Genomic DNA, 72,089 nt, shown 5'->3' on the forward strand with positions numbered 1-72,089 from the left:
ACATGTCCTTAATACTGAACTGTATATAGGGTTAGGTATACTTCTCTGAACAGCCTCTTCTCTGAATCCCTTTCTTAAATTCTATCAGAAAAGGTCTTCAAAATTCTCATTCTGTCCTTCGAGGATTAGAACTGTGACCTAACCAATCTTTTACTCAGGTTCTTTTCTACAGAAGACTTATGAATGCTGTTTAGGCTGGTAAATAGCTTAAGTAGGTTATTTACATCTTACAGGAAAATTTCAAAGCTGGACACAATCTAAGTATCCTTCCATTTTATACAGGAACCAAACTTAACTGGTTCCCTGCAAAAAAAAAAAAAAGTTTAAAATAAACTAATACAATTTTTGTGCTTGGTAATGATACATAGTAAGCTGTTAACATGCAACAATAACATAAAATCTGATGAATACTCAGCAACTCACGAAATTTAGCATCAGTTATGTTATAAATACTGCTCAGAATTTCAGAAATTATTTTCTTTCTAGGTCTATTTTTCCTAGGCTGTAACTCATAGTGTGAGGTTATCGTATTTCTCTTTTCTATAATTAAGAAATACATCAATGAATTTTAAAAGTAAATGTACTAATAGTGTATAATCCAGCATTATCTCTCTCCACAGGAAGATACAGGCCTTTAGCTATCACTTCACTGAGCAATATAACATGACTCAGTGTGCTCATTCATTTTTTTCTGTTTATGCACTGCTATATCCCTAACACCCAAAATACTGCCTATCAGTTGAATGAATGAATGAACAAACATTTACTATGTATCCATTATGTGCCAGGAACTGTGCTAGCCTCAGGAATGCAACAATAAACAGGACTCTGCTTTTGTGGAAACTGCAGTGTAGAAGAGACAATAAACAAAATTTATGCAATTATTTAATCACAACTATGATAAAAGCTATAAAGGAAAATTATATATGAAAATAGGACCTAACATTGCCTAAGATGTAAAAAAAGGCTTTTCTGCGGAACAGACATTTAAGCTAGCACCTAAAAAAATAGGATACGGCAAAGGGAAGACCAAAGAAGAAAACTATGCCACACGGATGAAAAAACACGTGCAAAGATCCTGAGGAAACTAGGTGAATACTGTCTTCCAAGAACGTAAAACAGATCAGTGGGAATAGTTCAAGATGTGGCTGGAATGGAAGGCAGAGCTCAGACTATGCAGGGCCTTATAAACTACGTGAAGGATTTTGGACTTCACACCAAGAGCAATGGGAACGAAGGAGTGACAATCATATTTGCATGTTAAAAATACCACTCTGGCTGCTGGGTAGAGAATGTATTAGAGGGAAACAAGAGGGAGACCAATTATGGGGAAAGTACAATACTACAGGCGGAAGATGACTAGGTAAGTTACAGTAGAGATGGAGAAGTGGGTGCATTCAAGATCTACTTACGATGTACATTTCTGAATAGGGTGATTGATTGACTATGGAAGATGAGAGAGGAGTTCCAAGTTGATTTCTAGGCTTCTGGGATGACCAAACAGGTGTATGATAGTTCATTTTACTTAGATGGGGAGCAATGGAGGCCAGATTTGTGGTAGGAATGGGAAATCAAAAACTGTGTTTGGGATAATGTTCAGGAAAAGATGTCCACATCAGTCAAATGATAGTGAAGCTCGTTAGCAAGATTTGTATAGAAGCATAAATTTGGCAGCCTTTAGCAAGTAGACAGCATTTGCAGCCATGGGAATAGATAAGATTGCCCTGAGAGATAATGTAGAAGGAGAAGAGAGGATGGTCTAGGACTGAGTACTAAAGAATTCCCAATTTTTAAACTGCATGAAGATGAGCCAACAGAGAACAAAGGAAAGGATAGTCTAGAAAGGTAGTAAGACAACGCACAAAGCTTGAAAGCTAAGGGAAGAAATGGTTTCAAGGAGGAAGAGCTCTATTGTTAAGAAAACTGAGTAATAAAGAAAAAATAGCTGAAAAGCACTTAAAGCTTCAGCATGAGGTTCAGTGGCATGGCAAGGATGGAAGAATGAAGAAAACAGGCTAAGAACAGAGCAGTTAGAAATTACCTATGAAGAGGAGACCAAATAAACCAGAATCTAGAATAGGGTGGGAGGTCTAGGAATTTCTTAAAAGAAGGAAGTAGGCCACAGAGAGGCCAGAAGTGTAGGTGACCTAACATACTATGCTGAGAAACTAATGCTCCTACTCATTAATTACACTTAAGTTCTTAATAATTACTCAGGAATTTGTTGGGATTGTTTTCTCCCGGTTACAATACTTGTTAAGCAAGCAGAAATGAAGGTTTTAGCTGGGAATGAATAGCCTGGTGAGAGAAGGAAAGTGAAGAAAGAATAAAATTTCCTGTGATAATGAAAACAGAGCTTCTGGGAATCTTCACAGGCCACATGTAGACTCATTCATAGTAGTATGGCCCAGGGGGGTCCCAGGGGATCTGGGAAGACAGATCCACACCAGGAGCATGCCGCATTGCCCTGGCTTTATATAATGTTTCCATAGGTTCCTTCATCGATACAGACACTTGACCTCCACAATGATGTCTGTTGGGTTCTTTACACTGAACTTATCACCAACCTATTTTGAGACAGTCATGCATGCACCAAGGAGCTTTGAATGATGATAGGAAGACTCCAGTAGAGGACAGGCTCAAGGAATGAGAGAATAGGCATATTAAAAGGAATGAGATTCCTGAAAAAGCAGAGTATTGGATTCAGAATTCACAAGAAAGAACTGACTTGCTAACATAACAGAGGATGGATACAAGTAAGAATAACTTTGTGGATATGACAATGGGATGGTGAAGGAATGCCTGACATTGTTTTTTTGTGTGAAGCATGAAATAATATATTCTATTACTAAAGTAAAGACAGGAGTAGGTGGGTTGAAGATTAGAAGAGGGTGGAAGGAAGTACAAACTTTTTCACAGTAAGTCAGCTGATAAAAAAAATGAACTAAGATTGCTAGTTTGGCAGAGTCAGTGATCACGAATTCACAGTGCTGCCAATCTGCCTGGTTTCGTGTGTTTCAGATCAGAGATTTAAACCTTTCCTAATTCCTTCGGCTGTATTTAATTATTTCTTTAGTTGAGCCTCTAAAGCATTCTGTCCATATACCTCAAATCCTGCTTCTTATTGCAATCCTGCTTTATATTGTTTTATTTCCCTAAATTAAACCCCAGAGTAAAGAGCATCTTTGTGTCCCTGAAAGCACCTAGAACAGTTCTTTGCATGAAGTACTATATAGATATTTTTGTATTTATTAAATATATAAAAATGACTAATTTTAAAATTTGTTTTTAATTTAGTCCATACATTGTATAATCAAGAAAGATTAACGATCTAGAATTAAACTAAAAGACAACTCAGAGTCACAGTCAACCAAATTTCTCTCTGTTAAAATTAAGGACAAATCTATTTTATCCTCCTGCCTCAGAAACTAAAGAATGGTGACCTAGAAAACAAATTCCACATCAAGAAAACAAATTCCACATCATGAGAAAATGAAAACCATCATATTCTAAGACATATCTCATTCAGTGATTTATCCCAGCATGGAATCAGGTATCTTTTAGCCATTTGAGAATGCATACAGACCTTTCTTTCTAGACATCTACTGCTATTATCAGAGTCCTATGGTTTAATATAGCTATATAGTTGCTATAGTTATATGATTTAACTTAGTTATCAATTTTAATAAAATACTGTTATTTTAGAAATCAGACTTTTTATACATGAAAAGGTTTAAAAATCTGTAACTACTAAGTTAAAAAATTTTTCCATGAGGAAATTACTGAAAATGTAGGCAGCATTCATCTTCAAATAATTCATCACCCATAAAATATAATCTAATTTTATAGAGCTACATTAATTCTTGTAAACAAATAAACAGAAACTCAATAAAATAGAGTTGGAAGACCAGAAGGGGGAGCTCTCATGCCCTGCAATGCTAGCAGAGCCCAACAAGAAGGAAGACTCCTCTTCTTTCCTGGCAAGGACTCAGCCAATGAAAAGCCATGGACTCTTTGTTTATGGTAGCCCTCCCAACTTCCTTTTCCTCTCTGTAAAAGTGTTCTCCTTTGCTGGCAGGCGGGGACTTGCACGTGACTCACCATGTAGCCAACCCCAAGTTGCAATCTTCTGCTGATCCCAAATAAATCCACCTTTCCTAGAGAAATATCTGGCAGTTTTGAATAAAAAATGTTGTCATATCAGTAAACAAAGGACACTGCCATCAAGCTGCCCGAGACAGTGAGCCCTTAGGGAACTCAGGACAGAGACAAACGGGCTGCACCCAGAGAGAACTCAGGATGGGAAAGCACAGGATACTGGCCCCAGAGAGCTAAGGTGCACATCAGAGGAATGAATTCAATGAGCCTTGCGTCTTTCCACACACAGAAAAGTACTAAACTCCTTGAGATGCCTGGTTTTCTTTGGTTAACTGTAGACTTTTGATGTCCTGACTACCTGGTCCTCGCTGCAACAACCCCTATATACCCTGGCTCCTCCCTTACCTCTTCGGGGCAGTCCCTCAGAACTATCTGAGAGGCTGTCTTCTGGGCTTGAAATCCTCAGAAAACCACTGAATAAAACATAATTCTCAACTTTTATGTTGTGTATTTTTTTTCAGTCAACACAGTCTATTTATTTCAGGTCAACACTCTTTAATACCTTTTTAAGTCTTAAATCCATATTTCAAAATGGACAGGTACTTCATATATATCCACTTTTCATAACTCTCTTCTCAGTGTTTCAGCAAGAACTTCAAGCATTTGAAATTTACTGTTGAACAAGAATTACAACTAACATACCAGAAGAACACTAGGAGGTATCTGCTACAGTTAATTTTATGTGTCAGCTTGATTGGCCAGGGTGCCCAGATTAAACATTATTTCTGGGTGTGTCTGTGAGGGTATTTCCGGATGAGATTAGCACTTGCATCAATGTGGGTGGGCATCTTCTAATCTGTTGAGGGCCTGAAAAGAACAAAAGGCAGAGGAAAGAGGATTTGCCCTTTTTTTTTTTTTCTTGCCTCACTGCTTGAGCTGGGACTTCTCATCTCATCTTCTCCTGACCTCAGACTGGGATTTATACTATTGGTTCCTCTGGTTCTCAAGCCTGTGGACTTGGACTGAATTATACCACTGGCTTTCCTGGGTAGCTGGCAGATTGTGGGATTCCTCAGCTTCCCGTAAACATAAGCCAATTCCTCATAATTAAAAGAAAACTTATATCTCCCTCCCTAGCTATCTATCTTCTATTGGTGCCATTTCTCTGGAAACCCTAATACAGTTGACCCTTGAACAACACAGGTTTGAACTGCACAGGTCCACTTACATGCAGATTTTTTCCAGTGAGTACATTCTCCAGTACCACATAATGCAAGGTTAGTTGAATCTGTGAATTCAGAACCACAGGGGGCCAAATATAAAGTTATATTCAAGTTTCAACGGCGTTGGGGGTGGTACCCCTAAGCCCCGTGTTTTTCAAGGGTCATCTGTGAACATTCTCACAACTACTGTAGATACAGACGTTTTATCTGGAACTTCCTTCAATACACCCTACCAAACAACAAAAGTAAACATACAGCTTTGAAATATCCATTACTGCCATAACATAAAGAGTTGAAATTTATTGCAAATTTCCGAAATCCTTCATAAAAAAACAATTATTTGATTAAACAGTGGAAATTTTTGTTGGGAAATATAGTTTCTGTACATTAGTATCAGAGAAATTCACATAACTGTATTCAAACAGAAGATCAGTTTAGGTTATTTTCAGACCACAATTATGTAACTTACTTCAAAATCCCACTGGTTCCCTCTGAACAGTCTGATAAGAGCTTATCTGATATACTTCAGTGGTAAGTTCTCTAGTTCTGCTAAAAAATCATACAAAACCAAACAAAAGCCAAACAGAGATGTTATGTTTTGATATGGACTGCAGCTATTTAATTGTATTAATCTGAAGACTTATAAATAAATACACTGTTAGGGATTAGCACTGTGCAAACTATCAGCTATCAGTGTGAGCTCTCCATGGCTTTCTCTGGTTACCAAGTATCATTTTGGTTCTCTCTCATTGTTATAAGCGGGTAAAGGTCAAGAAATGCCAACTAAGTACAAAGAGAAGTGATTTTTTTGCATAGTATCTCATTTTTTATTACCAGTTTCTAATGTTTTTCTCATAACATGAGTAGCTATTAAGGAAACAATATCACCTGTATTCAGTACCTCTTCATCTGAAAAAGGCTTAAGTAAACACTAATTAAAATATCTGGGATCTTAGTTGTCAACACTTCTCTAACTGAAGTCTTTTAAATAAAAAGGTTTTCTTTTAATTTTTTTATTTACCTAGGATTCTAAGGCATACAAGAAACCAAGAAGTCATACCTTTCCTTCAAATTATACATTACACACATATTGTAAAAATATTGAAAATTAAATAATTAGAAATTGCATTAAATACATGACTACTTATAATAAATTTAGGAATTGAAAGCATTACTAGAACACAAAAAAACTGCTCAAATAAAATTCTAGCTTTTTTTAAACAATAAAGTCTGTTACTTATCTAAAAGCCAGTAAGTACACTTCTTTCTTTGGTAGCTATTAAAATGGTTGTGTTTGCAGAGGATTTGTAGGGCAGTGAAACTACTCTGTATGATATGAGTGGTGGATACAGGTCATTTATGTATTTGTCAAAACTCACAGAATGTACAACATAAAAAGTAAACCCTAATACAAACCATGGACTTTGGGTGATGATGCGTCAATGAAGGTTCAGTGACTTTAACAAATGTACTACTATGGTGGAAGGTGTTGATAGTGGGGGAGACTGTATAAATGCAGGGGTAAAGGGTATATGGGAACTCTCTGTACCTTCCTCTCAATTTTGCTGTGAACCTAAAACTGCTCTAAAAAACAAAGTCTATTTTTTAAAAATCTTTTAAAATAGTTGCCATTTGTCTCAAAGATTCAAAATACCACCACAAAAGGTGATTTTTCTCTTGAAAGTCCATGTGAGTACTCACTAATATGCCATTTTTCACAAATCTAAAAAAAATTATTTCAAAATGCAGTGTCAGAGAGTACCTGTCAACATCCCCGGTACACCATAAACTCTAGGCACCAGAAGCAAAGGGCATGTAAAGTATGTACATTTTGTAGCTTGAGAAGGTGGTACCTATGAAAAGGGGAATTAGTGTTTATTTGGGAAAATCTTAATGAGCTACACAGAACAAGAAACGAAAAAGGCATGCTTAAGTTACAGCAAAGTATACTTGTGGCCTGAAATATCACTATCTATCTCTTGGCACGTGTGGTACAAGGTAAGAGAGAAAGAAAAATGGAAGATGAAGCACTTAGTCTACCCATTAGCAAAAATAAAGTCACTACTTTCCAAGATCAGGGATGGTGTTATTGGTTTCTCCAAACAACTGTGCTTTTTGGTCATAGCTTGTCTGACCAACTAAACTGAAATTATCCCTACATACTGAGTTGTAATGAGTACCCAAGAGAAACTGCAACAGAAAATATTTATTTGCTACATAATGTTATCATGTATGGCCAGTTTTAAAATACAGGAACATATTCTAATGTTGTGGATTATAGAACAAGCAATTTATATTTAAAAAACTAAAACCAAGGAAGTGATTATCATAAAATATTAAATTTGCTACTTAAGCTCATTTAATTCTGCTAATTAGGATGGGCCATATGGATGATAACCTCATTTCAACTCCAATTAAAACAAAGAGGATGTGAAGGAGGAAACATAGCAAAATGTGTGTACACTGGGTTTCCAATTAAACTTCAACCTTCTGGTGTTTTCATTTATTCTTGCCAAAATGTAGTTTTCTATATCTGAAGTTTCTTAGAGATAAATAGCTTACTAAGTGGCAATGTGATGACTTAAGGGTAAGTAATGATAAACACAGGCCACAAACTTTCCCCAAATGAGAATAGTTGAAGTGGTTCAATTCACTTTTGCTTTCTGAGGGAAAATATGTAGCGAGGGGTTAAACAGTGGAGTTAAGATCTAATCAATCTTGACTAGCACTGAAACAGTGGTAAAGCCTAGTACTAACAGAGACTTGATATAGTGGATTTTGAATATCTATGTAAAGCTTTAAAAAGCCTATAAACATTATATAGCAGCAACTATCTATGACTGATATTCCCATTGACTTTATAATTTATTTAGTTGCCCTAGTAATACTACCCATTTATTTTATTGTCTATTTCGGCCAGTTTTAAAGCATTTCCTTTACTTTGGATATCTGGTAAAATTCATCCCATTTTTTACCAAGTTTGATTTTCTATTAGATCCATTATATACTATAATTATGGCCTCCATAAATAAATTGATAAATGTACTGATCTGTCTCTTCAAATTGGTAGCAAATGGAAATTGTAAGTCTTCTAAAAGAATGTCAAGTTTGTCACCAAATTAATGTGCAGGGTCTTCAAGATGGATTTAATTTGTGCCACTTGATAACAACCTTTTCTGGATTTTTAACTGTCTCTTTCCACTGGTTCGCTGCTTCAATGTTATTACTGTCTTCACTTATCCAAATCTGTAAAGGAACAGTACACTCATTAAACTTAACACAATAATGGTAACTGAGTTCAAACCATTAATTACTCTTACTAATGAAAGACAGCTGGACGTTTGGTTTACATATTTTCAACTAAACATCTTTTCATTTTTCCAAAAGTTTGATTTCTCTCTTTGAAACTTGATGTTAAAACACTTAACCTATTTAGTCACTGAAGACTATTTTATATGACCCAATTCAATTTAAAAATTCAATGTGAGATATTACAAAATCACTTCCTCCAAAACGGTTATTAGTATCCTTTCTTTCTCAATAAATCTAGGAGCTCAATTGATTCCAACCACTCAAAAACATTTTTGTAAAGATTAATTGAGACTAATCATGATTTAAACTGATTGGTAAGGAATGTGCATTTTAAGTATCTTCTACATTAAATAAAACTGTAATTTTAATTGAAATCTAATAGTCATTCTTCATACCAAACAATTTCATTGAACCTATCACTTATGTAACTTTATATAACAGATGTGAATGAACTTGGGAAAACTGTAAAGCATTTTGCAAATATAAGATATCACATTGTATGTTATGTATCACGAAGACAAGGTGAACAAGGAAACAAAACAACCTGAATCCTCAACTCAGTTACAGCACTAACAAATGCTGTTACTTTGGAGTTAACTTCTTTGAGACTCAGTTTCTAATTCTTTTAAATAAAGAAATTGGAGCAGGGCACTCCAAAAAGGTTTGGTTTTCAAACTTTTTTCTCTAAATTTCTTGGTCTGAAGAACTTTTCCTTCAAATAAAATCTTACAAAACACCCCAACATATGAAACAGATAACATAAGAGTGCGTTGGCGGATAGAGGAGTGGGAGACCTTGATTTCACATGTGCCTGCCCCACCATGGTGGCTCCTGAGGCTAACCAGAGGAGCCAGAGGGAACAGATGGCCAACAGGAACCTTCCAGAATTATTACTCTTCACTAAAATCTCAACCAAGAAAGTGGAATCACCAAAAAAGTTATCCTGAAAATCATCTGTCAGGTAAATCTATTCCATTCATACATGGTAGTTGAGGCTTGACAATATGCGAAAACTTTAACTGAATTCATTTCATAGGCCTCACGACTTTGAAAAGTTGGCTAGTTATACTAGGTCTTGAATTCAAACTCTTTTCCAAATAAGAATAGATGAAGAAAAAAAAAAAAAGAATAGATGAAGAACAACAAAACTATAGTATTTCTGACAAATATTTTAGGTAAAATATATGAAGTGAGTGAGAGTATCAATCTTTGAAAATTCACATATAATTTGAAGATTACAGGTAGACTGCTAATAACATCTTGTCAAATAGAAGCCTTTAGACTAATAATACAGATTTTGGAATTTAAACGTGAGTCAAACAATTGTAATTAAGATAAAAGATACTGGACAGCTACCAGTAACTCATTTAGAGTAAAGAAAGAACTACAAAAGGAAACAAGTTCCTGTAGGACTGGCAAGTAAGCAAGTGTTATGTTGTCTTATACAAATTACTATGAATTTTTCAATAAGATTAATCCAGATGACAATACTGACTAAATAATATCACAACCACTGTTAAAATCGATGTTTTCTAGGAATTCAAATCTAACACAATTCAGCTAATAGCATACAGAGTTAAACATTAAATTGAACATGACACAGAATAAAGTAAGTTGGATACCTTAAGTAAGCCTTAAGAAATTTGACTGAAATACTTAGTGTTCCCTCCTTCACAAGGAACGAGTCAGGAGTACTGAAAAACTGATCTTTCTTACTGATTTTAAAGTTGAAAAGCTCAGGAGAAAACTTATTTTAAGATAAGAAGCCTGACTGCTCAGAAATTCCAACTATTTTTGTATTAAAGCAGAAAGCCTGACAAGATTTGATTTTCGTGGTGAAACTGATTTTTAATTTATGATGAACAATTTTACTCTATTCAACCTCAAATTTATCCTGTATTCCCTTTGTTAACCAACTGTTTAAATGCATAGAAAAGTGCAAGGATAGAACATGAGATAAAAACTCCCTACTAACCTGCCCCACAAAGTGTCTTCTTCCTACAGAGCTTCGACTGTAAAGCTTAATGAGAAAAGTAATTTCTTTTTCATTTTGTATAAGTGGAAAAATCATAGTCTCTCCCCACTTTACTCTTCCATTGGAGGCCTTCAATAAACGTGTCTTCTTCTTATAAATCAACTCTCCCGAGCTAAACATTGCCACCTTCACAAAAAAACCTAAAGAATAAGAAATTTTGATAAATAAAAAATTTTAAATGTCATATAAAGAAATATATCCATATATTGTCATAAAAATATCAATAAGCTACTTAAAAGATCTGATGAGCTAACTGCCATAACAGGAAATATCTCTAGTAAATTTTATAATTATTATCATAATTTATAAGTAACTACTCTAACCTTAAATGAATTTACTCTTCCTCTAAGCTGGATGCCCTTAAAGACTGGAACTGCAGACATAAATAACAATCACCAGCAAAGGAGTACACATTGAAAAGGATTATACAAAAGAGAGGTGCCAACTCTTTGGAGAGTTGGAGGAATTTATTTCACAAATTTATATAGGTAAAATTCTTTGCTTGAGACTCCAGAAGTTAAACATATGCCCACTAGAGAAAACCTATTCTTTAAATAAGTTTGAGATGTAGAGCTTCCAGTAATGGTAGAATAGCTTTTACAGACTAACCTCTCATAGATGACAATTATAAACTCTGGGGAAAATATGAAAAACAACTGTTCAAGATGCTAAACATTGACGAAAAGGAGAAAGAAACTAGAGGAGAGTCAACTCTTAAAAGATGAGAACTTCACTAAGTAAAATTCAGGTTTATACAGTTTTTCACCTAAGCCTGCTCCCCAGTCTGACATACAGTGCTTACAACTCGAGCAAAAAGTGCAGTCTGACTAATTTGAGAAGTGATGGTACAGAGCTGGGGCTGCCAGACAGCAAGAAAGTAAAGAGAGAGTTTCCAGAAAGGAGGGAGCCACAAAGTAAGAACTGAGGCTGACCATTATTTATAAAATGGAGATCACTGGTAATCCTGATTAGCAGTTTTGATTAAAGGAAGATACCGGTTAATGTAATAAATTGCACTGTTTTGTCCTTGTTTCCCAGAATCAACCCTATATAGTCTTGGTAATTTAACTTATTCTTTTAATGCCAACTTGGACTTTACTTGCTTTTTATTTTATGATTTTTCCATCTATCTACATAAGTGATGGTAGTCTATAGCTATTTTTTGTGTATGCTGTCCTTTCTGTTTTGATAGCAAGAATATGCTAACCTCATAAAGTTACTTTTTCCATCTTTTTTCATGCTGTGGAACAGCTTATATAGAATAGGAATTATATGTTCCTTGAAAGTTTGGTAGGATCTGCCAGTAAAATCATCTTGGCCTCTGCTTTTATTAGAGGCAGTTCTTTTTTTTTTTTTTTTTTTTTGCGGTACGCGGGCCTCTCACTGTTGTGGCCTCTCCTGTTGCGGAGCACAGGCTCCGGACGTGCAGGCTCAGCAGCCATAGCCCATGGGCCCAGCCACTCCGCAGCATGTGGGATCTTCCCGGACCGGGGCACGAACCCGTGTCCCCTGCATCGGCAGGCGGACCCTCAACCACTGCGCCACCAGGGAAGTCCTAGAGGCAGTTCTTTAACTACTTTTACATGGTTATTGTTCTATTGATTCCTCTCTCTTCTGGAGTGAATTTCAACAGTTTTTTTCCTCAGAAAATCATTTATTTTATATAGCTGTTCAAATGAATTGGCACAGTTATAATTGGTATTGTCTTCTGTATTTATTTATTTTTATAAATTTATTTATTTATTTACTTTTGGCTGTGGTGGGTCTTCATTGCTGTGCATGGGCTTTCTCTAGATGTGGCGAGCAGGGGCTACTCTTCGTTGCGGTGCATGGGCTTCTCATTATGGTGGCTTCTCTTGTTGCGAATCATGTGCTCTAGGCACGTGGGCTTCAGTAGTTGTGGCACATGGGCTCAGTAGTTGTGGCTTGCAGGCTCTAGAGCGCAGGCTCAGTAGTTGTGGTGCATGAGCTTAGCTGCTCTGTGGCATGTGGGATCTTCCCAGACCAGGGCTCGAACCCGGGTCCCCTGCATTGGCAGGTGGATTCTTAACCACTGTGCCACCAGGGAAGCCCTCTTACTTATTTTTGAATATATTCTGAGATTCAAAATTGAAATTATATCCTCTTCCTTGTCTATGTTTTCTTTATTTTTTTGCTTGATCCAGTCTACTATAGGTTTGTCTATTTTAATATTCTTTTCAAAGAAAAATCTTTTGGTTTTATTGATTTTGTGGGTTTTTTGTTGTCCCCATATTTATCAACTTCAACTTTAGCTTTAATTTCTACTTCTACTTTCCTTTGTGTTTGCTGTTGTTTTTCTAGCTTCTTGGACTGTGCTCAATTGTATTTATTTTGTAGTTACTTTGTAGTTACAGTGGACATCCATTGCTTCTACCTACCTCCTGATATTTTCTCTTCTTCTAGTAGGAAAGAGGAACACTCTTAGTCCTACTCTTAGTCCTTTAGGTAGGACTGACCTCAAACCTCCCACTCCAGCGGCAGCCATGTGAAGCAGCCCTAGACAACCAAAATATCAGAATCCCTGGCTGTGCTCAAAGGCACAGGCGAGAAAGTATTTTGAGGTTTGTATCTGATATTTTCAGTTTTTTTTAAAATTAAGTTTCTAGTTAGCAGAGTATCCAAAAAAGGGTACAGACCTAGAGAGAGGATAAATTATCTAGGCTGGTGAAATATAGCTGACAGTCTTCTGGACACTCAACCTATATTAACTAATGAGCTAAATAAAGAATAGCATCAAATGCAAGAAGGTCACAATTGGGTAAGAATCAAGAGACCAGTGGATTAAGGTGGACACAGTGGCTAGTAATTTGAAATCCAATAAAGTAATTTTAAGTTAAAAGGTAAGTATGTAAGTTAACTAACAAATGTAACTAAGATTTTAATCTTCACTGTAAGAAACACAGGAAAAAACTACCTTTTACAAATATTTTCTGAAGATTCCACTTTGAACCACTTTGACATACTTACTCAAAGTCAGGGGTGTTGATGAGCTTGGAAGGTATTGAGCCTCAAGAATTTGTAACTGAATTCTGCTATTTACCGCTTGAAAACAAGTCCCCAGTTCAAGTTCTGCATGGCAAACCTGCATATTAAAAGAGTGTCATTTGCTAATCAAGAATAAAGTTTTGGCATATTTCAAAAATTCAATAATAAAGAGCTAAAGTTAGAAATTTTGAAAGCACTGCTTTTTACTGACACACAAAGCTAAGTGTTATAAGAGAAGGGAAGGTTAAGATAAATGTCATGGATTCTGTCAATATGAGGTACTTACTGACTTTCATAAATTCTGATTATATAAGTTACACATACATACTGATCCTTCAAAATCAGGGAGACCAAAAGACAATTCAAATTAAAAAAAAAAAAATTAGGGCTTCCCTGGTGGCGCAGTGGTTAAGAAAGAATTCACCTGCCAATGCAGGGGACATGGGTTTGAGCCCTGGTCCAGGAAGACCCCACATGCCACGGAGCAACTTAAGCCCGTGCACCACAACTACTGAGCCTGCACTCTAGAGCCCTCGTGCCACAACTACAGAAGCCCGTGTGCCTAGAGCGCATGCTGTGCAGCAAGAGAAGCCACCGCAATGAGAAGCCCACGCACCGCAAGGAAGAATAGCCCCCGCTCACCGCAACTAGAGAAAGCCCGCGCACAGCAACAAAGACCCAACACAGCCAAAAATAAATTATATAAAAAAAATTAAATTCCTAAAAAGCTTTACTAGAGAAAATGTCAGTGAAATAAACACCAAAAGAGCATATTTTCAAAAGACTTAAATGTAGTCATTTGAATTATTTTTTCAGAATGTATGAAATATGATAAAAATGTTATATATGAAACGCATCATTATTTCTTCATTTGTAGAAATCAGAGGTAGTGTTACCAAAATCAGAAGACAAAGGATTACAATGAACAGATTTGTGGATTAAGAGCTGAATTACTATGCTAAATGAAAGCAAGCCAAAGATGAAAGTTGGCAAGAAGGAAGCTAGCAAAAGTGATGAGGCAGTAAATAATAAGGAAAAGGTCAAAGAAAACCTGAGGCAAACAATATAATGAAGGAGATTTAGCAAGGGGGAAAAGCTAAAATGTGCTCTTCAGTATTGTTAAGAACAGAAGAAAGTAATTTGTCTTACACAAGCCAACCTATTTACATGGATTCCAGCATCCTTGGAGTGAAAAATAAAAGAGAGAAACATAAGTCGGCCAAATACAAAAACATTACTGTTCACATGATGAAAAGAGTAAGTATGGGATTAAAGAAAGAACATAATGTTAACAGATCTCACTAGGGCGCAGCACAGACTGACACAAAAGTCTTTGCTAGTATTGATTCCAACAAAGCTATAAAACAGCTGACTGATACTTCATCAAGCGATTTATATTTGATAATCACGCAGTATTCCCTAGTAACTGAAGCATGGATCATAAAAAAGAACTTTCTTATGTACATGCCATTGACTGAATCTTGGATATTTTCTTAATACAATATTCTGTAATGGTCAAAATGGCCAAAATTGGTCATGCCATAAGAAATCAAAAGATACAAAGTGAAAAGTGAATCACTTAAAAGTATAAAATCGGGCTTCCCTGCTGGCGCAGTGGTTGAGAGTCCGCCTGCTGATGCAGGGGACACGGGTTCGTGCCCCGGTCCAGGAAAATCCCACATGCCGCGGAGCAGCTGGGCCCGTGAGCCATGGCCGCTGAGCCTGCGCATCTGGAGACTGTGCTCCGCAACAGGAGAGGCCACAACAGTAAGAGGCCCGCGTACCGCAAAAAAAAAAAAAAAAAAAAAAGTATAAAATCATCTGTTGAGGTTACACTCCCTCTTGAAAAATCTAAAATGATGATAAAAATTGTCTATTTTAGCAATAAATGCTGAATTCTAATAAATAAGTGAATGTACTGCTTTTGCTTTTAATCAGAATAAGGATGGATTAATAAATCTTTTTACATGAACTAATTTTGGTATCCATATATAACACCTTTGCTGATTAAAAAAACAAATGTTGCAGTCCTTGGCATTTAAAAAAATACAGTTATTTATTGTTTACAAGATACAAAGGAAACCATGGATAACATTTTTTCATTAATTACTTTCATTACGGTTTCGTACCCACGATATAATAACACTTATGAAAACATCTAAAGGTGGCAAAACTTCTCTTAGTGTTACACACTTGTAGAGTTTCACTCTCATAAAACAGAGCAGCACTTGGCAATGGATTTACCATTTCTTACTTGCCAAGGTTATTTCATAAATTCAATTTATATTCCAAGATATTAATTCAGATCATGAAAAACTATTCAAAGTGGTTTTCAATCTCATAATAACCAAAAAATTAAAATTCTAATCGATTAGTAGGTATACATGAAGTGCATTTTTAATGAGCACAAAACTGTAGAAGATAAAACATACGACCTCTGTTCCTGAATAATGTGTCATTTTTTAAAGAAAAGAGAACTTTTTGAGCTTCCTGGATAAAATGTTAAGCATAATTAAAGAAATCCCTTATCTGGTGATTTTTGAGAATATCCTCTTAGGGGGACAATACATAGCTGATAAAAGATGTTTTCACATATTGAGGTCTGGGGAAGTCATTCTGGCTTACACATGAGTTAACTTGAATTTTATGCTATAACGAAAACAGCCTGTTTGTGGCCTATCAAGCATACATTGAACATCTGCTTTAATTATTAAAGAAAAGGGCGCACTGCCCAGAAGTAAAGAATGTCCATGTTAAAAATAAAGATTAGGGCTTCCCCGGTGGCGCAGTGGTTGAGAGTCCGCCTGCCGATGCAGGGGACACGGGTTCGTGCCCCGGTCCGGGAAGATCCCACATGCCGCGGAGCGGCTGGGCCCGTGAGCCATGGCTGCTGAGCCTGCGCGTCCGGAGCCTGTGCTCCACAACGGGAGAGGCCGCAACAGTGAGAGGCCCCCGTACCGCAAAAAAAAAAAAAAAATTAAATGCCTCCCTTCCTGGGATGCCACTAATGGTCCCCCATCCAGGATAAGACTCCCTTCCCAGGTGCCAAGGCCATACTGACTTGCTGTGCACATGCTGTAAACCTTGAAGGAATGTATCCCTGACTCGTTTGATGTTTTTTTTCTGACAAGATATAAAACTGTGCTGAAAACCATGCTTCTCCAGAGCAGTTCCTCAGAGTTATCCGAGAGGCTGTTTTCTGGGCTATAGTCCTCAGTTTGGCTCAAATAAAACTCTTTTCAATTCCTATTATAGACTGTTAATTGATCATTTTCTTCGACACGGTAAAGAGAGCTGGCTGTGGAATCAGAATACCTCGGTTCAAATCCTGATTCCCCAACAACAGGCTGTATTCAGGCAAGTGCTTCAAGGTCTTGCTCTCCACAATAGGGATGACAAGAGCAGCAAGCTCGTAAGTTCGGTGTGAGCATTAAATCACTTAGGACCAAGTCAGTCATATGCTAAGTTTCTTCAAATGTCAGCTATTTCTTCAGGGAAACCTTATGTCTTCTACATTATTCAACACAGAAATTTGAGTTGTCAGCTAGTTGTTAAGGTCAAAAACTCTGTACTCAGGAAATTATTAGCTCTGTATGAAAATTCTGCTGTTCATGATAAAACAGTTGTCAGTGTGAAGGATGGGTATGTAAATCTGGCTCTTTCAATGTCACAATTAGAATATCAATTTTCCTCCTCAACACAGGAAACAAAGCATATTATTCTTGCTTTTAGCCAATAAGAAGAAACATTCACACTCAGTAATATAAATTTACTGGTCCAATATAGCCTGAAAGCCCTTCTTTCAAGCCATCAATCGTTGTATCCCTAGCACGTGGCATACAACAGATAGACAAATGTTTATAAAACATCTGATATGCAAAATATAATTTTGTAGAAACTGTGCCATAATCATTCATTCAGATTCTCCAAGGCAGATTAAGATTATAATGTCTCAATTCCCCAGAAAATACATTTGCTGAGTTATCTTCTACTATACTCTATACTAATTTTTAAAGATTTAATCTACTAAAAAAACCAAAAAACCTATGAGGCAGATTACTGCCCTAGAAAATCTCAAGGCTATTGGAGAAGTCAGATATGCAATCATAATAAAATGCTGTGTTATAATAATATTAAAAAAAGATTCAATCTATGAATTATCCATTTAAATAGTAATATGTGCCTTTTGTAAAATATGGTTGCAGATTACTGTCTACTAAGCTAGTAGTAGATGTAAATGATAAACAAGATGTAAGTGATAAACTCCTGTCACAGTTAGAAAACAAATTTGCTATACTTTAACAGAAAATAACAATCTAATTTAGCATGCTTCCATTCATCATTTATTCTTTCATATCAACCTACATACAAATATTCAATGCCAAGAATATGATGGGCCCTTACTACGGGCACAGTAAAAAATGAAGAAAAATGATGGAAGCTCAAGCCTTTTTTTTTTTTAAAACGAGTAACTTAAATAATTCTAAGTTATAATAAATGCTATAAAGAAAACACATTTGGTGTGGAGACAGAAAATAATAGACAAGAAATAACAAGATTTTTCAATTCTTCTTGATTAATCTTTTGTTCTTTATTTTTTAATCCCTAATTTCCCCTCAATTCAGTGGTTCTCAAGCTAGGCTACACATTAGAATCACCTGAGTAGCTTCTGAAAATTACAGATGCCTCTGGCTCACTCCTCCCCAAATTCTGATTTAATGGTTTAAGTATGGGCTTTTTTTTAAAGCTCCCCAGGTGATTCTAATGTGTAGCCAGGTTAAGAACCACTTCAAGCACCTTAAATATTTTTGAAAGTAGGTAAAATATAAATCCTATGTAAATTTAAAATCACATATAAGTTCAACCGTATAAAGCGTTATGACTGATTTCTATATATATAATCCTGACACAGAAACTACATAATTAAATCATTAGGAATTTCTAAACAACTTAAACAGTGTTCAGCTGGGTAGTTGAAAGAAGCAACTACTGGGTCTCAAAAATCAATCAGCACTATAGATAATGAAGTTCTTTACAAAAAAACACCAGCTGTAAGATCCTCCATTCTACCCAATTTATGGACATGGTGCTTACTCATGATTAAAACTTTCCTAATCTATTTCAAGGCAATCTCTCATTGAGTTTGGAGTTTATTGATTCTGTCTTGCTTTTCCTAAGTTATCAGCTACTGAAAAAAAAAAAACCTAAAAAATTATTTAAAATTATTCATACTTAGGGTTATTACACTGAAGTATGAAATATTAATTAAACATGTACTAGGAGAAAGTAACCCTAAGGTTATTTTCCAATGGAGAAAGAAAAGGGGCTCTGTTAACATTTTATCAACTTTTAAAAAAATTATTAAATAATGACACAATTACAACTTTTTTACATTACATTTATGTTACTATTGCTTCTTGAGAGCCTTCCTGATCCTTTAATATATTCTAGTTTTCAAATTATACTCCAACAAACAAAAATTCAACCATTAAATAATTCTCAAAGTGTGAAATACTTTACATATTATATCACTTACAGAAATTTTTGAAGGTGGTGATATATCCAAAGAGTAATCCATTTCCTGTGTGCTAAGAGTTCTGAGTGATAGTGAGCATTCTCCAATAGTTTTCTTCCTAGGAGTTTGGGTTTGAATCTTAAATACAAGTCTTACAGTTTGTAGACTGTGGAGTTTAATAGCAAATACAAACGTTTCCATAAATTCAATAGTCTAAAATAAAAATCAAGAAAATATAAAATATATTAATAGAATGACTGAAAAAAGGGTCATATACCAATACAAAATAAACAAAAATAACATTTATAATCTAGGAAAGGCAAATTTAATATTTTTACAATAACAAAAAATATTTTTTAATGAAAATGAAAATGAGAATGGCCATGACTTGCTTTTCCAAAATTTATTCTGGATACTGCCCTTCTTAATTTCACAAATCCTTTTAATTACTTAGTCAGGAATTTAGTCAATATCAACACCAAGTTCACCAGAATACAGCTTTTTCCCTTTTCAAAAATTAGGTTGCTCTCCATCTTTGGTTCTGGAGTATCATTCCTGCTATTCACCACACTTCTTCAACAGTTAATGACAGTACTTCAAGAATCTCATGCAAGCTCTCACAGTATGTAAAATCTAATTTGTTCACATTAATAAGAGACTTGAATTATTTCTTTAAAGGAGATATTCTTTGTCTAATGTTCTTCCCATCTAATTTGGGGTTCATTTTATCTTTTAGTGATGTTTGTTCCACTCTTTCCTAACTGAAAATCGATCTCCTTGATAAGAGAAGACAAAAATGTGAGTTCCAAGTTCTACCTTCTCTCACAATCTTCCACTGCAGGCAGCAAGTCAGTGTTTTCCATGCCCAGACTATTTTCAAATGTTCTTTTTATTACTTTTAATATTTTTAAAACCTTGGCTTACTGTGACCTAACATCTTCTTGACACTAGACTGTTTTCTGCTTATAAACTTCCTAACATCAATATTTTAGATACTGTGCCCAAATGTTCACTTTTACGGTAATCACTTATGTCTGTGTAGTCAGAATTGTGTTTCTGAGAGCCTCCCAACCACCTGCGCTTTCTTTTTCTTTCAATCTCAAGCCATAGATCACATCAATAATACAGTATGCATAAAATGTTTAATTTTTAAACTCAGATGCAGTGAGCTTACAAATGAAGTACATGTACTGGTTTACTTTACATTTTGCCATAATAGGGGACTCCTAAACAACTTAATAATAAATTTTAAAAGATTCCAAGCAAGTTTTAATATAAGAACATTTCCCCCTAACTTTTCCTAAGTTAGCTTAGTTTTATTTGAAAATCAAAAAGTCAAAGTGTTTAATTCACTAAGTATTCATCTGTGAGTATCAGGATTAAAACCAGAGTTAAGATTTATTTCCATCTAGACTTTCTACAATGCATATTTTTGTAAAGTGAGATCCTAATATTTACATAAATTTTGATTACTGCTTTTTCACTTATTAAGAACATTTTTCCACGTCCTTAAAAACTCTTCCTAAACATTATTTTTCATGGCTGCCTAGTATTCTATCACATGGTGTTATGGTTTGAATTGTGTCTCCGCAAAAAAAGATGTGTTGAAGTCCTAATCCCCAGTAACTCAGAATGTGGCCTTATTTGGAAATAGGGTCATTGAAGATGTAATTTGTGAAGTTAAGATAAGGTTACACTGGAGTAGGCAGACCCCTAATCCAATAAAACTGGCATCCTTATAAGAAGATAGCCATGTGAAGACACAGAGACACATGGAGATGAAAGACACGTGGCCATGTGAAGATGAAAGCCAATGATTAGAGTGAAGCCAAGGAATGACAGGGATTGCTGGCCATCACCAGAAGCTAGGAGAGAGGCATGGAAGAGATGGAACAGATTCCCCTTCAGAGAAGGAACCAACACTGCTGACACCTTGATTTCAGACTTCCTCTGAAACAGTGAGAGAGAAATATTTGTTGTTCTAAGCTACCCAGTTTGTGTTACTTTGTTAACAGCACCCATAGGAAACAAATACACAAATACATGGTATACCAAGAGTTTTCTCCACCATTCCCCTATGGGAAACATTTAGATAGTTTCCAACTTTTCCTCTATGAACAAAACTGCCAAGAATACTTTATATATATTTTGTTTGCATCTTAGATTATTGCCATGAAGTAGATTCTAAGTAGAAACACTATGTTAAAAAGTATAAATATTTTAAGGTTTTTTCTTTTTTAAAAAAATCATTTATTGAAGTATAGTTGATTCACAATGTTGTATTAGTTTCTGATGTACAGCAAAGTGATTCAGTTATACATATATATATTCTTTTTCATATTCTTTTCCATTATGGTTTATTACAGGATACTGAATATAGTTCCCTGTGCTATACAACAGTAGGAACTTGTTATCTATTTTATATATAGTGTTTGTATCTGCTAATCCCAAACTCCTAATTTATCCCTCCCACAACCCCTTTCCCCTTTGGTAACCATAAGTTTGTTTTCTGTCTGTGAGTCCATTTCTGTTTTGTAAATAATTTCATTTGTATCATATTTTAGATTCCACATATAAGTGATATCATATGATATTTGTCTTTCTCCTTCTGACTTACTTCACTTAGTATAATCTTATTTTAAGGTTTTAATGTATATTGTCAAAATAATTTCCAGAAAGTGTTATGGTCTAGAGTGCTTGTAAAATTTTCCTAATTTTTATAAGCAAAAAAAGAAAGAAAAGAGAAAGCAATATGTAATTTAAATTTGTATATCTATGAATACTAGTGAGAGTAAATTTTTTTCATGTTTATTAGTCATTTGAATTACCTTATTTTTAAATTATATGCTCTTGTAGAAGTTGCATTTGTATGGAAAAACACTAACCATTCAACCCATATCAGAAGACAAAAATGAAGATATATTTAAAGTGAAATCTATCTATAAAACAAATTCAGGATCATAAGTCTTCCAGTTACGATCACTGAAAGTATTTAAAAGAAATTAATTGTAATCATGCAATTATTTCTCAAAGCAAAAGTGGAGTGGGGGAGAGAGGATGAAAATATAGACACATATATTTATACAAGAAAAGTAAATACAAGAAAAGTAAATAGTTTCATTAGATATTACTCATCTTCTATATATTTTAGTGATTAAGGTTTTCTTTTTATATACAATGGAATATTACTCAGCCATAAAAAGAAACGAAATTGAGTTATTTGTAGTGAGGTGGATGGACCTAGAGACTGTCATACAGAGTGAAGTCAGTCAGAAAGAGAAAAACAAATACCGTATGCTAACACATATATATGGAATCTGAGGGAAAAAAAATGGTCATGAAGAACCTAGGGGCAAGATGGGAATAAAGACACAGACCTACTAGAGAATGGACTTGAGGATATGGGGAGGGGGAAGGGTAAGCTGTGACAAAGTGAGAGAGTGGCATGGACATATATATACTACCAAATGTAAAATAGATAGCTAGTGGGAAGCAGCCGCATAGCACAGGGAGGTCAGCTCGGTGCTCTGTGACCACCTAGAGGGGTGGGATAGGGAGGGAGACGCAAGAGGGAAGAGATATGGGAACATATGTATATGTATAAATGATTCACTTTGTTATAAAGCAGAAACTAACACACCATTGTAAAGCAATTATACTCCAAAAAAGATGTTAAAAAAATTAAAAATAAATGCATCTTAATATTGGACAATGAAATATCAAGTATTTCTGAGGCTCAAAACGATCTTTAAAAAAGCAAGGGGTACATAATTTGTAGTTTTCCAAAAATAAAACACTTTCTTATTCCAATTCTTTACATGGGTTAAAGTGACAAATAGGAGAAAAACATAAAAAGATAGTCAAACACAAACACTTACATTAGAGCCTTCCTTGACTGAAGATTTGAAATGTACTGGTTTGGGCAATGTTAGTATTCCTTTTATAGAAATAGTAGGATTATCTCCATAACTAGAGGGCCAACTTAAATCTCTGCACTAGAAAGATAAAATAAAAATACAGTTTGAGTTTTACAAAGGACCCTGACAATACAAATATTTGATACATTTCTTGAGTTAATGACTTAAATAAAAACTATAGGGCTTCCCTGGTGGCACAGTGGTTGAGAATACGCCTGCCAATACAGGGGACACGGGTTCGAGCCCTGGTCGGGAAGATCCCACATGCCGCGAAGCAACTAAGCCCGTGAGCCACAACTACTGAGTCCACGTGCTGCAACTACTGAAGCCAGCATGCCTAGAGCCCATGCTCCGCAACAAGAGAAGCCACCACAACAAGAAGCCCACACACCGCAATAAAGAGTGGCCCCCGCTCGCTGTAACTAGAGAAAGCTTGTGCATAGCAACGAAGACCCAACACAGCCAAAAATAATAAATAAATAAATTTATAAAAAAACTATAAAAGTAAACTTTAGTCTACTGAGATCTTCTGTTTCATCAACATTAAAATAATCTGACAGTGTTTTAGACATCATATCAATTTCCTTCTTGAGGTTAAAAGCAAACATATTTCCATCATGCCTATAGATTTATTTTTCTTTAGATTCTTTATTAAATACTATTTTCTGTAAAATCCTATAGAACCCTAAATTCCAAAGAAGGTATTGACCCATTCCCTGGAACAGAGCAACAGTAGATGCTTATAATTTATAGTCTAAATATTCAATTATGTACGAAAAGTTTGTATTAACTGTATTAACTTACCTGTAAAACTGTGATCCAGATTTGCTCTACTGAAGAATTATAAAACATTTTCACATTTAATCTCCCCAAATCTCTTTCATCTCCTGATAGAGTAATTGTATCTGCATTGTAAAAGAACAAAGATGGTTGAATTACTACACAATCCTTCCAATCCAACTGAGCTTTGATACAACCCAATTTTAAGAGCACAACTGAAAACTGCTATAATTACTTTTTAAAGTTGTCAATTTATTAACACAAAAATCACACTTCAATGCTTTTACTGAAGTGCTGGGGGAAGATATACTATAAAAAGTACCTGGCTTAAAAACTTAACCCAATTATAACCTGAAGAATTTAAGTTAAAACTAAGAAAAACTTTCCCAAATAACACTGATATGGCCTTAATACTGTATGCTTCTGGAAATTCCCTCACTAACATACTTTAAAACAAACGAAAGATATTTAATTTTAAAGACGCCTTTATGCCTGAACACTAAAAAATGGACCATCTGATCTGAGTATTCATATGCAGATAACACTGACAACATACATATAATCATCTAGACTTTTTTTAACCTTATCATAACTACATTCAAAATACTATTGGGTAGAAATAATTCCCTTAAGAATATAAAAGTAGAATACTTTATTCCTTACCCAGGCTTCTGTTACTCCCCTGAGAGTTTTTCCTTGAAGAAGAACTACTGGGCATACTGGACAATGAATCATGTCTCTACAAATAAAATTCTTCTTTAGTCAGATGTTGCATATCAGACTTTAAGGATTCTGAAACTGATGCCCCAATACCCACCCTAATATCAAACTGAGTGCTAATCATTCTGACAGTGTTACTGGTCAGAATTTTTCACTTTTAGATAGTAAAGGGGGAAAAGGTTTTCTGTGTGTGTGTTACCAGGAAAATAGTAAATATCTTACTAGGTAATATATGGGAAAGCCTTTGCTGTTTTTGGTTTGGCTTTGTAATAAGGAGGAAGAGATTACTGTTTATATGTCATACTTGCAAATACTAATGAAAATCAGAATATATTTGGAAATGCCCTGTTACCTAAAAACCTATAAAACAGCAGTTATCAAAGCATAGTCCCCTGGGCCAGCAGTTTCAGCATCACCTGGGAACTTGCTAGAAATACAAACTCAGGCCCTGATGCAGAGCTACTGAATCAAAAGCTCTGGGGATGAGGCCTGGCAATCTGTATTTTAACAAGCTCTTCAAACAATTCTGATACGGTTAAAAAAAACTGGTGCTATAAAGAATTAATTCTGCAAAAAATTAACTCAACTGAGGATTATTAAGAATACATTTCCATTTAAATGTATGCATATACATTCACATGGAAAAATGTCCACAGGTACATACAACAATATTTTCATAGTACTTTTATTCTCAGTTATAGGAACACAGGTGATTTGTCTTTTTACCTTGCTTAATTCTGGTTTCTACTTTTAAAATAATAATCACAGTTTACTTTATTTAAAAAAACATTTTTTAAACATCAAAAAACTCAATTCTATTTCAAAAAAAGGAGAACATTGTGTTAATATTAATGAATAATTAAAGTTCTACATCTCAATAGAAATACTAATTTTTACTAACTAGGTAGTTATGTTCAATAAGGAAAGTCAAATCAATAAGCACTTTTAAGTATAACATTTTAAATTCCAACTGCCTCAAGACTGCCTCATTACATACCATGAGACAAGTAAGATTCATAAAAGAACAAGAGAAAAACTATTGCCTTTTAGTATTCAACTGAGACCTTCCTGAAATAACGCACTTGGGAAATGCCAAGCGTTTATTCTTTAGCTATTAGGACAGATACATCTACAAAATATACATAACATGTTGTTCCTAATGTAATTCACACATTTCTGAAGTTTTAGCTTGAAAATAAATTACTGCATATAATTAAATTCATATAAATAATTTACCTGAATGAACTGCTGAGATGAACTTGTAAGATCAAACATAGACTTGCTTAGTCCAGGGGAATTGGGAAGTCTATTGGTCCTTAAGTCACAAACTACAAAGGGACATGAGAATATTACTTATTTTTATAGTAAAGAAGAAGAAGGACTTCCCTGGAGGCGTAGTGGTTAAGAATCCGCCTGTCAACGCAGGGGACACGAGTTCGAGCCCTGGTCCAGGAGGATCCCACATGCCGCGGAGCAACTAAGCCCACGCGCCATAACTACTGAGCCTGCACTCTAGAGCCCACGAGCCACAACTACTGAGCTTGTGTGCCACAACTACTGAAGCCCACGTGCCTAGAGCCCGTGCTCCGCAACAAAAAGAAGACACCATAATAAGAAGCCCGCACACCACAATGAAGAGGAGCCCCCACTCGCTGCAACTAGAGAAGGCCCACGCACAGCAACGAAGACCCAACACAGCCAAATTATGGTTTCTAAAATAGAAACCATAATTGTTTATAAACAATAAATGAATAAATTTAAAAAAACACACACATTAAAAAAAATGAGGAACACTTAATTCTACTTAATTACCATGAACTGAATCTCTATAGGAAATATAGCATGAATATTATATGCAAATCTACTTAAGAGACAAAGCCTTCTAATCAAGTTTAAAAATTGCTTTTCAATTATTTTACTTTTGTTTGAAACAGAAACCAACACAAATCAAACAATACATTTTCACATCCACATCAAATATCAAGCAGGAAAAATTCATTCTTTTTGCTTACATGATCCAATTCTTCATCCCAGAAGAATAATCTAAGAGGATGTAAGTCCTCTGTGCTAAATGCAATTCAACTATTTAATGAGCACTTATTACAATACTGAATTCCATGTACTGTTATATTTCGAGTCTGTATATGTAGTTTCCTTCCTAAACTATAAGATCATTGAAGAATGGAATTCTGTATAATAATTGTATAGTCTAGCACAGTGATGAAATACATATTTAAATAAGTATTTCTACTTTATTTCTAGTACGTCAGCCTGAATTCAGTGGTTGAGATAGCTATATATTTTTCCTGAATAGCAGTGAAAATTTTGTGAATCAGATATGTACAGATAGTCTATAATTGATACAGTCTCAAATATTAAACTAACGAAGACTGGTAATCATTTAGGCATTTTCTATTTTCTTTGTTTACATTTCTAATCTCATCATTAGTTTCTACATGCATCATTTTCACTGAATAGAGCAGAAAATAAATAGAGCTAGTAAATACTTGTTGTAGAATATGAATGGATAGATGTTATATAAAATATGTGCAAAATCTAAAAATAAAATTTCTTTCAAAAAAGGACAAACAAAATGGAACTTCCAATATACATAACTCATTAATCTTTCATTTTTACATTAGATATAAACCACAGAGAAGTTACGATGTTTATCATATCACTTCTGAAGCCTGCTTTTCTCTTTATTTTTAAATTGCTTTTCATAAGATGAATAATTTCTTCCAGAATCTAGATTTAATTTGATTTCTACATTTGTTAAAGAGGAAAAATTTTTTTCATACCCGATCCATATCGTTTCGTTGTTTCTGAACGAGGAAGAAAGCGCCGACTCAAATCAGGTGACACGTGCTGATACATATAGAATGGGTTATATACATCATAGCTGGGTCCATGCTGAGATGAACTGGAAAGTTCTACCTTTCTAGCTCCAAAAGATGCTCTGGCAGACCCTGAAAGCAAGTGTTTCTAAAGTTTTACAACACCCTCTTCTTGGAGTTATTAGCCAACAACTGGTGTACCCAAGGCAAAGGGAAAAAAAATGTCTCAAGTAATACTAAATCACATGCATTTGATATCTAAAAAAATGAGCAGATGTTTATTCAGGCCTAACTGTGTGGAGTATTCTCCCAGGTGTCAGTCATGAACCTTGCTCTCAAGACAGTCTGATAAATGTCTGGCATTCCTCTTTGCCCTACAGACAATTCTACATTTTGTGACTGGAGTTTCCTTTATTTTTCTACTGCAGGAAGAACAACTTTTAAGTAAAAAAGATAATCATTTTTTTTGGAGATGCACTCTTTTCACAAAGACAAAACATTTATAAAAACTGACCACATGCTGAGATACACTGAGCAAGTCTCAATAAATTTGAAAGAACTGAAATCAGAGTATGTTCTATAACCACAATGCAATAAAGTTAGAAATCAAATAACGAAAACAAGAATAAAAAATATTTATATGGGGGCTTCCCTGGTGGCACAGTGGTTGAGAGTCCACCTGCCGATGCAGGGGACGCGGGCTCGTGCCACGGTCCGGGAGGATCCCACATGCTGTGGAGCGGCTGGGCCCGTGAGCCATGGCCGCTGAGCCTGCGCGTCCGGAGCCTGTGCTCCGCAACGGGAGAGGCCACAACCGTGAGAGGACCGTGTACCGCAAAAAAAAAAAAAAAAAAAAAATTTATACGTAAACATAAAGAACCAAGAAACACCAAAATATAATCCTTAAGAAGAAAAACAAGATTGAAAGATTTGCTCTACTCAGTATTGAGAATAGAATATTTGAACAATAATAAGATCAATGGAACAGAGTAGAAGGCTCAGAAAGAGAAACCCCTTTTATGGACACTTGATTTATAATCAATGTGGCACTGCATAACAGTGGGAAAGAATGGTCTTTTCATTAAAAGGTGATGAGTTCCCTGGGGGCCTAGTGGTTAGGATTATGGGCTTTCACTGCCATGGCACGGGTTCAATCCCTGGTGGGGGAAGTTCCCACAAGCCACACAGCGCGGCCAAAAAAAAATAATAAAAAAAGGTGATAAGACAATTGGATATTGATGTAGAAAAAAAGAACACTTCAATCCAACAAAACATATTCACAAAATATAAATTCCATGTGGACTGTAGATCTAAATTAAATGTTAAAGGCAAACCAATAAAACTTCTATATTTAATTAAATTTATAAGAAAGTTCTCACGGCCTTAGACCAGGGAAGCACTTCTTAAATGGAACATAGTATTAACCATAAAAACAATTTTAATAAGCCTAACTACATTACAATTGAAAATTCCCATTGGTCAAAAGACTATTTAAAGAGAGTGAAAAGGTAACCACAGAGTGGGAAAAGATATGTGTAACATATATAACTGACAAAGGGCTCATATCCATAATATATGAGGAACTCCCACAAACCAGTAAGAAAAAGACAGGCAAGCCCAAATATAAACTGGCTTAAGACTGAGCAGGTACGTCAGAAGAGAGGCTATCCAAATAGCCAATAAACATGACCTGGTGATCAATCTCATTAGTCATGAGGGAAATGCAAGTTAAAACTCCAATGAGATACCACTCATTCATAATGTTGAATGAAAGAACTCATAACAAAAGAATATATACTGAACATGTAATTTCATTTATGTAAAGAACCCATAACAAAAGAGTATATATTGTATATGTAATTTCATTTATATAAAAAACACATAACAAAAGAATATATATTGAATATATAATTTCATTTATATTAAGGTCAGAAAACAGAAAAAAACTAAACCACAACATTTAGGGGTATGTGCTTAGGTGGTCAGAAGTAAAAATAGCAAGAAAGTGATGATTATTACAACTGGGATTCTGATTACTCTAGAGTGACTGAAAAGGGGGAAGATGGAAGCTTTTGTTTTACTAGTAACACTCTCTTTATTTGAGTGGTGACCATACACGCATTTTGCTTTGTAGCAAATCACTGGGCTGTAAATTTCTGTTTTGTTCCTTTTTTCTATGTGTATTATATCTCACAATTTTTAAAGGGTAAAACAATAGATCAAATTCCTTTCAAAGTTAAGACTCACATTAGAAATAATAGACATAAAGTTTTTCAAATGTTTAAATCATCACCATCTTTTAAATCTTTTTATCCCATTTAAAATAGAAACCACAGTAGAAACTAATATTTTCTGAAAAAGCTAAACAATAAAACAGGTGGCTTCACACTGAGTTCAGAAAAGAAAAAGAAAATATGTGGTTATGAAGTGAGATCTTATCCTCACACTCTGGTTCAAATAACTATGTGTACAATCCAAGCCCTGTACAAAGGCAGAGGGATGCCAAGAGGGAGGTATCATGCCAGAGAGCCTTATAAGGAGCCTGTACACCTTATAAGCTAACTCTTAAATCATTCAGCACATAAACACTGCTACAAAAGTCTGTTTATGGTAATAAGAGTAGCACTGTCAAGAGCAGTAGCACCAAAGATGACTCTCTACCTTTATAGGCTAGCCCTAAAAATGAATATTCTTACTCCATTTTTCCTTTATAAGTCAGTCAGTAAAGAATTCCAATTTTCCCCTGAAAAAGGTATCAGTTTTAAAGTTCAAGAGGCATTTCTCTCAATTTACAGAATCACAGTGCTATAAAACTAAACGTAAAGTAGCACAACTGCTTATACCTCTCAAAAGCCCAATTAAAATTTTCAATATTTATTCAAAATGCATTCTCTTAAGGGATAGGTAGATAGATATGGGATGAAGCAGAGTAAAATGTTAATAATACAATCTGTTATCAAAGCAGTAAGCTGCAGCTATAATCAGATCCATCAGCAAGTAAGCAATGCAACTTAACAAATTTAAAATATCTGAAACATAATTTTAGTCATTATTGATAGTGGTCTGCTCTACCTTCTCAAAATCTCCATATCAGCCCATCACTCACACATTCATGTAAACATACAAGATACACATGTTTGATTTCCATAATTAGGCACCAAGAATACTTTCCTGACTCTAATTAAATAAAATAATTTTCTCTCCAATATGCTAAAAATCAGATGGCTTTACCAGATCTTTATTGAGCCTATAATTTAAGTGTAAACCAATTTCTCACTCATTCAACTCAAAAAGTAATCTGTTTTCTAGTGATACAATGAAAAAAAAAAAAAGACAAAAGAAAAACTATAACATATTGCCAGGTAGGTATTTCTTACTTATTTTCTGATAATGAAAATAATACATAAAATACCCTACATGTCTAAAAATAGAGAATTTATTAACTAAATTATGGTACATCCATATGATTTAGTACTATGGAGCCATTAAAAAGCTTCACAATATATGATATGAATAAAACAGATTACAAGACCATTTATATGGTTTAACCACAATGTTGTTAACAAGTGCGAGAGAAAGAGAAAGATCAATCGATTAGGGTATCCTGTGAGCCAGAACTTTTAAAAACTGTTTTGGAGAGACACTGCTGATATGTGCAAAACAGGGTGGTAGGCCAGGCTTAGGGTTCATCCTTCCTTGCTTAAAAAAAAAATTATCACTGCTACCAGACCCAACTCTCCTGTAGATAACTACAATAAACTCTAAACCAAAACCAAACCAAACAAAATACCCTGAAGGTACTAGAGAGTGAACAAAAGTAGTGAGGATTCTGAACAGCACTTGACTCTGGGACAAAGAGGAATGGCCACCTGTTTTTAACGACTTTTAGCCTGTGGGCAGGACAAAATTGGCACTGTGCAGGGTGGATAAAATTCCGGTAGAAAACCCAGTCTTTCTGGCCTGAAGAACAGAGCGCAGAGTTCAGAGCAACCACAGCTGCTAGAAAGTAAGGTGGGAATCTTGGAAAGGAGAAAACCTCAAGTTCTATGACTAAAAGTCTGCTCAAATATCTGGCTGATCCCTGAACCACACATGTGTGGGACAGACTCCAACTAAGGATAAAAAAACTAAGCTCAGATAGCAGCTGCCACCAAAGACACAGAATCTGCAGCACAGTACAATCAAGTTAATTGCCTGCTGAAGTTAGGGAGGGAGGGAGGAAAGGAAGGAGAGAGGTAGGGAAGGGAGGGAGGGAGTGAAGGAAGGAAAAAAAAAAACCCATCGGAGTAATGTAACAGGTTCCAGAGTCTCCACAACATAACATCCAACATCCAGAACACAATCCAAAATTACTCCACACAAAGAAACAGGAAAATGTGACTCATTCTCAAAAAAAGACAATCCACAGAATCCAAACCTAGATGACCCAGATGTCAGAATAGTAGACAAAGATGTTAAAACTCAAAGACCTAAAAGAAAATAGGTTCACAATAATGGGGGCGGTGGGGGGGAAGAAATCACAGAAAAGAAATAGAAACTATAAACGAAGAACCAAATGTAAATATTATAACTGAAAATACATCTAAAATTAAAAACTCACTGGATGGACTAAACAGCTGAATGGAAATAATGGAGGAAAGAGACAGTGAACTTGAAAATAGGTCATTATTATCCAGCCTTAAGAACAGAAAGGAGAGGCATGCAGATGGCGTCACCGGGAACTTGAGCAGCTGCATGAGGGTATCAGACAATGGCCAAGAACAAACTAAGAGGGCAGAAGTCCAGGAATGTATTCCACATAGCCAGCCAAAAAAGCTTAAAAGGTTGAAACTAAAGCAAAACCAGTTACCACTAATCTTAAGAAGATAAACATTGTGAGTGATGAAAAAGTTAACAGGACTTCCCTGGTGGCGCCGTGGTTAACAATCCACCTGCCAATGCAGGGTACATGGGTTCGAGCCCTGGTCTGGGAAGATCCCACATGCCATGAAGAAACTAAGCCTGTGCGCCACAACTACTGAGCCTGTGCTCTAGAGCCCGCAAGCCACAACTACTGAGCCCACGTGCCACAACTATTGAAGCCCGTGCACCTAGGGCCCGTGCTCCGCAACAAGAGAAGCCACCACAGTGAGAGGCCCGCGCACCACTGTGAAGAGTAGCCCCCACTTGCCACAACTAGAGAAAGCCCATGCACTGCAATGAAGACCCAACGTAGCAAAAATTAAAAAATATAAAATGAATAAATAAATAAATCTTTAAAAAGAAAAGAAAAAGTTAACAGAGTGAATAAAGCTTCTGTAGATATACAAAAGAACTTGCAGCTTCTCAAAAGGCCTTTCCCTTGAACCTCTGCAGAAACAGCTGACTCCTCAGCAGTATCATGAAAATGAACCAGTTAATGTTGATGAAGCTATAAGATTAATGGCTCAGTTGTAATACACTGGTGATGCATCAAATTCCCCAAAAAGACCAATAAATTAAATGTCTTATACAAAAAAATAAAAAGAAGAAGAATAGAGAGGAGCAAAAAAGGTGGAAAAAAAAGAGGCCTCACAGACACATAAGACAATATCAAAAGGTCCAACATATGTGTAATTGGTATCCCAGAAGGAGAAGAGAGAAAGGATGGGGCAGGAAAAATATTTAGAGAAATACTGTAGATCTTGATAGGAGTTTGGATTACATTGGTATATCCCTTTGTCAAAGCTCAACAAATACACGCTTAAAATTTGGGCAGTTCATTGTGTTTAAAGTTTATGTCAAAAGAAGAAAACTGTAGACAATTGAACTTTAGTAAATGATATATATGCTTAAGTATTTAGAGGGAAGTGTACTGATGTCTGCAATTTACTGTGAAATGCATTCTCCCCTTACCCCCAAAAGGATTAATAATGGTTAGAGAAATGGATAGATAGGTGTGTGATAAAGTATAATAGTAAAATGTCAATGACAGAATCTATGTGGTGGATATACAGGCATTCACCATTAAGTTCTTTCAATTATTCTGTATGTTTGAAATTTTTCAGGGAATAAATCATTGTGAATGACAGTGTTTCAATGAACTAAAATGAAATATTTCTAAAATACAAGAGTTACATGTTGTTCCCTTTTATCTTCCTTAGTTCATTGGCCTCTAAAACATCAGCCAAAATTCAGCCAATGAATCTACCTCATTCAAGTGGCTGTTTAGGCTGGGAAGTGTATTTAGACTGAGAAGTATAATAATAAAGAAAGAAGGGAAGGAAGAAAGAATACTTCATTGCTTCCTTATTTCTCTTTACACTAAATTTTAGAAAATAATAAGACTATTTCCTGTATTTACTGATCTAAAACAGAATAATTCCTCTATTGTTTTTCTTTCTAGATATGTGAAGAATAACTGACATATTACAATTATATTATTCCATTAGAAAGGTCAAATCTACACACAAATGTTGATTGTGATCAGATTTCATAATGGACTTCAAAAACACTGTACAGTAAGTTCCTCTACAGAAAGAGCAGAACATATAAAAAATGAAATGTAAAATTTGTACATAAAAGATATTTTATATCTTTACATATGTAAAAGAGCAAAATAACAGCAATAACAGCATTTAAATGCTGCAGGTTGATTTTTAAATCCTGCCATTTTACTGTTTACCTTCAAGTTCTTCCAAATGTGAAGGCGTTCCTTGCATCCTGGGCTGAATATAAGATAACTTAAACCTGGGCACCACAAACGGTACTTCTTTGCCATCAGATGGTAATTTGGAAAGTAAATAATCCTCAGTACAGCCAACCTGAGGCTTTACAGAAATGGACGTCAATGGAGGTATACAGATAGCAGTATTTTGACTATTTGATACTGCTGCTTTAAAGTCTCTTTCCACAGATACTGCGTAGAAGAGAAGAGAAAAGAGAAAAAAAATCACAAATATGTATGTAGATTTATATATAATAATCTAAACCTAACATGCTTTGGTACTTATTTAATCATTTTAAAGGAAACTGCTGATACATAAACTACTCGTGGGTCCTATCAAGCACTCTGGAATCTACATTAATTCTGTTTAGCCAATATTTGAGAAGTTAATATACTACTGCCAAAGTATATTAACTTATCATAATGGTAAAAGCAGTTTTTAAAGAGTCTCATTTCCACAAAAGAGCTCATAGATGGAAAACAAGTTTATACTGTAGTTAATTCCACAGTGCATTCAAATAATAATCTAGTCTTTTAAATAAAAATACTGTCAACAAAACAATTCTTGTTGTCAATACCAGCAGTTAATTTCAGTCTTAAATACCAAAAGTTACTTTGAAAAGAAGCTAAAGGTCTCGAAGTCTTTAAAAATCTTTACCAAACCACAAAATAAAATGTACTTTGACCCTAGAATAATATCGACTCTCCCTGTACTAGCTTCTATGACCTATTTTGTCCATTATCTTGAGAGATTCTTGATTCCTAAGCTGTGTGACTTAGGATGGGGAGGTAAGGGACACCTAGAGCTAATCTTCATGTACAGTTAGTACCGTCTATAGACTGAATGGAAGTACAATTACTATTGTGTTGGAATTTATGAAATGCTTTACTGCAAAAAAGAAGCCTTCATACTCAAAAACATACTAAGAAGCTATGCTTTAGACAAAGAAATATAAGAAAGAGCCAGAGAAAAATAAAGTTCCAGTCATAACCTTGAAGAGCTGAGGAAACCATGCAATAGAAAGCGAAATCTCCAGGAGTCCTTGATAAATGTGGGTCTTGATAAAGTTACAGGTCTCTTCTCTATTGGTCGTTCATTCATTCGTGAAAGGCACTTTTTAATGCATTGTTCGTAAATTGGAAATTCTCTGTATTTAAATTAAAACATTTGCCAGAGTATGTTATCCCCCAAATACTTCCCTACTTTTGCCCATACTATTTCATCCACCTGTAATATTCATGTCTAATCCTCACCTTCTCTTACTCCCTGCTTCCCACTCAGCTTGCTAAAATCCTCTTCAGACTTCCATACCACGGATCATCTTCTTTGTGGTGATGTCCTAGAGTGTCTCCTGAGTTGAATTCATCTCTCTCTCCCCTATGCCCCAAGGTACTTTCATACTGAGCTAGTGTGCCTTACATTTATGTTTCTGCCTCCCCCGTGAAGTTAGGAAACATGTCTCATTTACATTTATATCACAAAATGTCACAAATAAAGAAAACATTAAAAAATGTTGAAATCAAAACAAAGCAAAACTCACAGTTGTGCTTTTCTGTTCCACCATAGAAACATCCTCTACAGCAACTCTTTATAAATTCTGTTGCCATTACATTCAATCTCCAATATCCAGCAAAAGATACAAATTTCCAATTTTAATATTAATCTGTTGGTAGAATAGAAAACAAGTTAACATGATCATGCTTAATGTCATTAGATATCATTAAATAAATCACATAATCTGTCTTTCTAAGACATAATGAGGGCTCCAAAGCAAAAATGTTTAGAGCAAAATAGATTTTTGTTCCTTTATGCAATTTTATATAACCTGGGCTCCTTATAAGCTATTAAAATGACATGCTTAAAAATTACTAAATGAACAATCTTAATGTTAAATCTGAAAAAAATTCCACTTTCCATTTTCTCTTTCGACTGATATATCTAAATCAATGTCCAAATAAAATTTGCAAGAAAATATGACACTCATAGAAAGTGTGAGAAAATGTTCACTTCCTCCAAATTGATTCTTTTGGTAATCCAAAGGCCCTATAATGAATGAGGGCCAATAAACAAACAACTTCGTATTTTTTGAGTTAGTTTAATACTGAGAATTACACTAACAGAAAAATCTAAAACTCTCTGTCTCTCTCTGTCTCTGTCTCTTTCACACACGCGCGCGCGCACACACACACACACACACACACACACACACACACACACACACATATCAGCTAACTAAACCACAAATAAGATACAGTGGAAATACAGAGAGTCTGTTTTAAATTTACCAGGAACATAAAATTGTATAAGAAGCCAATTGCCTACCTTGGCTTCAATGACTTTGTTCCAAATGCACTCTTTTCATTTATGCCTACTACCTGTACATTTTTCATGGGAAATTTCAAATGCATACAAAAGAAGATAGAATAGTATAACAAAACCCCCACCACCTAAACAATGATCAACTCAAGGCAAATCTTAATTCATCTTTATCTCTCTACTAACCCTGTCCTTCAGATTATCTTGAAAAATATTCCAATCATATAATCTCACTCATAAATATTTAAGTAATTATCTCTAGAAGATGTGGCTGAAGGACTCAAGACTTAACTCCAAGGGGTTCTACTGGCTAAACATGGATCAATTTGAGCATCAAAATAAACAGTAACTGTAATGGGTTGTAACATGTCAAGTATTTCTAAAAGGTACTCTCTTTTAACATAACCATAATAACATCATCACATCTAAAAAGTTTAAGATAATCAACTACCCAATGTTCAAATTTCCCCTATGGTGAAATATTTTTTATAGCTGTTTTCTGCAAATCAAGATCAAAATTTGGACTGTTTCCAGTCTTTTGCTGTTAGAAATAGTGACACAGTAACTTTGTACACACATATTTTCAGATATTTCCCAGTATATATCTGTAAGACAGATTCTTAGAGATAAGGACTACTGGGTCAAAAGGTAAATATATGTGTAATTTTGTTTAATACTGCTAAATTTCTCTCTAAAGTTGTACCATTCTGCATTCCCAGTAGCAATGTATGACAGTACCTGTATCTATCACCAAGAGAATATTTGTCAAAATGCTGGACTTTTGCCAATATGATAGGAAAGGAATTATATCTTGTGCTATTTTAATTTGCACCTCTTATTATAAATCAGGTTGGGCACCTTTTCATATAAAGGCTAATATGTATTTGTCTCTATGAACTCACTGTTCATTATCTCTTGCCCATCTCTCTATAAAGTTATTGGTCCTTTTCTTCCTCAGTTTTAGAGGATTTTCATAAATTTGAGAGATTAATGCAATGTTCATAATGGAAGCGGCAAACATTATTCCAGTTTGTCGTCCTCTTTTCACTTTGATTTACTAGTGAAATTGATTTACTCTGATGATGGTGTTTTCTGCTATGCAAAAAAGGAGGGGGAGTGTGTATTGTATATACAAATATGCATATATACACATATACATACATATATAAGTGTGTGAATACTGTACATCCTGGTACAGTATGAGAAGTGAATCCAATCCTAGCTTTTCTTAATTGACTATCCCAGTATCACAAACACCACTTATTAAAAATTCCTATTTTTTTCATTGATTTTAGGATGCTGCTTTTATTATAGACTAAATTTCTACATGCCATTGGGTTTTGGTTTTTAATTAATTCATTCATTTATTTTATTTTTCGCTGTGTTGGGTCTTCGTTGCTGTGCTCGGGCTTGCTCTAGTTGCGGCAATTGGGGGCTACTCTTCGTTGTAGTGCACATACTTCTCATTGCAGTGGCTTCTCTTGTTGTGGGGCACGGGCTCTAGGCGCGTGAGCTGCAGTAGTTGTGGAGCATAGGCTCAGTAGTTGTGGCGCACAGGCTTAGTTGCTCCGTGGCATGTGGGATCTTCTGGGACCAGGGATCAAACCCCTGTACCCTGCATTGGCAGGCGGATTCTTAATCACTGCACCACCAGGAAAGTCCTGCCACTGGGTTTTGGTTTCATATCTTCTATTCAGTTGATCTGTATTCCTGAACCAATACCACATTTTAAAAGTTATTATGGCTTATAATATGTTTCATTATCTAGCAGGGCTAGCCTCCCATCCTTACTGTTCTTCAATTTCAAAGTTCTTCTAGCTATGCTTGCTTATCTGTTCCTACAAATAAACTTTATAATCTGTCCAGACCTAGAAGGAAAAAAATCTGATGACATTTTTATTGGGATCATGTTACATTTATAAATTATTTTAGAAAAACCTGATATCTTTAGGATGTTGAGTCTTCCTATTCAGAATATTTGTTCAAGTCAAGTTTATGTTTGTATCTTTAGGAGTTTTTTTTTTTACAATTTTCCTCATAAATTTTGAACTTTTCTTGTTTATTGTATGCTTATGAAATTTGTTTGGCTAAATGGTACTTTTTCTTCCATTATACCTTGTAACTGATTTCTGGGTTTTTTAAAATTTTTCAAAGGCCCTTTTCAGTCTGTTTAGAGGATGCATTCCCTGACCACCCGGATCATACTAATTTCTCTCATCTTTAAACATCTAGTGAATTAAAAAAAAAAAGAAGTTTTACATTTTTCATGACATTTCATGACACCTGTTCTATCTCCCCTACTAGAACAAAAACTTTTCAGAAACAATGTTGTACTCACTTTCTACTTAAAACTCAGAACCTTGTATGATGCTGAGAATTTAGCAGGAACTCAGCAAATATGTAGTTGATAGACAAGGAAACAAAGTATAATAACTAGCTTATATAAAAACTCCTAACATACTCCTCAAACAACATTTCTGACCCCAGTAAGCTTGCAAATACCTAACATTAATCATGAGGGGAATGTGAGAGGACTGGTTAAAAATGATTACTACTTCTGGGGGTAAAGTTTTCAAAGCTGACGGCCTTGAGTCATCCAAAATGAATTGGAGAAGATGGGAGAGGGATGCAGAAAAGGAAACAAGTTTATATAAATAAGAATAAGGGAGCTAGAGTTTGTACAGATTACTGGAGAGTAGAGATGTGTACACAGAAAGAAGCACAGACATCAGTAGAGGGTCCCACTTAAGTATTCAGCAGAGTGTTGATCAGAGAATGCATGCAAGAAAACTACACAAGACTGGGGGAAGACCACCAGAAAAGTTTAAAAGACCATAACAACACTCACCAAGGTCAGTAATAATGCCTGTCCCCACCAACAAAACTGGAAAAACCTCACACAGGATACTGAGGAGAGGACTCAGAGAGTCTTGCCTCAGTGGTGGGGAATAAATAGCCCTAAACTAAAGACTAGTCTGACTTAACAAATCTTAAAATCAAGACTCAAAAGGATCAAACTATTTCTAAGAAACTTAACTATGTCCCAAAGCAAAAAATAATTACAGAAATCTAAAAATATATAGCATCCAAGGTAAAATTTACATTGTCTGGTAGCAGCCAATAAAAAATTACCAGACATTCAAAGAAAGGGAAAAAAATTATGAGGAGAAAAATCAATCTACTGGAACGAACACAGCAATGAAATGAACAGTTAAGGACATCAAAATAGTTATAAGTGATTCTATATGTTCAAAAAGTTAAATAGAAACATGGAAGATACAAAAAGAGATGCAAACCCAACTTCTAAAGATGAAAACTATAATGTCTGAGATGGAAAAAACACTGGATGGGATTAATAGCAGATTAGATATTGCAAAAGAAACAATAAAGTACAGTAATAAGAGACCCAAAATGAAATACAGAGAGAAAAAAAGAATAAAAACAAAATGAAAAGAGCATCTGTGACCCATGGGACAATTTCAAGCAGCCTAATATACATGTAATTGAAATTCATGAAGATGGGGAGAGGCAGAAAAAATAATACTAAAATTTTCCAAATATGATACCTACAAAACTCAGGTCTAAGAAACAACAAACACTAAGCTCAAGAAGTATGAAGAAAACCATGCCAAGGCACATCATATTAACATGGCTCAAAACTGGTGATGAAGAGGAAATCTTAAAGGCAGCTGGAAAAAAGAAGACATGTTATATACATAGGAACATAGTTATCACTAGGAACAATACAAGTAAGGAAACAGTGGAGCAAAAATCTTTAAAGTATTGAAAGGAAAAAACAAAAAACTATCAACATCTAATTTGATACCTAAAGAAAATCTTCCAAAAAAGGAAGTGACAAAAAGTTTTTTGGACATAAAAAATTGAATGAATGCACCACCAGCAGATCCATACTACAAGAAGTGTTCAAGGACATCCTTCAGGTAGAAGAATAATACCAGATGAAATATAAACCCACACACAAAGAATTGAGAGTACCACAGATAAATATGTAAGATTTATTATAAAAGATTATTAATGCTTAGACAAAAATAATAACATGGTGATGTGGGGTTTATAGCATATGTAAAAGTAAAATGCATGACATCAACAGCACAAAGGCCAGCAGGGAAGAATAGAGTATTCTATTGTAAGGTCCTTGTAGAAGATGTGATGTGGTATATGTAACACCATTTGAAGGTAGACTGTGGGAAGTTAAAAATATGTACTATAAACTCTATAGTAACCACTAAAGTAAGAAAACAGAGGTGCAATTAATAAGCCAACAAAGGAGATCAAATGGAATCATACCCCTAAAATACTCAATTGATATAAAAGCATAAAAAGAAGAAAGGGTAAACAAAGAACAGATGGGATGAACAGAAAAAAAGCAAGATTGATTTAAACCTAACCATATCAATAACCACACTAAGTGTGAATGCTCTACATATGCCAATTAAAAGTTAGAGATTGTTAGATTGGATTAAAAAAAGCATGATCCAAGTATATGCTACTTAAACATACTTTAAATATAAAGACACAAATAAGTTAAAAGTAAAAGGATGAATACTTTTCATGAATATAGACACAAAAATCCTCAACAAAATACTAGCAAACTGAATCCAGCAAATTATAAAAAGAATTATATATCATAAACAAGTGAGATTTATCCCAGGATTGCAACATTGGTTTAACATCTGAAAATCAATTCACATAATACATTATATTGTAGAATAAGGGACAAAAACTACATGATCATCTCAATAGATACCTAAAAAAGATTTGAAAATCCAACACTCATTCATGATTTTAAAAAGCTGAGCAAACTAGGAATAGAAGAGAATATTCTCAACATAATCAAGAGCATCTATGAAAAATCTACTGCTAACATCATAGTAATTGCTAAATGACTGAATGCTTTCCCTCTCAACCCAGGCAAAAGATAAGGATCCACTCTCACCACTTCTGTTCAACACTGTAATAGATATTCTAGCCAGGGCAACTAGGCTAGAAAGATATAAAAGGCATTCATATTGGAAATGAAGGTGTAAAACTCTATTTACAGATCAACATGGTCTTGTAAATAAAAAGAGTCAAAGGAATACACTAAAAACCTACTAGAAGTAATACACAAGTTGAGTACAGTAGCAGGATATAAGATCAATAGTTATGTTTCTATACACTAACAATGAACAGTCTAAAAATGAAATTAAGAAATCCATTCCATTCATAATAACAGGCAAAAAAAACAAAAACAAAACCAAAAAAAACCCTAACATACCTAGGAATACTTTAACAAAAGAAATGCAAGACTTGTACACTGAAAACTACAAAACATTACTAAAAGATATTAAAGAAGACATCAATAGGGACTTCCCCGGTGGTCCAGTGGTAAAGAATCCACCTTCCAATGCAGGAGATGCAAGTTCGATCCCCAGTCAAATGCAGGTGATGTGGGTTCGATCCCACATGCCACAGGGCCCACACACCACAACTACTGAACTCACACACCTCAACTAGAGAACCCACGTGCTGCAAACTACGGAGCCCACGCACTCTGAACCCACGCGCCACAACTACAGAGCCCACGTGCCCTGGAGCCCACACGCCACAACTAGAGAGAGAAAACCCACACCCACAACTAGAGAGAGAAAACCCACACTAGAGAGAGAAACCCACCAGAGAGAGAAAACAACAACGAGAAGCCTGCGCACTTCAACAAGAAGCCCACACACTGCAATGAGAAAGATCCTGCATGCCTCAATGAAGATCCCAGGTGCTGCAACTAAGATCCAACAGAGCCAAAAAAAATAAAGAAAATTAAAAAAAATAAAATAAAGTCTTCAAAAAAAAAAAAGGAAACATCAATAAATGAAAAGACGTTCCATGATCATGGATTGTAAGACATAATATTGTTAAGATGTCAATACTCCCCAAACTGGTCTACAGATTCAACACAATCCATATAAAAATCCCTTCCAGCTCCTTTACAGAAACTGAAAAGGTAATCCTAAAACTCATGGAAATGCAAAAGACACAGAATAGCCAAAACAATCTTGAAAAAGAAGAACAAAGTTGCAAGTCATACTTCCTGACCTGAAAATTTACTATAAAGCTACAGTAATCAAGACTGGTATCAGCATAAGGACAGACATATAGGTCAATGCAATAAAACTGAGAACCCAGAAATAAATCCTTACGTGTATGGTCAGTTGATTTTTACAAAGGTGCCAAAAAACTTTAAAGGGAAAAGAATAGTCTTTTCAAACAAGGGGTGCTGGGACAACTGATATCCACATGCAAAAAAAAAAAAAGAATTTGAACAACTATCTCACACTCTACACAAAAACTAAGTAAAAATTGATCCAAATCTGTAAGAGCTAAAACTACAAAACTGCTAGAAGAAAACACAGGAGTAATTCTTCTTGAACTTGGCAATGATTTCTTAGATAAGACACCAAAAGCACAAGCAATGACAGAAAAATTTGAGGGCTTCCCTGGTGGTGCAGTGGTTGAGAATCCGCCTGCCAATGCAGGGGACACAGGTTTGAGCCCTGGTCCGGGAAGATCCCACATGCTGCGGAGCAACTAACTAAGCCCACGAGCCACAACTACTGAGCCCACATGCTGCAGCTACGGAAGCCCGTGCACCTAGAGCCCATGCTCCGCAACAAGAGAAGCCACCGCAAGAAGCCCGTGCACCACAACGAAGAGGATCCTCCGCTCGCTACAACTAGAGAAAGCCCGTGCACAGCAATGAAGACCCAACACAGCCAAAATTAATAAATAAAATAAAATAATTTATTAAAAAAAAAAAGTTGATATATTAGACTTAATCAAAAGTAAAAATGTTGTGCTTCAAAAGACACCATCGGGCTTCCCTGGTAGCGCAGTGGTTAAGAATCTGCCTGCCAATGCAAGGGACACGGATTCGAGCCCTGGTCTGGGAAGATCCCACATGCCGTGGAGCAACTAAGCCCGCGCACCGCAACAAACAGCAGGCCCCTCTTGCCGAAACTAGAGAAAGCCCGTGTGCAGCAACCAAGACCCAACGCAGCCAAAAAATAAATTAAAAAATTTTTTTTTAAATTAAAAAAAAAAAAGTGAACGACAACTTGGAGTATGGGAGAAAATATGTGCAAATCATACATCCAATAAGTGGCTTATATCCAGAATATAAACAAACTAATACAACTCAATAATAAAAAGAAAAATAACACAATTTAAAAAGGATTTGAACAGACACTTCTCCAAGTGGCAAAAAAAGTACATAAAAAGTACATAAAAACATATTCAAAACCATTATTCATTAAGGAAATGCAAATTAAAACTACAATGAGATAATACTACACACTTATTAGAAATGATGAAATTGCAAAGGCTGACCATTCCAAGTGTTTACAAGCATGTAGAACAAGTAGAACTCTCATATTCAACTGGTGGGAATATAAAATAGTTTGGTAGTTTAAGTTAAACATACACCTACCCTATGATCCAGACATTTCATTCCTAGGTATTTACTCAAGAAAAAAGAAATCTTATGTCCATACAAAGACTGGTGCATTAGTGTTCATAGCAACTCTATTTGCAAAAGCCAAAAACCAGAAACTATCAAATGTCCATCAACAGGTGAATAAACAAATTGTGGTATACCTGAATAACCAATCTGTGATTAGTGTCTTTCCACCTGTACTGGTAGATTTTCCAGTATTAAAAAATTCTCATTCATTATCTCTTTAAATATTGCTTTTGCCCATTCTCTATTTCTTTTCTTTCAGGAACTCCACTTACTAGACTTTCTCACTATAACTTCTCATTCTGATCATTCTAATTTTCATGTATCTTAATCTCTTTTATATTTTCCATTTCTATATCTTTGAGCTGTATGCTGAATGATTTATTCTGATCTATATTCCAGTTAATTCATTCTCTCTTGGGGTTTGCCTAACTGCCTTATGTGTGGTTAAACTTAACAAATGAGTTTTGAGTTTTTATTACTGCATTTTTCATTAATAGAAATTACATTCAGTTCCTCTTTTCAACCAGCTTTGTACCTCTGTCACTTTTCAGACTCCTGCTCCCTGCATATATTTTCAAACGTGCCTTTTACTTACTTAAATAGAGCCCATCATGGTTATTTTAATAATAACTAGTAATTACAATACATAAGCCTTTGCAAGTTTTCTTCTAAATGTCTTGTTTCTGCTGATTCTTGTTCAGGTTGTCTTATTTCCACGTGCACTTGGTTATCTTTGACAAATTATCCATTGACCTCAAAACTTTACTGGTAGGACTTTTTTTAAGCCAAAGATGAAAGCGTACTACTACAGAGAATATTTGCATTTGTTTACTGTATCATTTTAAATTCATGCCTTGACATATAACCCAATTTAAAAATGAGCAAAGGATGCGAACATTCCCCCCCCCCAAAAAAAACAGACAATTGGCCAATAAAGACACGAAAAAGTGCTCAACAGCATCAGTTATTAGGGAAATACAAATCAAAACCTCAATGAGATACCACTCCACACACAGTAGGATAGCTATATTCAAAAAGACAGACAAAAATAAATGTTGATGAGGATGGAGAAACTAGAACCCTCATACATTGCTGGTAGGAATGAAAACTGGTGTAGCTGCTTTGGAAAACAGTCTGGCAGTTCCTCAAAACAAACACAGAATTACCATATGACCCAGCGATTCCATTTGTAGGTAAATGGAGAATGAAAATATATTTTCTATGAAAATGGAAAATACATTTCCATACAAAAACTTGTATGCAAAAAAAAAAAACTTGTATGCAAATGTTCAGAGCAGCATTATTCGTAATAGCCAAAAAGTGGATATAACCATCAACTAAGGAATGGGAAAGCAAAACGTGGTATTAACCATACAATGGAATATTATTCAGCCATTAAAAAGAATGAAGTACTGATTCATGGTAAACATGAATAATCCTTGAAAACATTATGCCAAGTGAAATAAGACACAAAAGACATATTGTATGATTTCATTCATATGAAATGCCCAAAATAAGCAAATCATACAGACAAAAGTAGATTAGAGTTTGCCAGGGGTTGAGGGAAAAAGGGGAAATGGGGAATGACTGTTAATGGGTATAAGGTTTTTTCCTGGGGGTAATAAAAATGTTCTGGAATTAGATAGTGCTGATGGTTGTACAACTTTGTGAACATATGAAAACCCATTGAATTATACACTCTCAAGGGTGAATTTTATGGCATATGAATTATATCTAAAGAAAAAAAGATTTTTTAAAATTCACATCTTGAAATTTTTTTAGACCACCAAGGTGATGTGTACTTCCCTCATGATCTGGTAATTACGACTGCCCAAGGACAGGTTTTTTTCCCTTCTGCTTTACTTGGCCTCAAGACAATTTTCCTTGCAGATCCTTGAAGGAGGTTGAGTTTTCATCCTTTCCATGACATCGAAGACCTTTGGGATCCCAGAATTATGGGCAGAAAGTCTCTTGTTAGCTAACCTTGAATGAGCCCTGGGCTGACTTCTAATTATACCTCCGGTCCTACAGATCTACCAAATTCTTATTCAAATCCAATCAAGTTCCCTCAGTTTAGCAAATACCCTCAAAGCAACTAAGACTTAAGGGCTCCTACAGTCTCTCAGATTTTCATCTTTCTCTTAGATTTTGACATATTAAATCCTAAGTACCTTAAAAAAATTTTTAAATACAGCTATTCTTTTTTTAAATACAGCTATATTCAGTGTGAAGGTTTTTCCAAATGTCTTAACTATATTCCAAACGTGCAAATCCAATATTTACTTTTCAAGTTGAAGTTAACTCTAGTGAGTTAGGACAGGATTTGCAAAAACTAAAGACAGCCTAATATAATCCACAATAAAGTAGCTTTAGAAGTACTTGTGACCTCGGATGAATACCGTAGATATTTAAGACTTAGATAACATACTCTTGTATACTAAGATGAAAAGTTTACTTTAGAAAAAAATTAAACTTTAATTTGAGTTTTAAAAGAAGCATGGGTGGGTGACCTGCCTCTTAGGTATGGAGGCTCTTTTACAACTAAAGTAAAAGTAAGACTGCAGCAAGGATACACAAAGAGACCAAAGAAAGAACAGCCCAGAAACATATGAACATATGTATGAAAACTTGACATATGATAGTTAGAGATTACTGAGAGGAAAAACAGAATATTCAATAAACTATGCTGAGAAAAACTGACAACCTATATGGAAAAAAAAATGAAACTGGATCCCCACTTCACACCACACAAAAATCAATTTCACATGGACTAAGGACACAAATATGAAAGGCAACATTTTAAAGCTTTTAGAAGAAAATATCAGACTATATCTTTATGACCTCAGGGAAGGAAAAGATTTGTTAAACAAGATATCAAAAGAACAAACCATAAGGAAAAGGCTGACATATTCAGCTACATTAAACTACAGAATGGGTCTATCAAAAACCACTGTAAAGAAAGTGAAAGACAAGCTACTTACTGGGAAAAAGATATTTGTCACATGCATAATTGACAAGGGATTAGCACCCAGAAATAAATAAATAAAATTATATATATATATATATTCTAGAAATCAATTTCAAAAAGACAAAAAAATTAAGAACGGGCAAAAACCATAAACAGCCATCCCACTGAATAGGAACTATGAAAGGTTCAACATCATCAGTAATTAAAGAAATGTAAATTAAACCCTACCATTTCTCATCTACCAGATTGTTGAAAAGAAAAAATTCAGATAATTACAAATGTACAAATGTCTCAAATGTTGTTGAGAAAGGGAACAAAGTGAACACTTCATACGCTGCTTGTGAGAGTATAAACTGGTACAACCACTTTACAAAGCAATTCAGCGTTATCTAGCAAAACTGAAGATCCACAACTCTACTCCTAGGCAAAAAACATAGGAAATTCTTGCAAATGGACACAGAGAAACACAGATTGGACAGTAATAACAAAACAGCTTTCAATAGCAAAAAGTAAAATTAAATTTAAAAAAAGAAGACTGAAAACACCCTAAATGTCCATTAACAGGAGGATGGATAAACAGCTGTAAATTCATATAACAGAATAGCAAAAACAGCAAATGAACTATAACACAGATGAATCTCATAAATATAATTTGTGTACCCAAAAAGCCATGGAATAAACAAAACTAAACACTACATTACTTATGAATACCTATGTATGTAGTAAAACTCTACAGAAAATCAAGGAACATGGAAAGAGAAAGACAGAATCAGGGAGAAAGATACAATTAGGGCTTCAAAAATATTATGTATTATTTCTAACGCATGATATAGGTACCGGGCATTTATTTTATTTGTATTCTCTAAATCTGTAGATGTGTCAAAAGTACTATTCTGCACATATGAATTTTTCACTTAAAATATTTGCAAATGAAGCAACTGACAAAGGATTAATCTCCAAAATTTACAAGCAGCTCATGCAGCTCAATAACAAAAAAAAAACAACCCAATCCAAAAATGGGCAGAAGACCTAAATAGACATTTCTCCAAAGAAGATATACAGACTGCCAACAAACACATGAAAGAATGCTCAACATCATTAATCATTAGAGAAATACAAATCAAAACTACAATGAGATATCATCTCACACCAGTCAGAATAGCCATCATCAAAAAATCTAGAAACAATAAATGCTGGAGAGGGTGTGGAGAAAAGGGAACACTCTTGCACTGCTGGTGGGAATGTGAATTGGTTCAGCCACTGTGGAGAACAGTATGGAGGTTCCTTAAAAAACTACAAATAGAATTACCATATGACCCAGCAATCCCACTACTGGGCATATACCCTGAGAAAACCAAAATTCAAAAAGAGTCATGTACCAAAATGTTCATTGCAGCTCTATTTACAATAGCCCAGAGATGGAAACAACCTAAGTGCCCATCATCGGATGAATGGATAATGAAGATGTGGCACATATATACAATGGAATATTACTCAGCCTTAAAAAGAAACGAAATTGAGCTATTTGTAATGAGATGGATAGACCTAGAGTCTGTCATACAGAGTGAAGTAAGTCAGAAAGAAAAAGACAAATACCGTATGCTAACACATATATATGGAATTTAAGAAAAAAAATGTCATGAAGAACCTAGGAGTAAGACAGGAATAAAGACGCAGACCTACTGGAGAACGGACTTGAGGATATGGGGAGCGGGAAGGGTGAGCTGTGACAGGGCAAGAGAGAGTCATGGACATATACACACTAACAAACGTAGTAAGGTAGATAGCTAGTGGGAAGCAGCCACATGGCACAGGGATATTGGCTCGGTGCTTTGTGACAGCCTGGAGGGGTGGGATAGGGAGGGTGGGAGGGAGGGAGACGCAAGAGGGAAGACATATGGGAACATATGTATATGTATAACTGATTCACTTTGTTATAAAGCAGAAACTAACACACCACTGTAAAGCAATTATACCCCAATAAAGGTGTTAAAAAAAAAAATTAAGCAAACACAGTAACAACCTAAATGGGAAAAGAATTTGAATAAGAATAGATACATGTATAACTGAATCACTCTGAAACTATCACAATATTGTTAATCAACTATACTCTAATATAAAATAAAAAGTTAAAATAATAAATTTAAAAAAATTAAAAATTAAGCAAATACATGTCATGGTAGAAAATATGAAAAATATATAAAACTATATGAAGAAAATTAAAATTATCAATAACCCCATCATCCTGAGATAACTATAATATTTAAAAGAAATAAATATACTTAAATGGTATGTCTTCTTCTACTCTGTATTTTGTTTTAGTTTGGTTTTGGTTTGGCCTCAGCCATGCAGCATCTTAGTTCCCAGACCAGGGATCGAACCCATGCCCCTTGTAGTGGAAGCATGGAGTCCTAACCACTGGACCACCAGGGAATTCACATTTTACTCTCTATTTTTATTTACTTTTTTTTTTTTACAGCTTTATTGAGGTACTGACTTACAGTGAATTGCTCATATTTAAAATGTACAATTACATGAGTCAGACATATGTATACAGTGGTGAAAGCATCTTCACAATCAAGAAAACTAATATACCAATGAATACATCCACCATCCGTAAAAGTTTTGTCATACCCCCTTTGAATCCATCCCCCTTTTCTTTCCCTTGCCACTCCCCCCCTCAGGTAACCACTTATCTGTCTTCTGTTACTTTAGTTTGCAGTTTCTAGAATTTTTTCAGGTATAGTCTGGGCATACTTTATTCATATGTTTCACTTTAGTACATACTGCCACCAATTTACACTTTTACCAGCAGAGTACAAGAGTTCCAGTTGTTCCACATCCTTATCAACACTTGATTGTTTGCTTTTCCATTTTTAGCCATTCTTTTCATATCCTAAGGAACATACACATAAAACTACTGCCTGAACAACAGCAAAAATTAAACTCTCAATGAAGACTGGAGTGAAACTCATAAAGAAATTTTCATCTAAGAGCATTTTCTTTTAAATGCATAATAATAATTGAAGCAAAGGCCCTAACTGATGTATGCCTCATGATTCTGATTTAGCCAAAATGTGTGATACCTACATAAGATTTTTAGAAGAGTCATTGAGATACACACTAGAAAAATCACATGACAAAAGTAAGCTGGAAGTATCTAAGTACTGGAACTCAGGAGAAATACAATCCAACAGTTTGTTAACGTGTGACTTTGACACTGATAAAATCACCTGAACCCAAAGGACCAAAATGCCACTAAAATAGTGTTCATAATTTGAATTGGGGAGATTAAACACTTATAGTTCTAGTCAATATGTGCAGCAACTTGCTGTCAGCTTCCCATGCTGGGTGATGCACTTTAATATAAAAGTATTCTATTGGCCTTATATTCTTTCCAATCTGACTATAAACTCCCCTATCACTCTACCACCCTATCACTCCTCCTTTAAATCTTTGTGTCTCAAAATAAGGATTCTACGCTATCTTTATTTCTTCATCCTCTATTTACTCCTCAAAGTCCTTCAAATTTGGCTTCCATCCTTATCATTTTACTTAAATTATGTTTGTTGAATTCAATGACATACTCCTAACTACCAAAACCAATAGGCACTTTATCAGCCCCAATCTTCCTGATTCCTCTGACTCATCTGACCCTAAAATAGATTTCTATCCTTATGAAAACTCTTCCGTCTCCTGGTTTCTAGGACACCACTGTCTGTTAGTTTGCTTCCTTCTTTCCTGAATGTTTGTTCCACCTTGGTCTCCTTGGCTGTCTCTACCCGTCCCTTAAGTCCTGGTGTTTTCCATGCTTGGTGTTCCTCTCTTCTTACTCTACTTACTGGAAAGTTTTCTTCCACTCCCACAAGATGAACTATCACAAATCCATGGGTGGTTCCAACATTCACAACTCTGATCCTGACTTCAGAAAATCCCGCTATCAACATAACTAACTGCCAACTAGGCAGCTCAGCCAGAGGCCCTACAAGAATCACAAACTCATTTTTTCTCAACCTGAATTAGCCCCTCAATTTGTTAGTTTTTATTTGTGAATACACAATTATAACTCAAGTGGAGCCAATAAAATACAAAAGGAACTTAAAATTTTTCCTTCTTCAAGGGTTAAAAAAAAAAAGCAAATTTTTATGAAGGCTTTTTCCTCCAGTTATGAAGACACTCAAAGTCATTAGCAAAATCTATAAAATACAAAATGTATGATAAAAACCCAAATCTCCTCGAATCCCAGCTCTCAAAGGCAAGCAATATAAATCTCTCCTTCCAGAAAGAGCAATTTTTAGCCATGATAAAGTTCCATATCGAAATATTAAATTGGTAAGTAGGCGGTGGTGCTATTAACATTTCCAGGCTATTTATATCAATCAGGGGGAAACACCTCTAATAACTGCCTACCTGGAGTGAGAATCAGTATATTTTAAATACGAAAGCAATCCTTTTACATGCTGTATTTTAAGCACTCTAAAGGAATCAATGTTTTTGGCTTGGCATCTATCTTGCCTATACCTGCACGTCCACCTGTGTGCGACATACCCACGATTCATGCACAGTACTTCCTTGATTTAAAGAAAACCATAGTAAAGAAAGAAGAAGGAAAAAGAAATTGGAGGAGATAGATATAAACCAAATCTAAAAACCTAGCTGGGTAGATGAATTCATGTTTTGCAAAAACCAAAACAAAGTGATGTTTACCACCCCTTAGCCGCTTCAAAAAGTTTCAGAAACTTCACAGATAAAAACCATCCGCTAACCGGTTCTCATCAGACTCTCCAAGCAAAGGAAATGCGTTCGCTTTCCTCTTAACCCAGAGGCCAGAGCCCACCTGGGTCCGGCGGTCGCAAGCGCGCGCTCACGGCGGGGAGCACGACGCGCGGCCGGCCCCGCCGGGGCTGGGGTCTCCCCTCCGTCCGGCCCGCGGGTCCCAACGAGCGGACCGGTGAACCCAGCGGACCTACAGCCCACCGTGCTCCCACAGAGCGAGTCCCTGTCCTGCCGGCCTCGGATATCGCGGCTGTCGAGGGGCCCCAAACCTCCCTCAGGCCTCCGGAGAGCAGGCGTCGCTAAGGAGACTCGGCCCCGCGAGGCTGGGGGCGACGAGGCTACGGCCGTCCACGAGTCCCACCGGGAGGGCAGGCAAGCGGCCGCTCGAGGCCCGCGCCACGCTGCTCGCCCGGGGAAGCATCCGCGACCCTACACCTGAGCCCCCCCACCCCCGGCTCTCTCCCGCGCCGTGTCCCCGGGGTCTCCACGCGCCGCTCTCGGGGAGCCGCCGCCTCACACAGCGCTGAGGCGGCCAGTTACCTGCTCGAGGCAGTGAGCGTTCTGGCGTTGCCGCCCGCGGGAACCGCGATCCGGTCACCTCGCGCGGCCGCGCCCCGAGGCCCCGCCCCCTCCCCAGGTTTCCCCCCCGCCCCCCCAGGTCCGCTCCGCCAGATCTGCCCCGCCCTCCCCAGCTCCGCCCCGCCCGTCGGGAGGCGCAAGCCGAGGGGCGGGAGGGGGAAGGGCCGCCCGTCAGTGTACCTGAGCGCCAGGCGCCTGCGCCCTCGGCTTCTCGTCTCTCCCAGCCGCAATTCTCGGGTGCTCCCTCTGGAAAGGAATAAAATGAAGCCAGGCAGAGTTTGGAGTGTGTTGAGCAATCATACGGGATTAGACGGGAGATAAAAGATAGGGGTATAGTGGGAAAGCAAGTGACCTGATGAACCTCCTTGAATAGGGAAGGAAGGAGCAGTTTCTCTTGCCAGAAGATATTTCTGCACGCAGAGAAACTTCTTGGAAGCAGAGAAACTTTTCTTAGTTGTGTTACTGGTCTTTAGGGTTTACATCCTAATTATAAAGTCTTTGAGAATCAGCTCGCAACTCTTCACTTCTGTGACTTTACATTTCCTATTGCTTTGCTAGCAGCGGTACGTTGGAAGGAATCCCAAAGGTATCCACTACCTGCCCCACCCCCATTCTATGCCTTCCTTGCTGGAAATCTCAACACTGTACTTGGAAAGCTGTTGAGTGAATTCCTAGGTTATCTGTTGATGAATGGCTAAGCTTTGGAGAGGCTGCTGGATTGTAAATTGAAGGTGATAACTTTCTTCCTGGAGAGTAGTCTTTCCCAAAATGGGTTTTGTTAATCTCCAGGCCCTAGATGCTGGAGTGGGGGTTGGGATGGTTGTGGGGTGGAGAGGAGGCCTAGATCCTGAGAACAAATTAATCTGGGGAAAGAGGCACAATAGAGTTACTCCTTGAGTTGACAAGGCATTCAAGGCCTAAGAACTGTGTTTTACTTTGTATCATCCTGAATTTCTCAAATTTACTGGACCTGAGGAGTGACAGAATATGCCTCCCCAAAATATGCCACTTTGGCATAAAGATTATTTTCAGCTAAAGGCACTTAAGAATCAGATGGAAAAAGGACCTCTGATCTTCCTTTTTCTTCCCAAAAGCAGGAGATGGAACTCCCAAGTGAACGATGTCCTCCCGCTACCCTGAGGAAAGAAACAGTCTTATCACCAGAGATGGGAGTCAAGGATGAGGGAAATCTATACAAACAAACTTTGTTAAATTAACCCTTATCTTCATAGCCACTTCTCCACTATTAACTGCCCTAGCCCAAGCCCCTTTGTTTTGTCCCATTTTCACTACTTACTACTTTGTCCAACTTAGTATGTGTTCTGCTCTAACTGCTTCTTTGGTCTTCATTGACTTGTGGGTGCTCCCATGTACATGTAAAAAATCTTTATGCGTTGCTGCTGTTAATCTTTCTATGTCAATTTAATTCTCAGTTCCAGTCAGAACCCCGAAGAGAGTAAAGTTTTTGCCTCTCCTCGAGACCATACAACTCTCTTCTTGAGAAATGCCAGTTACCATCCTGGGGCCTTAATGTTTCAACTAACACACTTTGATAAACACTGCCTTAAGTCCTAGTATATTCACCTTCAATAATTTTTCACTCTATTACAAATGTTTGCAAAGTTCTGTACTGTTTACACAAAGCTTTCACGTGAGTCATCTCATTTAAGCCTCACAATTGTGATGTAGTTGTTATTATCCTCATTTTACAGTTGAAAATATTGAGGCTCAAACAAACAGTGGTTACCCAAGTATAGAATCAACATTGACTCTGGACTTAAGACTCCAAGGCTTTAAAAATATATATTATATAAAGTATGTAGATAATGTACTTATTTAAGGGTCAAATGACTCTGTGAGATATATATATATATACTACCGAGTCCAAGCTCGCTCTGCTCGCCACACGACAGGCCAATAAATCGGAGATGAGGTGTTGAGACAAGGAATACGACTTTATTCCGAAAGCCCGCAGACTGAGAAGATGGCAGTCTAAAGTCTCAAAATAACCATCTTACTGGGGTTTGGATGCCAGTTTCTTTTAAAGCACAGAGAGGGGAAGGAGATGAGGAAGTAAAGTAAAAGGGCCATAAGTTTTGCAAATATCCCCTGGAATGGCCAGCCTGGGGGAGGGGATGTGTTAATTTCTTCTTTCGTGTAGCCATCCACAGGTGGACAGGGTCCGGATGTTTCCCTCAGGCAGAGGGGCAGGGTTCTCCTAGGCAGGCCATTATGTATAGACAGTATCCTTTTGGTGAACAAAAGCAGCGGAAAGCAAAGGTTAAAGTAAAAGAAACAGATCCAACGTGTAGTCCGATTTGGCTCTTCCCTGTTACACACACACACACACACACACACACACACACACACACACACACACACACATACTTTCTCTCTCTCTCATTTGACACTTAAGTACAGCACATCCTTGGTTAGAAACCTCTAGATTCCTGTCTTATTTCTCCAGGGCAAGGACCTTTACCTATCTTTTACTCCCTGCAGCACCTGACATTGTGGTGTAGGGCACAAAAGTGTCACTTGGATGTGCTGGATGAACAGAGTGAATGAACGCTCAATAGTCCTTATTGAACTGGACTGGGTGCTTGGTTCCCTGACTGAACAGCCTTAACAACCTCCTCACTGATGCAGAAGTCCCCAAACAAGAGCTTCCCAAATTGTTCCTAATTTTCTTCCATCTAAAAAGGCTTCTTGGACTTCCCTGGTGGAGCTGTGGTTAAGAATCCGCCTGCCAATGCAGGGGACACGGGTTCAAGCCCTGCTCCGGGAAGATCCCGCATGCCGCGGAGCAAATAAGCCCGTGAGCCACAACTACTGAAGCGCGCGCACGTTGAGCCCGTGCTCCGCAACAAAGAGAAGCCACCGCGATGAGAAGCCCGCGGCACCAGCACCGCAATGAAGAGTAGTCCCCGCTGGCGGCAACTAGAGGAAGCACGCGCGCAGCAACGGAGACCCAACGCAGCCAAAAATAAATAAATAAATTTATATTAAAAAAAAGAATCCAGACAAAAAGGAGCCCATAAATAAATAAATAAATATTTAAAAATAAAAAGGCTTCTTAGAAGAATCTACTCTGCTGACAGATATAGTTCTTTGAAAACAATGAAACCACTTCCTTTGTTTTCTTCGAAACGTCCCTCCTTCCTGTTCCACTTTCAGAGGCAAGGCCACATTGATACGAATGGAGGATATTGTACACCTTTCTTTGTGCCCTTGTGTTCCCTCTTCCCATAGAATGATGGTTGTTGCAACATTCTGAGTGGGGTTTTGTTTGTTTATTGTTTGTTTTTTAATGTTAAACATTAGTGTTTTTAATGTTTAATGTCATTATTTGAGGCAGATCTAAGGAGAAAAAGAAATTTGGGTTGATGTGGGTAACACTGCTGCTTAGATTTTGCTGTGTGTATTATTTCATTTGATGGAGACAAATCACTTAATCCCTGTCCTAAATCCCTTTTCATTCTTCCTTCATTTAGTACAGTTTGTAAATGCTTAGTGACTTATCCAGCCCTACCTCTCCAGCCTCCCGTGCAACTACCCACCACCACACATTTTTGACCTTCTGAATTAATTGCAATTCCCAAAGGTGCCAAATTTGCACTACTGTTCTCTTTACCTCCATTTTATGCGTATCAACTGGCAAGTCCATGTTCATTCAGCTGCCGTATCACCTCTTCTGGAAGATGAAACTCCACAACACCCAGCCAAAAGTGAATGAGGTGCCCTTCCTCAGCATTCCTGCCATAATCCACCCATATCTCCATCATGGCACCTACTCAGTAACTGCGATTATTGGCTTTTTTCCCTCTTTCTATTAAACTCATTCCATGTGAGTTACCAATAAACAGGAATTAGGACTTCCACCCGTTCTCTGAACACATACAATAGCCCCTGACATGTAGCAGCACTCAAATATTTGTTGAATGAACGAAAAACAAATGTTTAAAAGAATACGAATTCGGGCTTCCCTGGTGGCGCAGTGGTTGAGAGTCCACCTGCCGATGCAGGGGACACGGGTTTGTGCCCCGGTCCAGGAAGATCCCACATGCCGCAGAGCGGCTGGGCCCGTGAGCCATGGCCGCTGAGCCTGTGCATCCGGAGCCTGTGCTCCGCAACGGGAGAGGCCACAACAGTTAGAGGCCCGCGTACGGCAAAAAAAAAAAAAAAAAAAGAATACGAATTCCTAGAGTGCTTGTGAAATAATTTTACAAATATATATGGTCGCATGAACACAGTGGGTGTGGCATACGGATTTCGGCTTCCCTCCAAATGATTGCCTTCTCATTTTCTGCCTTAGAAAAACAGAACAGCAGAAGCCTATACATAGTCATTCATTCATTCATTCATTCACTTGTTCAACAAAATTTTTGAGTGCCTGTAGTATATCAAGCACTTGCTCAGAGAGAAAGTGACATTTCAACAGAGTCATGGATGCCCACCAAACCTTAATTCCTTCTTCTGGCCTCAAAGCTAAACTACACTGTCCCTTCCCCTTGTATCTAGGTAAAGCTGTGTGACTGGTTCTCATCAGTGGAATGTGAGCATGAGTAGAGTTTCACTCCTGGCCCTATGCAATGAAAAACTTGGAGTCTCTCTCCCTCTTCCCATCCCTTGACCACCTTGGACCATCGCTAAACCATTGTTAACCATTGCTAAAGCTAAGAATGCAACCAGATGGAAGACGTCCTGGTTTCTGCTTGACTCCACCCACCACCCACTAATCTTGATTGGATTGTGTTGTGAGTGAAAAACAAACTTTTTTGTGTAAACTACTAATACTGGGGCATTTTTTCCCCAACAGCTAGCTTTACTTACCTTGATTAACATTGCCGTAAATGATGACATAGAGATTACACAAAACGCTAGAAAACATCTTCTGCTCTAGGCATTGCATGGGAAACATGAAACACGAAAATTGATCAGAGAAACTATTAAGGTCATGGAGACTTTAAGTTTGTCCCAAATGGATAACGAAAAATCCTTATGGATACACAGCTCTTTTCTCTCTCTCTGATGGCCACCCGATCCAAATGCTGACATCTTGACATGAAAACAAGCATGGCGTCACCATCACATCATCATCATCTTTATCAGCCCTTGTCAGTCACTTTCATGCGCTCTGAAGGGTTTCCCTGTGAGCCTCAGGAAGGTCAGTGTTACTCAGAGTATGTACTAAGGAGTGATGGAAGATAGGAATACAAAGATAGGCTCTGAAGGCTCTTGAATATCTTACCAAGGAGACTGTATATTAATCTACAGGACACATAGTTGAATAAACTAGGGGCTATTTGTGGCGGGATGAGTTTTTTTCCTTTTTTCTCCTTTACTTCCCAGTTTCTCCCATAATTCTGTGAGATCTTATTCCTATATCAATAATATCTAGTGGTGTGCTCCCCTGATTGAAGCCCTCTGGTTCACCATGCATGTGCTTGGCTGCCCAACAGGAGGATTATGTGAATTGGACCTTTCTTTCCTTCCATTATTAAAGGCAAAGTGCTGGGGTTATATGTAGGAACTATGGAAATCTGGGCAAAAAATTACACCATGGTAGAGGGCTCCCCAAAAAGGTGGTTACTTGCCCACTGGTTACACAGTGTGAATTTATCATAGTATGGAAACTGACTTTCAGCTTTTCAAGCTCAGAAACTTGTTTCTCCTCCCCTGCAGCTTACTAAGTTAAACTCTGTTAAAGAAGAAGACTCAGCCAGGCTCACTAGAGGGTGAACTAGACAATAGGGCCTATTAATATTAATAGGGCCTGTCTATTAAAATAACATAAGAAATAGAATTATTCTAGGTCCCAGACATTTGTATCTAAAGGTGAAAATACTACACCCTGCAGAAACAGCCATACAGGAAGCTAAATGATAATCAGAAGGTTGTCTGGGGAGGGATATGGAACCAAAATTAGAAGAGTTAGGAGGAATACTGATTGATTAATAGCATCAAGTTATGATCGCCATCATCAATACCACAGAACAGAGTGGTCTGTCACAGTTGCAGATAAGCTGTGTGATTCCACTCACCAAGTGTACAGTCAGGGTTACAGGCCTTCTTCTCTGTAGTAGATTACAGTACTGGCTTCAGCCCTCACTGTATCCATACTCTTTGCCATGACTTTGAAGTTCCTTCCACTCAAGGAGTGGAATATATTTCCCTACCCCTTGATTATAAGTTCAGCCATGTCACTTGCTTTGACCAATAAAATGAAATTGAATAGTGTTCAAGTTCTGAGCCTAGGCCTGAAGAGGCCTCAGATGTTTCTGCTTGCCTTCTTGTGCTTCTAGCAATGCTGTGAGAAAATTTTGCCTGGGCCAGCCACCTGGTCCAAGGAGGATGAGGGACACAGAGCATCCCAGATAAGCCCAGACTAGAGGAGCTAATCCCTAGCTGACAAGCAGACAGGTGAGAAATAATAGATGATTGTCATTTTATATTATGGCATCTGGGGACTATTTGTTACACAGCAATAATTGCCTGACATACCCTCCAGCCATGATTTTCTGGGATGGGGTGGAGGAGGTGCTCTTACCCCACTGTGGCCCCAGAGTTCCAGACCAGCATGCCCAGGATTCCCCTCCCAAGTCACTTGGGGTCACCAACTGGACCAATGGTAAGTCAGAGGATTCAGTTCCCCAGCCTCAGTAAAATCCTGTTTGACTTTTTCTGTTCTTCTGGTTAGATGTAAAATCTAAATATTTGCCACAGCAGAGAGAAAGATTTTTAACTCTTCAGAAGGCTACTTCTGAATATTAATGGTTGTTTACAAATGCAACTGAAAATCATTATTTGAAATAAAATTGAAAACCTATCATGTGTGAGTTTTGCTTTCATCAGAGTTTTAGGAAAACTCATATGCCCAGCAAAATCCCCAGGCAGCTTAGAATGCCAAGACTTTCTTCCCCTCTCTTTAAATCCACTCCAAGTCCATAAGGAGACTTCATGAATAAACGCGGTTGGCAGAGGAACCATATTTTTACGATAATTGCTTCTTAATCTGCTAGTTTGAAATATGCATTAGTCTTTATACGAATTAGTAATGTGTGTGTGGGGGTGTCTCAAAACACTTTACAATCCCATTTTTTTCAGACATTCCTTCCTCCCCCACTACTCCCTGCCTTTCACTAGCCTCTCCCACCCTGCTAGTTTATGATGGGACTGAAAATGTTGGGATATTTTTTGAGGAAATGTGGGAGGTCAGCAATCCATTTCCTACTTGATGTGGGTTTCATTTACCAGAAGGAGAAACAACAACAACAATGCAAGCGCACTTCCAGCACAGCTGGATAGCATCTCTGTGCACTGGCTTTTAAAGAGCTATCCTATCACTCCGCGAGGTGACAGCACTCAGGGGACAGGACAGGGTCTGTGAAGGCCAGTGAAGCATACCCTTCCATTCCTGAAAAACATCCCCTCAGGAAACAACTTGGCGTTTCCGGCAAAACATGAACTTGCTTGGCAGTCTGACCAACTCATCGCTCCTGTTCTTCACATACTGCCTGTCTGATTAATAACAATAACTAGTCCAAAAACAGAGTGACTACAGCTTCAAAAGGAAAGGGGGAAACAGGAGATAAACAGTGCCCTCGCCAAACAAACACATGTGCATACAGGTTCACACCCCCCTAAACATAGAAAGTCACTTTAAAAATGTCGAGAAATACAAAATGACTCAATCAAAACCACTTTACGTTACTGGAAACAAGGTTGAAAATTACTTCTTATCTCCCATCCAAATATGTTTGGAATGATACTAGCTGCCATTCTTCATTGACTTACCATGTGCCAAGCACTGTGTTAACGGTTCATATACATACACCTTTTAAAATTCTTGCAGAAACCCTGCAGAGAAGTTATCTAAACTTTACAGGTAAGTAACCTTTCCAAGATCACAAAGAAGTGACAAAGGAGCCAGGATTTAACCCAAGGTTGTGTGTGACGCTAAAAGTCAAGCTTATTTTATGAAATCGCAGGCTTGATTGGTAAACTGTGAAGCCCAGGCGTAGTTGTTTTCACATAAACCCAAGCCATTCCTCAAGGCCCATGGAAATTACCACCTCATCTATAAATACTCGACTTGTTCTAGACAAAGCTCTGATGGTTATAAGTAATAGAAATCCACTCAAATTCATTCAACTGAAAGTGGATGGGATCCTAGTCCCAGCCCTATCCTGGTAAGGGAACAATGGAAACATATAGGAACTCAGGATCTGAACAAGTGGACCTCAGAAAGGTCAGGACCTGAAGCAGCCCAACACCCCTCAGTCCCTACCAGGTCTCTGAACTCCAGGTTTAGCCCTTAATTTTAAATAGCCTCCTGATGCTCTCCAATTGCCTTCTATTGCCTTCTATTTATTTTCTAGGTTTCTAGAGAACCACATCTTATCATCATGATATCTGCAACGCCTAGCAGAGTGCTAAGAACACAGTGGACACTTAAAAATGATTTGTTTTATTAGAGTTCATTGTGGGGTAGAACAATGCAGATGATCAAGAAGAATTCCTTTATTCCTTCCTTTGCCCACAAAAAGATCATCGGAATTAGAAAGAGAATATCAACTGTGATCCCAAGTCTTTAACCTCACTGGCTTAGCTACAGCACATGCAGAGAAGGAAATGAATTTGACCCTTTAGTACACAAACTCCAAGTCTCCTTCCAAATCTTAGAAGGAGATGCCTCAAAGAGGCATCTAGGCCAATAGCTCTCAACCTGGAGTAACGCTCCCATGAACTATATCCTTGCTCTGATGCCATCCTCTTATCACCCATTCAGAGAAGTCTACTAGAATTAAAATAAATGACTCTTACACTATTATAGTGGTAAGCTTTATTCCGCTCTGCTTGGCAAAAAAAAAATTAGTTTCAAAACCTAAGTATTAAATTATTAGTAACTAATTATTAGTAAACATATTACAATTGGTATTGTGATTGAGAGTGGTTAATATAAGACCTTCTGCTGCCCACAGCTGAGATGACACTAATTCTATCAATAAGAATGTTTTCTGCCATTAATAACAGAAAACCCAGCTTGAATAGTCATAAACATAAGGAAACGTAATAGCTGGCGTGGTGGCTTGAAACATGCTCGTAATTCTTTGAAATTCCTCTCATCAAGGTTGGGATCTATGTCCTCTCCCCTGTGTCTAGGGTAACCATAGTGACTGACTGACCAAGAGACTACAGTGGAGATGACAGAATGTGGAGATAACAGAATATGCCATCCAAGGCTAGGTCATAAAAGCAATACAATTTCTGCTTGGTTCTCTCTGTTCGCTTACTCTTGGAATCCAGCCACCATGATTTGAGGAAGCCCAAGCAGTTTGTGGAGAGGTCCACATGACAAGGGCCATGACTCTCACATTGACTGAGCCAGCACCAACTCTCCAGCTATGTGGTGAGCCATCTAGAAGTGGATTCTCCAGCCCCTAGTTGAGCTGCTCCAGCTGATACCTCATAGAGCAGAGAAAAGCCTTCCCCACTGAGCCCAGCTGACATTGCAGATTCATGAACTAAATAATGATAACATGTCGTTTTAAGTCACTATGTTTGGGGAAGGTTTGTTACACAGCAATAGGTAATTGATATGTCTAACCTAAAAGGAAGCCCAAAGGTAGATCAGATTTCAACAGATTGATGATTGATTCAACAATTCAATTTCAGATTGATTCAACAATTCAATCATTTATTATTGACTGTTTTTCTTCCCTTTTGTCTGTTCTAGATTATGTGAACATCATCCTAAATCTAGTTCCCTCATGTTTATAGAATGGCTTCCAGGAACAATTAGACCTTCCTCTTTCTTTCTTTTTTTTTTTTTAACTTATTTAATTAATTGATTTATTTATGGCTGCTTTGGGCCTTTGCTGCACGCGGGCTTTCTCTAGTTGCAGTGAATGGGGGCTACTCTTTGTTGCAGTGCATGGGCTTCTCATTGCATTGGATTCTCTTGTTGTGGAGCGCGGGCTCTAGGCACACGGGCTTCAGTAGTTGTGGCTCGCAGGCTCTAGAGCACCGGCTCAGTAGTTGTGGAGCATGGGCTTAGTTGCTCCATGGCACATGGCATCTTCCCAGACCAGGGCTTGAACCTGTGTACCCTTCATTGGCAGATGGATTCTTAACCACTGCACCACCAGGGAAGCCCTTACTTAGCCCTTCTTAGTCACTATCTCCCCATCCTTCACTAGTTTCCTTTCACTGCTCTGGACCATCTCCAGATTCCACCTTCCTTCTTCACTTCCTGGACTGGCTAAAAGTAATGAGGACTCAACTTTTCTACCTGAAGTTTTCCTGCTCATCACTTTTGACATTGTGCTGACCCCTTTAAACACAGCACAACATTGTGATGGAGTTCAGCAAATATTTCATTTCCCAAAATTGAATAGGATAGTTCTGGAAAAAAAGTAACTTTGTGGATTAAGTTTAGGATGTCCAGAGTAGACATCTATTCAGAGTCTGATCATGGGAACCACACCTCCTTCCACTCCAAACTTGTACTCCTAGGAGAAGCTACTATATCTTCCCATGATTTCACTCCCCTAATCAGTTGATTGGTTCATGAGAAGGCATCTCACCTGAGCAGTGTCAATCACAATCTTTCTCTAGAATCTTTTTTTTCAAACTATAGCCAGGAAAGAACAGTTAGTCTTCTTTTTAGCAATAGAAGACACTTCGGTGGCCATGTCTCCTAGGAAGAAGTCAATATATAATAAAAGAGAGTGAAGTTGATATGCTTCCAAAGGCATTAGACTTCCTGGTTCCATTCAGTCCTGAGGGAAGATGCACCCTGTTGTTCCCTTGTACATAAGCCACATCAGGTATAAACCCATAAATGGCATCCTTTGCCTAAATTAATGCATGTTTAGTTTCTGACCCTTAAACACAAGAGACTTGATATGAGTTCTCAAAAAACTAGGTCCCTGTAAGATTCTTTGAAACTGGGTCTTTGGCATTTTCATCCCATTGTGATTTGCATACATTTTCATTTGCTTTAAGTGCTCACCTCTTAGTATTTTGTTTATGACATGGAAAAAAAAAAATGGAAAGGCAGCCCCAAAATACTATTTAAGGGAAGCCCCAAAATACTATTTAAATGTAAATTAATATGATTAAGGCCACAACAGCAGAGTATATATATAAATATTTTCATTGGCATGTTGAGTTGATCTTGGGCTGAATGACAATTTCAGTGTTGTGAACAAAACTTCCTATAAACAAGATGTGAGGGCTTCCCTGGTGGCGCAGTGGTTGAGAGTCCGCCTGCCGATGCAGAGGACACGGGTTCATGCCCCGGTCCAGGAAGATCTCACATGCCGCGGAGCGGCTGGACACGTGAGCCATGGCCGCTGAGCCTGCACGTCCGGAGCCTGTGCTCCGCAATGGGAGAGGCCACAACAGTGAGAGGCCCACATACCGCAAAAAAAAAAAAAAAAAAAAAAAAGTGAAGTGAATGGAACTTTTGTCCACCATCCCTCCATCCACTCTTTGGTTATGCTCCCTCTGGTCCAGATAATGTGTCAGAGTGTGTCTGATCCCAAGTTCTAAAAGTAGCCAGTGCTCTGCAGCCACTGGATGCTGTTGCAGAAGCATCAAGATGGAGGCGATGGTGAAGAAAGAGGTTATTAAAATGATCTAGGGCCTTTCACTTATAACTAGCACATAACCTTACTTCTCCATTCAAAGCATCAACACATCTAAGGCTCCCACAAAAGTCTCAGGATGCAAATTGCCCATTTGTGACTCCTTTTTCCCTTCCTAATCACCCACATAGAACTTTACAAAGAAGACACAGGGACTCAAGAAGCACAGTTGCCCGGGGCCATTCAGTGTACGGACAAACAGACCTACACACTGTACTATAATATAGCAAAGTGTAGCCACAAGGTTTAAAATGATAATTCTGAATCATCATCAAGTAAAACTTTGCACATAGCATAGTCTGGCTACTGAGGCAAGAAAGTGGTCAATACTTCATTTTAAAAATCCATCAACATGACTAAAATTATTTTAAAGGTTTATTGCTTCAGAAAGTATGTTCTGAATTGTCTGAAACACATTTGAAAAATGATTCGTTTTTCAATTATTCAAAAGAACCTTAGTTTTTGGGTATCGTTATTTATCCAATGGTTCAGTAAGTTAATTGTAAGCATTAGATGCCCATAACATAAAAATCCCTACTTAGCGTTGTACAGTAGGTGAAAATGAACAATCTCCCAACAATAATAAATATATTCCATTGGGATAAAAATGTTTTGCCTCACTAACCTTGACTTTTAATTTGTAAGGGAAATCTGTCTTTGGTCAAATTTCCTACAGTTAAAGATTGTTGAAAAAAATGAATTATTGTGGGCTTTGGATTTTTCTTTTATCCCCACCAATAGATCACTAAATTGTTGTTAATTGTTTGAAACAAATCATCTCCCACTTTCCTACCTTAATAGATGTAATATAATATGTAAGCCATACAGAAGAAAGGCATGTTTGCATTTCTCACTGTTCTCTCAGAACAGTGAGAGGGCCAGAGGCACTGGGTGAGAGAAGAGAGGAAGAAGAGTAGAAACTGGGGACAGAGGAATATGGGGTGGGATTCGGGGTAAAAGGAGATAGTGTGGGCCATTGTAAAGACATTTGCTTTTACTCTGAATAGACTGAGAAGCCACTGGAGGATTTGGAGTAGAGGAATGACATGAACTGATTTAACATTTATATAGATCAGCTGCTGGGTTGAGAATAGATTGTAGAGAGCAGGAGGAAAGGTGGAAGCAGAGAAACTGCTAGCTGATGAACTAGAATAGAGGTGAGAGAGATGGGTCGCTGGGACCAAGGTGGTAATAGGGCAGTAGTGAAGATGTGAGGATTAAATGATATAACACATGCACAGAAAACAGCATCATGATTGGCACAGTCAGTGCCCAGTAGACACTGGCTAGTATTAGTATTACATCATTCTGAACCCCAAGACTCATCAGTAAATGGTTGGTTGATTGAATGGCAGATCCAGGTGAGTGATTACAAATTAGAGGGTCAATAGTAGGATTAGAAAAGGAACTTTTAATTTTTTTTTAACATTTCTGCATAGATCAACCAAAATGAAGTGGAATTGAATCAAACCTAAAGAGTTCATGCTCCCCCTCATTGAACTGTCTGCTTGGATTGTTTTTTAAATTACATACACACACACACACACACACACACACACACACACACGAAAAATTGAAGAATCTGTGGTCAAAATGGTTGTTGAATTGCTGCCATTGACCAGAATCCAGCCTGACCTTGCAGCACTCCTAGATATTAAAAATCCTTTCCATGGTCTTACATTTTTTGGTTTAACAACTATAAGAGGCCATGAACTCCAATATCTGAAGCAAACGTGTTAAACATCTGGGATCTGGCACGAGTTTCGCCTGTGGGATGCTTTGTTTGGGCAAACTTTTATTGAATTGAAAAATAAGTAAGGACTGAGTTTCCAAATATTTGTGTAACCTAGTAAAACTATTTCTCTGAAGCCCGAGTCAAAATACAGAGTTCTTCAAACCAACTAATAAACCTAATTTAAAATCAGGCTAGAAATCAGTCCCTAAAACACAAAGTGGTGTCTAAAGGGAACCAAGCGGACGCATCCAGAGCTCCTGCTCCAACAAGAAGACGGCTAGTCTGAGTTAAGTGGATTTTTCTAGACTAAAGGCTGCAGTTCACAACCACTCGAAGAAAGTCCATGACATTTGCAGGAAGGGCACCAGTCTGCAGTTTGGGGCAAGCTCTGTCACTTAAACACAGATGATCTTGGGCAATTTACTTTACCTCTAGACTTAAGTTTCCTGTATATCCCATGAAAATTGGAAAAGAACCACCACCCCATGGGTCTTAGAAATTTACAAGCATAAAAAAATAGAATAATAAGGGTGACAGAACATTTAAAAGCTCCTATAGGTACATAGGAGAAGAGGAAGTATTGTAAGGAGGAAATAGAATGCAAGAGATTATTATTAGAAGATGCGAGAGATCAAACAAGCTGAACAAAGCTTTTAAAGAAGAGAAGCCAAGGGTGGTCTTCCGGAGTGTTCTTCAGGGCAGGCTTATATTCTTTTAGTATCTCCCCGAAGTGCCCAGGGCAGCATCCACTGACTGACAGACAAACACATCCCTCTCGGCTTCCACCATCTACATCCTGACGTTCTAAAGGGTGGGGTGAGGGTTACGGTTAAGGCCAACAACCTATCCCATTGTGTCTGGCAGGCAGAAGGATGGAAGTAAAGCAGGAACATGTCTTCTGAAAGGGGGACAGAAATTGTTTTTAAAACCCACCTTTCCCTTTTAAGAGGAAAAGTATTTTCAATCAACCAACCATTTACTGATGAGTCTTGGGGTTCAGAATGATGCAATACTAATACTAGCCAGTGTCTACTGGGCGCTACTCCCTGCAAAGTATTTTGTGCAGCTGAGTATCTGGAGGGGTTTTGGCCTGAATGGTGAGCTGGGAGCTGAGTTTGAGAGTAGGCATTCTGCATCCTAGAGCCAGATGAATCTGGAGTTTGTGGACTTCACGGGAAGCAGGGACAAAGAGGCAAGTTGAATGGAAGAGGAAGAATAGGGCGTGGCAGAGGACCTACTGAAACAGCAAGGATGGAGAGCTGAAATGTAAATTACTCTCTGTCCCACCCTCCACTCTCAAATCCTCAGTAAATTTTGACTCCATACACAAATGAAAACAGTGTTTGTATTAGTTTCCTAGGACTGCTGTAACAAAGTACCACAAACTGGTGGCTTAAAACAACGGAAATTTATTCTCTCCCAAGTCTGGAGGCTAGAATTCCCAAATCAAGGTTTCAGCAGGACCATACTCTATCTGACGCTCTAGGGAAGAACCCTTCCTTGCCTCTCGCCCAGCTTCTAGTGGCTCCTGGAAATCCTTGACATTCCTTGGCTTATAGCTACATCACTACACTTCTGCCTCCATATTCACGTGGTCTTTTTCTCTCTGTATATCTTTGATATGTCCTCTCCTCTTCTTATAAGGACGTTAGTCATTGGATTTGGGGCTCACCCTACTCCATTGTGACCTCATCTTAATTTGATAGATTATCTGTGCAAAGACCCTATTTCCAAATAAGGCCAACTCTGATGTTCTGGATGGGTATGAATTTGCGGGGGACACTATTCAATCCACTACAGTGTCGTTGCATCATTTTTTGCGTAAAAATCAGAGTTTCATGTCAGAATCAACTGGCAAGAGACTGGGGGTCAGGGGACTGTGTTGGTGGTGAAATGGCCTATGAACCAAGTAAATTCAGAGAAGTTCAGAGTTTGAAGTCAGAGGTGACCACCTCCCATGAGAGTGTTCAGAAATCTGGAAAGGCTTTGGAATTCTACAGGGCATGGAATGAGGAGCTCAAAGCAATATTATCTAGATCTCATGTACCAGGAGACCACAGCTGACTTCCGGGTTATCGATGAAAGAAAGACACCTGGAAGAGGGGGAAACAAGTGGAAGAGAAGGAGGAAGAGGAAAAAAGGTGGGGAGATGAATAAGAAAGACAGACGAGTTTCTAAAGGGAGACCAAGGAAAAAGAAAGCAGGGTTAAGGAACTAATGTAAGACCTGGTATATTAAAAGTGCTCAAGATAGGGCTTCCCTGGTGGCGCAGTGGTTGAGAGTCTGCCTGCTAATGCAGGGGACACAGGTTCGAGGCCTGGTCTGGGAAGATCCCACATGCCGCGGAGCAACTAGGCCCGTGAGCCACAACTACTGAGCCTGCGCGTCTGGAGCCTGTGCTCCGCAACAAGAGAGGCTGCGATAGTGAGAGGCCCGCGCACTGCGATGAAGAGTGGCCCCCGCTTGCCACAACTAGAGAAAGCCCTCGCACAGAAACAAAGACCCAACACAGCAAAATTAATTAATTAACTCCTACCCCCAACATCTTCTTTAAAAAAAAAAAGTGCTCAAGATAAGTTTGGAGAAGAAAGAAAAGGAGAAAGGGAGGGAGGAAGAGACGTGCATGGGAGGCCTCACACAGTGTCACCAAAATTGCCTCCACTGTCACCCAGAGCTGTCCATATTGTGGTGGCTTGCTCATGACCCTGATCAATTTCAAAGATGAGAGCACCATGTGGGAACCCTTATTGCTTCTCTCTCTGTATCAGTGTTCTGTGGACTAAAGAGGTTGCAGTCCATTTTCCATCCAAGAGCCCTGAAGTCTTTTTTTCCGATAACGCATATTCTGTCTCAACTTTAATTTGAGTTGCCACATACTTGTGATCTCCTTGTGGTTTTTGCTGTCCCTCATTGTGCCACAGTTTACCTTACTGAATTCCCATGAAAGGACATGACAGTTGTCTAAATTAGTGAGTGTCCTTCAGCACAGAAGGGCAAGGAGAACCCTTGTGGATTAAGCAAATAGCTTTCAGATCACTTGAGATACAAACAGTTTAAATAGCTCAGGATTGGAAAGATTCTGTGGTTTAGGGGAAAGAGAACTACTAGACCAGGAATCGGGAGACCTATATGTCAATCTACCACCAGGTTACCTGGAGCAAGTCAATTCCCTATTCTCAGCCTCGGAATCTTCATTATAAGGCAATTGGACCTCATGACATGATTTCTAGATCCTTTCGGTTGTCATGGTCTATATGGACGCATTATCAATAAAATCCAATTAAAATGACCTCCTTAGGACATCAACAGTGTATTGGAAGAGTGAAAATGTGGCTGGAAACCACATTCCCACTTTGTACAAAGTTGAGATGAAATGGACCTGATTTCAAGTTGAAATGAAATGAAATGAAATGAAATGAAATGAAATGAGAAGGAAACTGCTAAGAGTATGCTGAGAGAAGTGAGGCCACTTTGGTCCTTCAAGTCCCAAGAACTGTTTATAAACTGAGTCATTGCTCGGGTGAATGGCTTGGATACTTGGAATATTTGAGGTGAAGAAAGGCATGGGGCAATTGCTGCTTGCTAGGATAATAGGGAAGAAAATCACCAAGCATTTCCACATACATCATCTTATTTCTCAAAACAACAAGGAGGTATCATTAACCCCATTTCACAGATGAGGAAAGTAAGGCTCAGAGAACCCAGGCAACTTATTCCAGGTCACAGTCTGATAAATGGCAGAACTGGGACCCAAACCCATGTCTATTCAACTCCAATCCCAGTGTTCCCTCTGCATGCCCAGATTGACACTATTATACCCAGTTGTCTGAGCCAGAACAAAATTCCTGTAAAGAAGCTGAGCTGTGCATACCTCATTTTTTCATCCTCTAGTGTAAAGAACACTTTCTAGTGTAAAGGCATACTTTCAAATTGAGAGTGATGGTTATCTGGCCAGAGGCCAGAGCAAAGAACTGTTTGAGCAGGGATTCTTAAGCAGGTCAAATCCAAGAACAGAGTAGAAACTTGAAAAATATTTGTTGAGGAGTCAAGTGAGTACAGGGTTCGAGGTTAATATTTTTTCAGGTTACAAGGAAAATCTGAGGCTCAGAGAGGCCAAGTGTCTTGCCCTAGGTCAAGAGAGACCTAGAAAAGTTCTCTCTTTGTCCAGAGAGAGCTGGAAAAAGAACCAAAGATGTCTAGACTTCCAGACTAGAGATATTCCCACCACATCACCATAACTCCTAAGGCCAATAGAATTTTTCCTATACATTTAATTAAATGCAGTATACTTTAGGGGGAAATGAATGCTAACCTCCAGCCGAGAACATTTATTTGCCTAATGGGTTAATAAGAAAATGACTCTGCTGTTTCGGAAGCTAATAGATGGCATGGTTAATGTAATTTTCAGTTTTGATATTGGTCCATGAGTCATTTTTGTTTATCTTAGCATTCTTTCCTCAGGCATGGTATGTACTGACCATAATTACTGGGAATAGGAGCCCCGTCACTCACTCAGGAAGCAATTGACGGACTCTCAGGGAGTGGATGACTGCTTTCATGAGTGTATTTGGTCTTTTAGATCAAAAAATGGATCCTTGGGCTTCTCATCCTCAAGGAGCCACCTCATCTGCATCCCCGGGACCACTTCTCAAAGGACCCCAGAACTCAATCTCTAGCGTCAAAATCTCTCCTCCAACACATACTTCTGACCATCTTCAGAATACCTCCACCTGGATGTGTTACAGCCGCCTCAAAGCCAGCAGATTCTACCTGTCCAAGGCTATCTAACTGTGCAGTTAAGACCTATGCACTTCCCTGTATGTAAATTATACCTCCACACAAAAATAAAAATAACAGAGCAAGTTTAAAATGGAGTTCATCTTCCCCTACTTCCCAAACCCCTCCTCCTGAGGTATTTCTCGGCTTGGTTCAGGGTGTGCCTTAGCTCCGTAAGCCTCCACACCCAGTAAATCAGCAAGACCTATTGATTCCATCTACTACAGTTCTCCTGACTCTTTCCCCTTCTCTCCATTTTTCTCTTGTCAGTTCCCATCATCATATTCACTTGAATGACCCTGACCCCCTACTTTGTGCCAGGTGCTATGCTAGCCCTTAAGCCTATAGTGATGAGCAACGTGTAAATGGTGTTTTGAAGGAGTTTGCAGTTTAGAACTCTGCACGGTAATCACAACCACAGGAACACAGGTAACAGGAGTGTTTCTTTCTACACAGGAGTAGAGGGCGGAGTTGGCAGTGTGGTTGCAGGGTTTCAGGGATGGGTCTGGAAAGCTCAGAGAGGAGCTGATCTCTGAGGGGAATACTGACAGATGAAGAGGCATCTGGCAAGTGGACGAAGAGAAGCGCTGCCAGTGAGAGGAGTTCTAGCAGGAGCAGCTGAAGGGAATATACAAACCTTTCAGGTTAGGGGAGAGGGGTGTTGTTTGTTTGAGAATTTGTTATGAAGGAGGGGAAAGTGATTGGAGATGGAACTGGAGAAAAAGGCAAGAACCAGAACATGGAAGGCTTTGTCAGTCACGTTCAGGAGTTTGAACTTTACCCCATGGGCAGAGGCGGGGCTGGGGGTCAGTAAAGACTTTTAAGCAAGGAACTAGTCAGCCTTCTCTTCAGAAAGATCAACTTAGAGGTAATGATCTTTTATGTGAACAACCTGCAGTATTCTGCTTGATTCCCATTTCTCCCATCTCCATACACCACTTCCAAAGTGATCTTCCTAAAAATAAGACAACGTCCCTTTCCTAATTAAAAAGCAAAGCAGGGGCTTCCCTGGTGGCGCAGTGGTTGAGAGTCCGCCTGCCGATGCAGGGGACATGGGTTCGTTCCCCGGTCCGGGAAGATCCCACATGCCGCGAAGCGGCTGGGCCCGTGAGCCGTGGCCGCTGGGCCTGCGCGTCCGGAGCCTGTGCTCTGCAACGGGAGAGGCCACTGCAGTGAGAGGCCCACATACCGCAAAAAAAAACAAAAAAAACAAAAAAAAGGAAAACAAAATAAAATACAAACCCTACCATAGTTCCCCCCATAGCAGACAGTAGAAATTCCCAAACTCTAAGGAAAATTATTACTGGAGACGTTGATAGTTGTTCTGGGGAAAAAAACATTTCCCTTCCAAATAAGTTTGATTCACCTATATACAAAAATTAACCAGGTTTCCTTTTCATTGTAGGACTTCTCAGAGGCTTTAATTTTCTAATATCAATTGTGAATCTTTCAAAAAGGGACTCATAATTCAGATTCCCCAATCTAGTAAACAAGCGAACTCCTCAGTCTTGGAGCACTGGTTAGCATCTCGCTGGGCTAGTGTTCTGTGAAATTCTGGTCTCTACAATAAAGTACAAACTCATTTAGATGAATAGGGCCATCAATAATGTAAAGAATTCCATTGCTCCCTGCCGTACACA

At 37.6% G+C, this 72,089-nt stretch overlaps 1 protein-coding gene across 3 annotated transcripts; it reads right to left on the minus strand.

Moving 5' to 3' along the window:
* Positions 1-7,508: 7,508 nt before the first annotated feature.
* On the minus strand, positions 7,509-52,335 carry TC2N (tandem C2 domains, nuclear). 3 transcript variants are annotated; one of them, XM_033418863.2, is made up of 12 exons: positions 52,246-52,335; positions 35,670-35,792; positions 34,087-34,320; positions 27,408-27,575; positions 25,843-25,934; positions 24,550-24,625; positions 23,911-24,011; positions 23,068-23,184; positions 19,211-19,402; positions 13,657-13,771; positions 10,609-10,808; positions 7,509-8,567 (listed from the first exon to the last, which is right to left on the minus strand). In XM_033418863.2, exons 2-12 carry the CDS (start codon positions 35,734-35,736, stop codon positions 8,457-8,459), a joined length of 1,473 nt encoding a protein of 490 aa, XP_033274754.1. In that variant the 5' UTR covers positions 35,737-35,792; positions 52,246-52,335; the 3' UTR covers positions 7,509-8,456. The 3 variants fall into 3 exon arrangements, with proteins under 3 accessions (XP_033274754.1, XP_033274757.1, XP_033274759.1); XM_033418868.2 differs by lacking the exon at positions 7,509-8,567 and adding an exon at positions 10,992-11,041 and having other exon boundaries at positions 10,654-10,808; XM_033418866.2 differs by lacking the exon at positions 23,068-23,184.
* Positions 52,336-72,089: the final 19,754 nt, after the last annotated feature.

This window comes from Orcinus orca, chromosome 2, assembly GCF_937001465.1.
Source record: "Orcinus orca chromosome 2, mOrcOrc1.1, whole genome shotgun sequence".
Classification (NCBI taxonomy): Eukaryota; Metazoa; Chordata; class Mammalia; order Artiodactyla; family Delphinidae; genus Orcinus; species Orcinus orca.

Excerpts from the sequence above, each read along its gene's own strand:
- TC2N (XM_033418863.2), bottom strand. The coding sequence starts at position 35,736 with ATGGCAACAGAATTTATAAAGAGTTGCTGTAGAGGATGTTTCTATGGT. Across the intron at positions 25,935-27,407 it reads AACGAAACGATATGGATCGG|TTTGTGACTTAAGGACCAAT; the intron begins GTATGAAAAAAA and ends GTCCCTTTGTAG. Across the intron at positions 24,626-25,842 it reads CATCTCAGCAGTTCATTCAG|AGACATGATTCATTGTCCAG; the intron begins GTAAATTATTTA and ends TTTTATTTGTAG.